This window comes from Mastomys coucha, unplaced genomic scaffold (assembly GCF_008632895.1).
Source record: "Mastomys coucha isolate ucsf_1 unplaced genomic scaffold, UCSF_Mcou_1 pScaffold1, whole genome shotgun sequence".
In the NCBI taxonomy this organism is placed as follows: Eukaryota; Metazoa; Chordata; class Mammalia; order Rodentia; family Muridae; genus Mastomys; species Mastomys coucha.
The window spans coordinates 34,907,563-34,979,651 of record NW_022196891.1 but is presented as its reverse complement, the minus strand read 5'-3'; the positions used below and the strand labels follow the sequence as shown (position 1 = coordinate 34,979,651).

The window sequence follows — 72,089 nt, the reverse complement described above, 5'->3', positions numbered from 1 at the left end:
ATCAATGATATGGGAAACAGAACTGTTTTCTTTGGACATTTCTGGCCTCCAGCAAATACATTATCAGAACTGCTCTGGGGTCCTTGTCCTAAATAATCAGTTTCTATCTCCTGTTCAGATTTGTAATTCTCTAGCAAGTCTCTACCTCCTAGAGGTTCTACAACTTTCCCAAATGATCCCACAACTGGAGACCAAGTGATCAAACACGTGGGGCAGTTTGCATTCTAATACCAACACATTTACCTTATCCTCTTCAATGTTATGTTTTAATTTGTTAAATTTAGTTTTACACTGATACATAAAGACACAGAATTGTGTATATTAGTAGAGTGCTATACAACTTTTTAAAAGATTGGCTTATTATTTTACATCCTATGTATGTATGTGTTTCTGTAGAGGATATGTATACACGAAAGCAAATGACCACAGAGGCCAGAAACGTAAAATCCCCAGAGCTGGCGCTACAGGTGAATTTGAGCAGCTAGATGTGGGTTCTGGGAACTGAGCACCTGTCCTCTACAAGAGCAGTTCATGTTCTTAACCACTGAGCTATCAGAACCAGCTTTCATGGACACTTTAATACATGCATAAGGCATGTACTGATCAAATCAGGCTAAGTATAGGTATCTTCTCAAACATGGTTTTTTTGTGTGTGAAAGTCTTCCCATAGCTTTCTGAAATGAACAACACATATTGATAGCTGTAGCCATTATTGATAGCAATGTGGTACAATAGCACCCCAGAACTTCTGCTTCCCACATAAATCTAACTTAGTAGCCAGCGACCAAGCTTCCCATTTTCTCTCTCCTCCAGTCTCTACAGTGTTTCCTAATGACAACTCTCCTCCCAGATTGCATAAGATCAATTTGTTTAGATTCCATCAGAGAAGGCAAGAGATGTTTATCTTTTTGTGCATGGAGTATTTCACTTAATAATAATTACCAAAAAAAAAAAAAAAACCCAAAAACTAACATCTTGTAAAAATAACAGGATTTTTTTTTTGTTTTTCAATATTATTTTAGTATACATGCATCAAATTTTATTTATGTGCTCATAAGTTGTGATGAATATTTACTTATCAGGCCTTCTTTTCTTTTTTTTTCAATAGATTCCATAGCTGACTGATTGGGATTATATGGTTAAATGAAGTTCTCATTTTAATTTTTATGTAATTTTTGAGAAATATTCTTAGTTTTCCATAATAGCTAGCCTTTCTCCCTCATGTAACTTATTTTTTCCATATTTTTAACCAATACTTTTCTTTCATCTTTTGTCTTTTGGGTGGTAGTTTGTTTTAGTTTGTTCTAGGGTGAACTGACATCATTTTAACTGTGAGCTACTACTTTTTTTTCTAGATCATTAATCATGTTGAACATCTTCATCATTTACCTGATGATGGTATTAATCTTCTTTTGGGAATTTATATCAATTAACTAATTGTTCATTTTAAATTGGGTTATAATCTTCTAGTAAGTTTTTCAAGTTCTTCACGTATTCTAGATACTAACTTCTTTTCAGATGCAAAGTTAACACTATTTTCTCCAGTATGGTAAATGGTCTTTTCACATTTTTTTTCCTTTGCAAAGAAGAATGTTTTTAGTTTATTGCAATTCCATGAAATATATAGACAAATGTGCTTACATGATCCCTTGACTTTAGAAGGGAAGAAAATAAATGCACACACTTTTGTGCAAACTCCTGGTGCTGTCAAACTGCACATGTCCCTCGTGATACCCCCGTCTCCTGACAGCCAGAGGGTCAGACTCATTGCTTCAGATTAACTCATAGTTGGCTATTGGTACCCTCTCTTCACATATTTATTACCGGATGTCACTCTCAGTTCTGCTGCATTGAGACCGTGTGAGGGAAATGCTCTGACTTGTAGAATAGTGGTCCAGATGCTCCACAGTTGTGTCTGCTGTCTCTGGTGGGGAGCATGTGAACACATGACAGTGGAATATGCAGTCCATCCTTCTCTTTGATTTGCAACATCAATTACTATTCTTCTGAAAATGCTATTCTTTACTCTTAGGTTTGTTTATAGTTATTTATTATTTTATGTGTATCAGTGTTTTGCTGAATGTATACCTGTTCACAATGCATGTGCAGTACCCTCAGAGGATCTCCTATAACTGGAGTTATAGATGGTTGTAGCCACCATGTAGGTTCTGGGAGTCAGCCTAGGCCTATGGAAGAGAAGTCAATGCTCTTAATTTCTGGCATCTCCCCAGCTCCCTTTGGTCATTAATTTAATTTACAAAAATCAGGCCCAGATTATTTCTGTGCTAACAAGGAGTCTACAAATTATGTCACTCAGATTCCTAGTTAACAGAGGCATAAGGGGGCCAGCCTAAGCAAATTAAACAAACAAACAAACAAACAAAGGAGGCACTAAATTAAATGCCAATTTCCAATGATCAACACATATTTAGTCTACAAATACCACAGAATTTTAAAAACACATGACATACTCCATTTTATCTGTTGACTCTGGGTGACATTTCTGAAGAATTTCTAGCTTGTAGGTAACCAGCTTTCACTTTTCGGAATACAAAGACATATTTCTTTAGATAGAGTCTAAAGCTTTCTAAAAACTGGAATGCACATGTATGTTGACACTGAAGCAGACCAAGATAAAATTTAAATTTTTATTTGTTTTTAATGTTTATTTTCTTTTTTAGTTCCTTTTACTTTATTTTAAAGAATTACCATTATCAAAATTTATTCATTTTTGAAATGGATGAGCATGTGTGAGTGCCTGTGTGAGTTTATATGTACCATGCACATGCAGGTGCCCGTAGAGGCTAGAAGATGGTACTAGATCCCTAAGAGGAGCAAAGGAACTACAGAAGGTCAATTTTAGATGATGGAGATTCAGGCCTACAGTATCAGCAGTGTGCCAGCCATACTACACAGTGTCAGGTAAGTTGAGGAAGGGCACAAACTACCGGTAGTCAAGGTAGACAGCATGTGTTGCTCGAGTTCTGGTTAAAGGATCTCTTCGTTGACCACAAACTATCAGCTAATATTCCTAGCAGGTAATATTAGCAGGGTCTGCTATACACATACCTCTAAGGGATCACTAGCAATGGAATCCTTCTATGATGTAGCTCAGGTTAGCTCTAAAGTTGCTGTGTAGCTGAGGCTGTACTTGATCATTTGATCCTCTTGCCTCATCCTCCAAAGTGCTAAGATTATAGACCTGCATCACCACAACTAGAAATATGTATGAATTTTTCAACAAGGGCTATAACTGCACTTACCAACTAATGTACAGAGAAGGGGGAAGGCATTTCCAACCACTGTGAGTATGAAGAAAGTCCAACATTTAGGAAGACTAGATGCTAGTGTGGGGCTCTGCTTAATTGTCTCAAGATTCTCAATAATATACAAGGAGTGCTGTATGTTTTATGATGTGGGGTCCTGTAGACGGTGTGGCTGGCTCTGAGTGTATTTTTTAGGTTTGTGGAGGCTTCTCACCATGAAGCAGTGAGTTGTACTTGCACTTTCCTTCAAGTCAAGACATTCACTTCATTCCCTTTAACATATCCAGTGGGTGGTAAGGTCTGTGTGCCTATAGCCCTTCGTGTATTCAAAACAGCTCCCCTCTATCTCCTCGCCTCATGTCTTTCTCCGTGTATCTTCATTCCAAGATGTGTGGTTATGCTAGGTGCCTACCTGAAGTATCTGCATCTCTCTCTGACCTATGCTCTCTAACCCATCCTCTATAAGAGCCTGCCTGTTACCATAGTCTATTTATCAGATAATGCTTTATTGCCATATAGTCACACTTATTTCTTTATCCATTGTTTATGACTGTTTTGTGATATAACAGCAGAGATGAGGAGCTGCAACAGATAGCCTATGATCCCAAAACAGAAACACTGACTCATTGGTCATTTGTAGGAAACATTTTGTGGTTCCCATCTTATCAATGTGCTCCAACCATCGACCATGAACAGTCAATCTACTTGTTTTCCTATTTAACTCCTTGGTAGTATTCTACTGCATGCAAGGTAAGCTCTAGGCATATAAAATTTTTGGTAGAGCCTTCCCTACTTCTTTATTCTCTCAATGAATGGCCTGAATGTCTGTCCACATGAACAAGTACTTGGAAACTGATTTCCATGGGAGTGGGTGGGAAGTGAGAGGGAGAAACACAAATGGAAGATTAAAACATTTTAATCAGGAAAATTTCCAAACATGGCCTCATTGCTTGGGATGCTATTGCAAAATACCATAGGCTAGACACCTAAAACAATGTATAGTGAGTGATATCTCAAATGTTAGGAGGCACAAAGCCCAAGACCACTGTGCTGGCAGGTTCAGTATTTGATGAAATCACTCTCCTGGCTTGCCTTTACATGGGGGCGCTCCCTTATCTTTCCCTCTTTAAACAAACATACTTAAGTTCATTACGCATGTCCTACCTCCATATAAACCCCACCCTATTCAGACCAGAGACTTGCAACTCTTAAATGTCACCACATAGAATGGTATCCTTTCAACACATGAAGTGGGGAGGTGCACAAAACTCTTTACATAACACTGGCCTCTTTGGAGAGGATGGAAAAAAGCTATGTGAAATTTTGTTTACCTATGGGTTCTTGGTGCTTTTCCTAATTTCTGCTTGAAAACTGTTTCTCTGGACATACTGAATTTCTTGTGTTTCTCTGATCTTTGGAGCTGTGTATCTCATTCTTATGGGCATCCTCTTCACTGTGTCTCCTGGACTAACTTTTTTCTTTCTTCCTTTTTTTTTTTGTTGTTGTTTGTTTGTTTTTTGAGACAAGATTTCTTTGTGTAGCCCTGGCTATCCTGGAATTCACTCTGTAGACCAGACTGGCCTCGAACTCAGAAATCCGCCTGCCTCAGCCTCCCAAGTGCTGGGATTAAAGGTGTGCGCTACCACCGCCTGGCTGACTCTTTCCAGCCTCTCCAGATCTCACTGAACTCCCGTTAGCTTAGCCCTAGCTTCATAGGTTAAGGTTTTTCATTTCTGTGATCCATTAAAGCTCCTTTTAACTTCCAGTGCCTAAGGACAGCACTTTGATTTTTCTCTCCAATTTTGTCAATTTTATTTAGTAAATCAAGGAAAATGATTATCATACAGTGAATTATTTAGATTGTGTTTGTTACCATTGTGATACTAAAAGGGGAAAAACTAACAACTGGTATGTTTTAACAAACAGTTTCCTGATGCATAAATGATTTTACTTCTATGCGGAAATTTCTTTTGCATTAGAAATTAATTAGGAGTCAAAATGAAGTTTATGTTTAAAATAATCTTTCTTGTCCATTTTATAGGCAAATTTAAACATCATCTGACTATTTATTTATTTACTTATTTACTTATCTTATTTAAATATTCATGACATAAAAGAGCTACACTTAATAAACCCAGATTATATAGCTGGATATAATGACTATTTATAAATAACAATGAGTTACTATAGGCAAATGCCATGCAGGCTAAGCCTGCAGCTGTGTGCCCTCCGTTACTCTGTGGCCTTTCAGAGCCCTATGAACCTAAAGATAAAACAGTGGAAGCAGAGATTGCCCTCTGTCAAGATTATAATTTACTATCATTCCAATATACTACTAAAGTGCTTCACATTAAGAATTTAGACATTATAAATTGTTATCCAAACAGAAAAAAATGTTCATTGGTGAAAAAAATATACTAAAAATAAAATATGCATCTAGCAATGATAATCTATCATTGCTGTCATGATATCATCCTGTGACAAGACATTGCTCTCTGCATACTGTATGTACATACACACTAGAATGACTGCTGGTACTATGCTGTCAATAAGTAGAGTAGCTTAGGAGGATTAGGCTTTGTGTCATAGGCAGTGGGTCCAGAGGTCAACTACAGACTCTGTTTCTAGAACCTCCATATTAGTTGGGTTTTTTGTTTGTTTGTTTTTGTTTTTTGTTTTTTTGGTTTTTGTTTGTTTGTTTGTTTGTTTGTTTTGAGACAAGGTTTCTCTGTATATCCCTGGCTGTCTTGGAACTCACTCTGTAGACCAGGCTGGCCTCCTTAGTTCCAGAGGCAAGAGATCTACTTGTATCTGCTTCCTGAGTGTTGGCATTAAAGGTATGCACTAGCACTGCCTCCCTAGAACTTTATACTTAAAGTAAATATCTGCTTGACATTTGCAGTGACACGGAAAACAAAAATAGCACTCTGCAAGTTAGGAGACACAAGGGCTCTGTTGATGGCCTTTGTAAGTTTACTGTTGATCATCTCCAATGAGTTTGGGTTCCTAAGATAAAATCCAAGGAAAGGCTAGAGAGATACTTCAATGGATAAAGTGCAAGCCTGAGGACAGAAGTTCAGATCCCCAGCAACCATGAAATGCTGGTGGGTAAGTTAGATCAATTGTAATCTCAGTGCTAGGCAAAGTAGAAAACGGGGGATCCATGAGACAAGGTGACTAACTATCCCACCCTAACCTGCAGGCTTGAGAGTCAGTGAAAAGCTGAGATTACCTGACTCAGAAAATATAGCAAGTCATTGGCGTCCCACAAGGCCGTCCTCTACTACATATGCTGATGGAGCCATATGTACTCTTTGTGTTGGTGGTTTAGATCCTGGAAGGTCTGGGGGTACTGATTGGTTCATATTGTTGTTCCTCCAATGGGGCTGTAAACCCCTTCAGCTCCTTGGGTTCTTTCTCTACCTCCTCCATTGGGGACCCTTGCTTAGTCCAGTGGATAGATTTGAGCATCCACTTCTGCATTAGTCTGGCACTGGCAGAGTCTCTCAGGAGACAACTATATCAGGCTCCTGTCAGTAAGCACTTGTTGGCATCCACAATAGTGTCTGGGTTGGTTAACTGTATATGGGATGGATTCCTAGGTGGCACAGTCACTGGATGACCTTTCCTTCAGTCTCTGCCCCAAACTTTGTCTCTGTAACTCCTTCCATGGGTATTTTGTTCCCCCTTCTAAGAAGGATCTAAGTATCCACACTGTGGTCTTCTTCTTGAGTTTCTTGTGGTTTGTGAATTGTATCTTGGGAATTCCGAACTTCTGGGCTAATATCTACTTATCAGTGAGTGCATACCATGTGTGTTCTTTTGTGACTGGGTTACCTCATTCAGGATGATATTTTCTAGTTCCATCCATTTGCCTAAGAACTTCATGAATTCATCATTTTTAATAAGCTGGGTAGTGCTCCATTGTGTAAATGTACTTCATTTTCTGTATCCATTCCTGTTGAAGGACATCTGGGTTCTTTCCAGCTTCTTGTGAAGGCTCGATGCCCTAGGTTAGGGGAATGCCAGGACAGGGAAGCGGAAACAGGTGGGTTAGTGAGCAGGGAGAGGGGGGATGGCATGGCGGGGGATTTTGGAGGGGATAATATTTGCAATGTAAATAAAGAAAACATCTAATTAAAAAAATAAAGTAAAACGTGACTGACAGAAAAAGATACCTACTGTCACCTGCTAGCCTCCACACACATGCATGGATAGACACATGAATATACATACATCCACATGCAAAAAGAGGGAACGTGATATTTGAACTTTGAATTTTCATAATTATTTTTTCTCATCTACTGATGAAAGAAGAAAGTTATTTCTTTGATTAAAACAATAAAACAATAACTTTTCAGGCTCGTTATTCTAAGCAGGAAAAGACTCAGCAGTTCAGCATGTAAGCAAATCAGGGATGTGATGAGAATATTTAATTTATATCTTGTTGGGTTTGGATTGGATTTCGCAATAGACACTAAGGCTCCACAAGGCAAAACACTTTGTTCAAGGTCACATTGTACTCAGCCTTTGGTCCATAGCACCTGCTACTGTATGTAGTCCTTTTGCATTTTAAAAGGCATTTGGTCACCAACGCTGGTAAAGAACGTGGATTTGAACAGTCTGCATACTGTGTTTTCGCTCAGTATCACCTGATAGTCCCTGACACCTGTCACACAGCACATGCCCTAGTATTTCCCAACATGGAGAAATCCTCTGTTCCCTGGCTAAAGTTATTAATATTATGATTCCTTTTTTCTGTTCATCTCTAAAGGTCTTGAAGTGTTAATTGAACAGCCTGCCTGTCTGAGCCACTCCCTCTAAGCCCTGCATGTCCAGCTTCCTCACCTAATGGGAAAGGTGTTCTTTCGAAAGAAAACCCACATTTGCCACAGTCTAATGCTGCTACACTGGCTCTTCGTTTCCATCACTACCACATTTGACATTGTTTTCTTGAAAATGCTTCTTCTTTTACATCCCGTGACCCAGTCATTTCCTGGAGTCCTCCTACCTCTGTATTACTTCTCAGTTTTCATATCTGGTTCCTCTTCCATCTCTTTCTTATTGAGCACATGTATGTGTTCTGCCTTCATTTCCCCTGCTTGTAAATTCTACATTTCTGTCAACCTGCCATCTTCTATAGCATCAATTATTAAAAAAGATTTTGGTTGTCTAACTCATATATCTCTTTGACTGAATAATCCAATCGAATTTGACCCTATGATAGATGTATTTAACAATACATCACCTAACTTTTATGGATCTGATATCTATTAAATCTCAACAATTTCATGAGATGGTTAAGGAAAAGATAACAGTGGTTCATACCTCCTATTATGTTTTAAGCAAGTGCCCCTCTGCTCCCAAAACTTCATATGTACAGTCTGGGTCTCCAGGATGCAATGTTAAGAAGCTTAGTGAACCCTTAAACAATGAGGCCTTATGAAAACACATAAGTCATTGAGTGCAGGTCATCTCTAGAATCTGGAGGTGGGGGCTCTGATTGACCTCTCCCTGTCTCCCTGTCTTTCTCCCTCTAAGCATCATGGCCCAGGATGTAGTAAACACTCACTTCAAAATATGCTTCTGATAATTCCATCCACCACTGGACTCAGGGAGCTGCCTGATCATGGATTGGAACTTTCAACTTGGGAGCAGCACCAACTTTTTTCTCTCTCTCAGTTAATTGCCTCATATATTTTTATATAGTAACATGAAGCTGATCAATAAACCCCCAAAGCTTAAAAGCTCACAGACGACTATAAATATAGCATGACCGTCAATCTCTACGTTGCTCTGGGAATCATGGCTATTTGAATTTTTGCTAGGAACCCCTGAACTTTCACTATTAAAGTGAATACTGTAAATAACATTTTTCTATCAAGCTACAATAGAAACCCAGCTGTGAGTAGATTTTTTTTTATGGAGGTACAAATGCCATGTAAGGTATTGTACATATTAAAGTGTATCATTTAATAGACCTTGGCATATGTATATATATGCCAGGTATATGCTTGGCACAGGTATATATATATGCCTGTGGAACCATCATCATGTCCAATATAGCATATTTGTCCCCCATTGCCAAAGTTTCTCCCATCTATTAATCTCCTATGAATGATGTCAACTCATTTCACCCAGTGGCAGCCACTGATCTCATTCCCATTACTGAAGACAGTAATCTTCCTGAGCTTTATACTAATGGTATACTAAGTATGCTCCTAATTCTTACTCACTCACTCATTCATTCATAATTTATGCGTTGTGCCTGCATGTATTTATGTGTGTGTGGTGCTCACAGAGGCTAAAAGAGACTTTGGGATGCCCTGGGACTGAAGTTACAGACCATTGGCAGCTCCCAAGTGAAGGCTAAGACTCAAATCCAGCTCTTCTGCAAAAGCAGCGAGCGCCTTTAACAGTGGAAACATTTCCCCAAGCCGAGCGCCTTTAACAGTGGATACATTTCCCCAAGCCGAGCGCCTTTAACAGTGGAAACATTTCCCCAAGCCCTATTTGTAAGTTCTCATTAGTCTTATTCAGAGATCCACTCAAGTTGTTTATTTTTATTTTTGCTAAGTAATATTTCATGATGTGGTGGACCAAAATGTGTTTATTTCTTTGGATAGATGATAGATGTCTGGGTTGTTTTCATTTGGTGTTACTATAAATGGTCTTGATATAAAGGATTGTTTCAAGTTTTCTTGAATGGCCAAGAGCTGATTTATTAGCACATTTATATTTTGAAAAAATTCCAGGCTACTTTGCATTTTAGCGATACTTTCTTACACCTCCATCGTTAGTCTTTGGGAATCCCAGTGGCTCCACAGCCTCAGAGCAGCAGGGATGGTCGATCAGCATTTTTAATTTCAAGTACTCTAATAGGAGTATACTATTATCTTTTTTTCTAGTGTACATTTCAAAGTGTTAAATTAAGCTGAACCTGTGATAGTGTGTTTCTTTGCAATCTGAAAGTTTGCCCAACAATCCCTTCACAAGTAATATGCATTTTAACAACTGAAATTCTTATTCTTGGACTTTAAGCATTTTGTCTTACCAAAGCACAACCACAGCTATATCTCATTTGGAAATGCTTCCTTCTGTGTAACTTTATTATCTTAACAACTTTTGAATGAAGAAAATGTTAAAAAGCAATAAAATAAAATTGGAGTTTAATTTGTGCAGTCCTTTGAAAACTCTGGTTATATTAATATATTTATAAAAAGCTATGATTTTCTGCCTGGCTCTGTTGAAGTTAAACCACAGGCCTTCCTCTCAGCCCCATGGCCTCAGATTCACAGAGATCTGCCTGCCTCTGCCTCTGCCTCTGCCTCTGCCTCTGCCTCTGCCTCTGCCTCTGCCTCTGCCTCTGCCTCTGCCTCTGCCTCTGCCTCTGCCTCTGCCTCTGCCTCTGCCTCTGCCTCTGCCTCTGCCTCTGCCTCTGCCTCTGCCTCTGCCTCTGCCTGACTGCTGTGATTAAAGGCATGTGCCACCAATTCCTGGATTTTTAAAAAATCATTAACACATAGTTGTACAAGTGAATAAGAGTCATTGTAACTTTTCCATACACATGTGAAACATACTCAGTTACTTTCTCTATTCTCTCTATTCCCTCTCCTCCCTCCCAACTCTGATTATTCTTCCCAATGCTCTTCCCAGAATCCAGTGCTTTTTCTACCTTTAGGCTGTCTTCGAAATGCATCCCATGTACCTTTAGAAGGAATGTTAATTGTGGTTGGACATTGGGTGTACATAGTCTTGTAGTGTTTTTGTATTGTTCATGACCTATCTATATTTCCTTGTTTAACTCTTGCCTAGGTGTTCTGAACATTAATGAGAATCAGTTAGTGAAACCTCCAACCATTTTTATACCATTATATTTCTTCCTTTAACTGTCAATTTCTGCATAATATGTTCTGATATATAATATGCTGGTATTTAGGTTTTTTGGAACATTTATTATGTTTAACACTGTGTTACTATATTGGTTTATAATAATATTTAACTTCTTTGTATTGCTTGTAAGATTTTTAAATATACAATCAGTCTAATATTAGTAAACCTATCCCAAGTTCTATTTAGATGATTACTTTCCTGAAATATCTCTTTCCACTCTTTCACTTTCAACCTATTTATAGCTCAGAATCTAAAGTGAGATTCTTCTATTCAGTGTACAGAAGATCATATTTTCCAGTTCATTCTGCTGATCTATGCCTTGGATTTCATAGTTTGATTAATCTCTAGTTTCATTAATTACTGGCAAAAGAGGTCTTCTGTTATTTGGATTTTTGTTTTCAGTATGTTTTACAACTGTTTTGTCTCTTATTTGTTGTATTACTAAATTCTGATTCTTGTTTTTTTTAAATGGAATCTTTAAATCTAATTTTCATTTCCCCAGTGTCTCTGGCTACTACCACTGTGTTTACCATGAGGATTACAGTTAACAGTCTAAGGTCTCAATACTGTAATTTTTTCTTATATCACCTTGAGTTTGATAATATTCTACCCTTCTTCCCTTTTAACCTCTATCCTTTCAAGCTCTCGATGTGACAAAGTTATGATAATAAATATGTACCCTACATTTTTAGTTCATACTCACTTTAGCTATGTATTAAACTGTGAAACTACAAACCAAAGTTATAATACTAGGTTTTAGGCTAATTATCATTTTCCTTTAAATGTGTTGCTCTTGTAAATCAACTGGAAAACAAAAGATGAATTTATATACAACTTTGTTTTACAATCCATCTTGCATTTGCCTTTACAAGGATCTTGGTTTTCCTTTAAGCCTTTAGGTTGCCATCTGGTGCTCTTTCATTTCAAGCTGAAGGATTTATTTGCACATTTCCTGCAGGTTGAATTTTAGATCTTCTTTGTCTGGAAATGTCATACTTTCTTGCTCACCTTTGAATGACAGTTCTGCTGGGTATAAAACACTTGACTGACAACTATTTTCAGTTACCACTGGTTTCTAATTTCTGAAGTTTCTGTAAGAGAACTTCTGCAATTTTGAGTATTTCAGGTGTGCAACAATCGCTTTGTCTTGTTGACTTCATATTATCCCTTTAATTTTAGAGATTGACTACAGTGCATTTCATATTGTGTCAACTTTAAGTTACTCTACTTGAGTTCATTATGTTTTATGGATGTTTACTATATTGACTAAATTTGTTAATATGAACCACTATTTCTACAAATAACCCTTTGTCCATGTTATTTCTTTCCATGCTAGCCCTGGCATGGTGTTTATATAGAACTACCTGCTGGTGTTTCATGGGTTCTTAAAGATTAATTCACTTTTTAAAAAACTTTTTTTTTGTCTTTTAGATTTGATTGTCTTTGTTTTGATCTTTCCCAGTTCTTTAGTACTTTTTGTTTTGTTTTGTTTTGTTTTGTGAACAGTACTTTTTAGAATATGATCAGAGGCTGATTTTCATTAAATTCTTCTAATGACTTTTAGTTTCAGTCAGTGTGGTATTATTTTATTCATAGACTTTCTTTTTTGGTTGCTTCCTTAGTTCTATTTTTTGTTCAAAGTATCATTTTGTTCATGGACACTTTCTTGACTTTTATTTTTTTTTATTGCTTTGCTGAAAGAAATCCTAGTTTCATTGATTTTCTGTATTGTTCTCTTTTCTCTTTGTGTAGTGATTTCTGATTTGACATTAACTTACTTACTTTTGTTGAGTTTGATCAGCTTCTCTTTTAAGTTGTTTTAACTTGAAGTTATTAGCTTGATACTATTTTCTTTGATGTAGGTATTTAATGGATTACCTTCAACAGTCACTAGACAAGGAATTCACAAGACTTGTATATGTTTTTTTCTCAGTCAGTTGTTTTATACTGTATCTTTTTTTTTTTCTTGACCAATGAGATTTTGTGCTTAGTTTTTTATTCAAACACCTAGGAATTTTCTAAATACATTTCTATAATTGATTCATAATGACTTATTTTCAAATGATTCAAAATGATTTATTATATTGTAATTACAAAACACATTTTATAGGTGTTCATGGCTTAGATCATAATGTATCTTGATGTATGTTATGTGTGATTGAGAATACATGTTTTAGTGTACTAATTGGAGGAATGTAGTTTAACAGTCAAATAGATCAAATTTAATGATAATGGTGTATATATATTCTCTGTACTTAGTTGTAGTGGAGAGTTGGTGCTACACAGCTTTGTCTTTGGATCAAACATGAGCATCTGCACAGGAGCCATCTTTGGAAAGACACACACACATGCTTATTTTTGAAATGCCTTGGTGACCTCAAAGGCTGGGCACTCTTAAACCTTCCCCTGCTGCCTCTGGCCCAATTGGGGAAGTGGCAAGTGGCCACTTATCTAAAATCTCACATGGCTTTTTGGCCTTATCTCCTATTGTTTCTGAGTCCTATCCTATTCCCTGAGTTATGGCAACTCTTCTCCATTCCTCTCTGTGTCCTAGCCTGCACAACACTAAGGGTGCCACCCCAAGTCCCTTTTCCAACAATTAGCCACTGGCATCTTTATTGATTAATCAAAAACCAATTGGGGACAAGGACCTTTAGCATTTGAGTAAGCACATTCCTGGTTGAATCAAAGCATCAGAGCCAGTCTCCAACACTTAGTAATTCCTAGATGCCTTTCAGTCTACTATTGAGAAGGTGATGCTGGACACAATGAGAAGACCAAACCTAAGGAAAATAGGTATAGAAGAGGTTCCCAACATAAAGGGCCAGTAAATATCTCCAACAAAATTATAGAAGAAAATTTCCTTTACCTAAAGAAAGAGATGCCCATGAACATACAAGAAGCCTACAGAACTCCAAATAGATTGGACCAGAAAAGAAATTCCTCCTATCACATAATAATCAAAACACCAAATGCACAAAACAAAGAAAGGATACTAAAAACAGTAAGGGAAAAAAGTCAAGTAACATATAAAGGCAGGCCTATCAGAATTATACCAGACTTCTCACCAGAGACTGTGAAAGCTAGAAGATCTTGGGCAGATCTCATACAGACCCTAAGAGAACACTAAAACTCTCAACTACCACAGAAGGAGAAAACAAGTTATTCCAGGACAAAACCAAATTTACCCAATATCTTTCCACAAATCCAGCCCTACAAAGGATAATAGATGGGAAACACCAACACTAAGAGGGAAAGTACATGTTAGAAAAAGCAAGAAAGTAATTTTTCAACAAACCCAAAAGAGAAGGTAATGCTGAAGTAATTTTTAAAGACATGCCCACATTTACATTTCTCATTGCCATTCTATCAGTTTTTGCTACATATATTTGAAATCCTAATCACATGCATACATTATGTTATAAACAATTAACCCCTTTTCTTCAAAGCACAATTTCCTTTACTGAAAAAAAATTCTGATTATCTTAATATAGCCATAGCAGCTTTCTTTTAATCAGTACTAACATTGTATTACTTATTTCAGTCTATTATTCTTAAGCTGTTTTTCTTTATTTAAAACTTTTAATTGTGAATATGAAGTATGTGTGTGTTTATGATGTGTGTGTGGGGGGGGAACATGCATGTGTTATTGGAGACACATGTAAATCAAAGCTCAACTACTGGGATTCCATTATTTCCTTACACTGTGGGATCCAGGGATCCAACTAGAATCATGTCTTGTGTCTGCAGATCTTTCATCTCTGAACCCATTGGCATCCTTCTAAAGTTTAATTATTATAGGCTATAAGTACTTAGATTTTGTTTTATATTCGATATGACAGCATTTCTTTTACATTATATGGTGGTATTATTTACATTTAATGTGACTATTAATTTTGTGAGATTTAAATGTTATTTTCCTTATTATTTTTCATCATCTTATTTACAAATAATTTCAAATAACAGAAAATATACATGTACTTACCTATCAGTTCCCATCATTAACTAGCATCTTTCCTTCATGCTGGCTCATGCTTTCACCTTCTCTCATTATAATTCTGCTGAAACACTCTTTGACATGGTTCTGGTATGCAGATCTGTATGGCTGCTATTCGGGCAACAAATTCTTTCATCTTTAGCTTTTGTATTTCTAAGGCACATTATTCTTATTTTTGAACAATATATTGACCCGGTACATAAATTTGGGCTGACATTTTTCTTTGTTTTTCAAAATGCTGCTCTTTTACTTGCATTGTTCATGAAGAAAATTTTGCAGTAATTATTACATTTTATTCATCTATATATTGTTACTGTTTTTCCCCTTTTGGATGGTTTTAATATTTTCTCTATTGAGCAGTTTGACTATTACATGACATGGCTTAGGGTAGTTTTCTTCATGATTTTCTGTTCAGGGATTTCGTTGAACTTCTCATATACATGTTTTCTTTCACCAGTCACATTTAAACCTGTATACTCACCTTTTCTTCACATATTTTCCTACCTGCCTCATTCTGAGGATTAAATGAATTTTTCATTAACTAAACTTTCTTCACACTCCAACAATGACATACAAATTTTTAAAATCATTTTTTCTTTGTGTTTAATTTTTAAAATTTTAATTTCTGTAGGTATAAGTTCCCTAAAGAGTAACCATTAGTCTAAAAATATTTTAAAATTCACATTAAATTTAGCTTACATTTGGTCTAGTTTTCTTAGTAACCATAACTCTACGCTTTTACTACTTTTAATGAATAGACAGACTCTCACTATGTAGCCTGGGGTATAAGCACTACCCCGGATACGTGAACTTCAATAAATAAGGGTAATTTCATACAGTCCACAGATAAAACTCTATGGAAAAGCAAAGATACTGAAATGTGTCAAGGGAATAATTCCAAATATGTAAACATAAAGATGCAAAATAAATAATGGGCTTAAAATACATCATATTTTTTGCATAATACTTTGTAGTTTAGGGGGCATACCTGTTAGAAAGAAGATAGTATAAAAATAAGATGATAATAAGATCTTTTCAAACAAAAAGCAAATGTGTTTTACTTATGTGCCTGTTACTATGAGTGGGTGTAAAGTGTGGCATATGAATCTTGTCATACTGGAGGAATGATAATGGAGGATGCATAGCCTTTTCCTTATTTTTAAAAGATTCTCTACAACGTGAAGAATATATGATAACCTCTGTAAAACTATCTTCTGTTGTGCAGACTTTCAAAGAAAGGAAAGCTGGCTTGTCGACATTTTGTAACTAGCAAATGCAACCGAGGGAAATGATATTGCCTGGACCCCAGAGTGCCAATCACAGACAGAAATAGCAAAAATCTCACAGCCAGGGTCAAGGTTAATTAAGACATTGCACTTTGAACAAGTGACCTTGGAGTAAGTGTAGTGACAAGGGATTATCTCCAATTAGTGAATTAATTCTGAAGACAATTACCTACGCATGGATTATTTTGGTTTACCATGAGTAAAATTTACAGATCAGATGATGGCACAAACAACAAACAGGGGGACAGATGAAAGAAAGAAAAAGAAAAAAAGCCTCTTGCAGGGGCATGGATGAGAAAATACAGTTAATTGCTGTAGACTACAATTTCTGTTAATACCTTAGTAAGAATAAATTGAAAGCAATACAGAAAATGTGATTGTAAAAATTGTGTACTGTCTCTATAAGACAGTTGGTGTATTTTTTTTATCTGCACAAATTGTTTAGCAAATCAGATATATTATTTTATATAAAGGCAACCTTTTTTTTCTGTGTCAAGCAATATTATTAGTTTTACAGAAATTATTAGTAAAATAGTAACCTTCAAGTAGGGCCTTAAAATGGTAAAATTGTGGGTCCAACTGATACCCTTTAAAAAATTTGATATTTAAATAGGAATATCATGTTAATTTATACACTTGTCCACATATACCGTTTCACTGATAAAAGGACTGCAGATGGCTAGCTCTATTCTGTCAGATCCCATGGTAATCACAATGTCAGGACGATCAGAAAGGGCTTTGGGATGATTACCAGAAAAGGAGAGCGTTCACTCAGAGGATTCCTACGGGAAGAATTTCAGAACTTCTCATAATACTGACTCAACTTTATATCACCCTCTCCATCAACAAATGTACATACATACACAGTGCTGATGGGAGTGCTCTGGTCTGAGGATATGATGCTAAACAAACAGCTATGGTCTCTTTCTTCAAGGAGTTTTAGCCTTTTGGGATGTTGTCCATAGACAGGAGCTTGGGAGTTGCACTATGGTCGTTACATGTTTTAAGCAAGGTGGAAAAAACAAAAATTTGAAATTTGTTCATTATTACTTTTTATTTTTCTTTTTACTTTGTGTGTGTGGTGTGTGTGTGTGTGTGTGTGTGTTGCTAAGGGTAGTGTTCTGCCATTAATTTGAACACTTAGCCCCCTGACTTATTCTTATAATATTTACTAAAGACTTCCTTTACTTAGTTTTGATTATATTATGAAATATTCTAGAGAATTAATAATGGGAGTGAGGAAATCAACTACTGCAATGTTCAAAACAAAAATGAAGACTATGAACTGAAAATGAGGTTAAGGAAAAATAGGCTTTGAGGTGAAATTAATTGGTCATGGAAATGGAAATGTGGCAAGAATGAAAGGTGAAAAGGCTCAAGACTGGGAACCTCTTTGTACTGAAATAAAAAATAATAATAATCAATCTGGAGGTTCCTCAGAAATTTGTAAATAGACCTACCTGAAGAACTAGCTATACCTCTCTTGGGCATATATCCAAAAGATGCCCCAACACAACAAAAGGGTACATGCTCCACTAAGTTCATAGCAACCTTATCTGTTATCATCAGAAGCTGGAAACAACCCAGATGTTCCACAACAGAGGAATGGATACAGAAAACATGGTTCATTTTCACAATGGAGTACTATTCAGCTAGTAAGAATGAGTATATCATGAGTTTTGTAGGCAAATGGATGGAACTAGAAAATGTCATGCTGACTGAGGTAACCTCAACCCTAAAGGATATACATGGTATGTACTCACTAATAGGTGGATATTGGAAAAAAAATACAGAATACCTAGGATACAGTCCACAGAACTCAAAAAAGTTAACAAGCAGAAGGGGCCAAGTGAGGATGCTTCAATCCTACTTGAGAGGCAGATGAAAACAATCACAGGAGGCAGAGCTAGAGAGGGACCTGGGTGGGAGAAGGACCTGGGAGGGGAGAGGGAGACAGGAGAGAAGCCTTGAGGGCCAGAAAGAATGAATGGAAATATGCAACCTCTAGGGCATGGGAGGTGGGGGTTTCTTCTAGAAAGTACCAGAGACCTGTGAGGTGAGAGACTTTCAGGACTCAATGATAGGGACTTTAGATGAAATGTCCAACAATGGGGAGAGGGAACTTGTAGAGTCCACCTCCAGTAGAAGAAGAGGGCATCCAGTGGAGGGATGGGGTTGCCATCCCACAGTCAAAAACTCTGACCCAGAATTGTTCATGCCTAAAAGAACTGCAGGAACAAAAATGGAAAAGAGCCTCAGAGAAAAGATGCCAAATGATCAGCCCAAGATGCATCTCAAGGGAAGGCTTCAAGGCCTGACACTATTGCTGAACTATGATGTACTTATGGACAGGAGCCTAACATGGCTGTCCTCTGAAAGGCCCAACAGCAGCTGACTGAAACAGATGCAGACACTTACACTCAACCATTTGACTGAAGTAGGGGACCTCTGAGGTTGAATTAGGGAAAGACTGGAAGAAGCTGAGGAGGAGGGCAACACCATAGGAAGACCAGCAGTCTCAACTAATCCAGACCCCTAAGATCTCTCAGACACTGAGCCACCAACCAGACAGTGTACACAAGCTGGTCCAAGGCCCTAGACACATACACAGTTGAGGACTGCCTGATCTGGCCTCAGTAGGAGAAGATTTGCCTAATTGAGGTCCCAGGGAGTGGGAAGGACTGGCACGGGGGGATCCTCTTGGAGACAGGGGGAAGAGGAATAGGATGAGGAGCTGTGGGAGGGTGGGCCAGGAGGGTGGTAACAACTGGACTGTAAAAAAAAAATAAAAGTAATAGTAATAAAATAATAATAATCTTAGAACATTTAACACTGCAATCAAAACAAGATACAAGACTAGACACTTACTTGTATGAGTCAACACTCATTTAGCAACATTTATCCACCAAGGAGGAGGAAGAGGAGGAGAATGAAAAGGAAAAGGAGAAGAAAGACATAAACACGCAGAGATGTTCTTGTTATAGTGGGCAAAATAATATTTTACATTTTTCCTTGAAGAACAATGACACTGAAACTGAGAAACTTCACAGGATTTTAAGAGAGTAACAAAAAGAAGATACCCAAACTGCAGAGGTATCTTGAGGATTTATATGACTTTTCTTTTATGTTAAAGGATAATTATCATTTTGAAACTGGGTAATGGGTGAATTCCAAAAATATAGTGAATAACCTTCCCTGGAATTGTGTAACTTTGAGTGGGAAGCAATTGTCAGTCACAGGTAGTGTTCTGCTGTCGATTGAGAATTTCCTAACTCCTTGTCTTTGACTACCCACAGCAAATAATGAGGAAGTCAGCAGCTTCCTTTTTTGGTCACCCCCTGTGTCTCAAGCTTCTCTAGTGGACTTGTTCTTACCAGTGATGGGTGCATAAACCCAGGCTTCTGCTGTGTGAGCTTCTAGAGAAGTCCTTTCTACATGACAAGGGAGATGAGCTACCTCTCCCCTCCGATCCCTCTTTTCTTTGTACTCTTAGACTCTCTCTTTCTTCCCTCTCTCTCTTTCCTTTCTCTCCCTCTTTGTCTCTCTGTCTCTCTCTCTCTTTGTATTCTTTATCTTGTTCCATTCTGAGAATGTTTTTACTTCCTGCCTGTGTCCTCTGACATTTGACCCTTGAGCCACCATTGAACTTTAATAATATTGCTTGTGTGTCTCCATTCAAATGTGACAATCCTGATATTATATGTGTTTGGGGTAATACTTTATTTTCCACTATTATAGCAGAATACTTGATGTTAGATAATTTTATAGAGAACAGAGATTTACTTTTTTCACGGATCACGAGACTTGATCATGAGTCCAATTCAACTACATATAGTGAGAGCTTTCTTGATATGCTCTAACATTGTGAATAAATATGTGGAAGATGAAAGTGATTGGCTTGAATATTCTTGAAGGCTGCTGTGGTCTGATTCTCAAACAACCCCAAAAGCCTCTACCTAAAAACACTCTTTCACTGAAAGTTCAAATTATAAATCACTCATTTAGAAGGCACATTCTCGTCATGGAAGACAATAAAATGTGGACAAAATGGATGCACTATTTCTAAGTGTCAACATAAAAAAGTACTATAGAATCACAAAATATCCCCAAAGTATTTGATGACACAAATCCACAAGTTACTTCTTCCAATGTTATTATTTTAAAAATACAGAAATAGCTTTATTTTTTAACGTATAGTTGTTAGGATTTTCTTCGATGCATTCATGTTGTTCATAGAGTTCAGATCACCTGACTGTCAATTTAAAAAGGAAAATATAAAGCTAGGCAGTGGTGGCACATGCACTTGGGAGGCAGAGGTGGGCAGATTTCTAAGTTTGAGACCAGCTTGGTCTACAGAGTGAGTTCCAGGACAGTCAGCACTACACAGAGAAACCCTGTCTTGAAAAAAAACAAAACAAAAAAAGGGGGGGGGGGCAAAATGTATGACAAAATAAAATGAATATAGTTGAGCAACCCAATTTAAGTGAAAATTTGATGTTATGATCTAATAAACTAGATTTTTATTTGTTTATTTGTTAAGATGGGCTCTTCTTGCACTGTTGACTAGGCTGGACTCAAAACACATAGTAATCTTACAGCCTCAGGCTTCCCAAATATATGGATTACAGGCATGAAACATCTTGTCTATCTAACAGAGTTAGATTTTTGTAGTTATTTGGGATGCAGAGAATTTTCTTAATAAACAAGGCACTATGTCATAGAACAAGGGCCCAGGCAAGTTCCTTTTTTCTAAGTTATTTTCAAACTTTGCTACTCTAGGTAAAGTTGTCTTCAAGGTTTGTAACCTGTGGTAATCACCAACTACATCCCCGAGGTTCCTGTGAGGCTGACCATGTGACCCACATGAGGCACTCACAGCAGAGACCTGGGACAGCCTAAGCAGGAGCTAACTAGCACAAATACTAAATTCCCATCTGAAGTGAGAAATTAAAAACTCCAATGTATACAAAGTAGCTAGTAGATCTATATCACTGTAATCTAATCATCATGCTACTATAAAAACAGATGCCGGGAACTGACTCTGGGAAAGTAGTTGTTTATCCTCTTCCAAACAGAGCTGCTGATAATAGAGGGTTTGCAGCCAAAAACAAAAAAATGCCCACCATAATATTTCATAAAATAGTTTGGATAATAACAGAGACTATTCTTTTTGAAGTCAAGAACTGAGCATCAATATCAAGAGTACATAAAGAAGCTTCACGGTTTGCAGAAGAATTTGAATAAATGTCAGGTAGGACTAGAAGCAAAGATTCAGATACTCTCCAGATCATAGAGAAGATCTTCTATCTTCTGTGTTAGTTTTTTTGAGAATTATTTTTTTATCTATGTCTGTCTGATGTATATGTGCTTGTGTGGGGGTGCCTGCAGAGACCAGAATAAGGCAATGGATTCCCTGGAGCTGGAGTTACTGGCAATAGTGAGCCTCTATATACGAATGCTGGGATCTAAGCTGGGTCCTCTGGCAGAACAGCAAGTGCTTCTAAGTGCTGAACCATGTCTCCAGCCCTTTTTCTAGCCTGTGGTGTTACAGGATAGCTAAAGTCAACTGTGGATTCTCCCATCTTTTGGACACATTCCTAACCTACATTTTCAGCCTTAGACAATTAGACAAACAGCTTTTATAGCTGTAGGTATTAGCAGCTGTGCTTCTAACCTGGTCCAGTAATCCAACAGGAACTCTAAGACTCCCTGGAGGGTTTAAGGATACACACTTGCTCCACTAAGACCTGAATAGTTTTCACATCACAGTCTCAGATCCAATACAGCAGGAGGTCAAGGGATGCAGGATCCTGAGAGCAAGCTTTAAGAATCTGGCTTGGCAGCATTCTCTAGGTTGCACTTTTCTCTGCTATCAATTTGGAAGGCAGACCAGTAGGTGACTTTTGAGGAACTGCAACAGGTCAAGAGAGAAAGAGTGCCTGCCAATGTATATTGGCTAATTGGCACAGGCAAGAGACTAACTTTTACTCCCTAAATCTCCTAGATGGTGATGTTTACCCTGTACTTCACAAGCTACCTAATCTTGACTCAACCCTTGTTACAGGGTGGCCTAACCCTCTTTTCGTCATTTAAGGAAGTTACACAACCCAAACTGGCTCTGTCAGATCTCTACTTGAAGTCTAGGTAACAATAACAAAATAGGTTTTGAAACCTCAAGTACAGAGGCCATGATATAACCTCCTTTCTTGCCTGCTGGAGATGGGCAAAGTGCAAAGGAACAAGTACAGAGGGAAGTTGGAGAAGACCTCTGAGATTTGCTGGAGATGGGAGCAGAAAGGAGGGCAGGTAGTCTGCTGCAAACTTGGGGTGAGACTGGGGTCGTTGGATCTGGGGGGAGAGGAAGGAGAGGTGAAAGTCTACAATTAACCTACCCATATCCCTGTTAATTTTCCCCTCCCTCCCTCCTGGAAGTTTGGAAATAAGGACAGCTCTAAGGCTATTCTCGGTCCTGTGTGGTAGGAGCTATGGGAGACTTCACTGGCTAGGAGACTGCATTGGCAAAGCCCCAGCATCTGGGGACAGGAGCACAAGACACCAAGAAGTAATCAGCACATCATAATCCCCAGATAATGCTCACAGGGGCGTCTCTACAAGTCTCTCATGGACTCTCTTTAATTTGCCTCATTGAGAAATTATTTTCCTGAAGAAGTCGAAGTCCACACAATGCCACTTAATCATTAACTAGTCTGTACAGAGTAGGGTCTGCCCACTTAGAAAGAATGCAGAGCCTTAAGTGAGTGACTTGTAAAACAAATTAAGCCAATATGTTGAATTCTGTATGTAAGTTATCAGTTATGTTCATCAACTTTTTAATACCCATTACTTTTCAACATCTCTTTTAGTATTACTAAGCAGTAATAATCTAAGGCCAAACTCAGAAATAGGGCACATGTTTTATGGTGAATTTGTGGTGGTTTGAATAGGTATGACCCCCATAGATCCATGTTTTGAAAGCTTGGTCCATAGTAGGGGCACTATTAAGAGGTATGGCCTTGTTGGAATATGTGTGTCACTGTAGAGATGGGTTTTGATGTCTCTTGTGTTTAAGCTATGTCCAGTGACAGTCTCCTTCTACTGCCTGAGGATCAAGATGCAGAACTCTTAGCTTCTTCTCCAGCTCCATGTCTGCCAACCTGCCGCCTTCTTTCCTGCCATGATAATAATCGAAGCTTTGTCTTCCCACTTTGAGTCACAGGTGGAGCGAAGTCTGTGTGGTAAAACAGGTTATGGTCTCTAACAAAGTGTTTTTTTTTTTATTCTTAGGAATATATAGTACCATTTAGGGTATTTACATAGTTAAAAACTGTTATTAAAAAATAAAGACAGAGGCAAGACATCTTGGTTCCAACCTTTAATCGCAGCACTCTAGAGGCAGAGGCAGGTGGAGCTCTCTGAGTTTGAGGCCAGCCTGGTATATAGAATGAGTTCCAGGACATCCAGGACTACACAGAGAAAAAAAAATCATCATCATCATCATCATCATCATCATCGTCATCATAATGCAAACACAGACTCTAATTTGAGATATACTTCCAACTTTTTTTTAAATTAACATTAAGTTTCTTTGTGTAAAAAAAAATTCTTTGTACATAATAATAAAAAAAGATAAGGCAGGGTGCTCAGCCTGTCAGAAGAAGTGTCAAAGACCATCAGCAGCCTCTGTCCTTCAGGGCTCAGACAGGGTGTCACCATGGCAAAGGCTTGGGATGCTCAGCTCGGAGAAGCAGCGAAGGCTCCTTCCGTGGCAGCCACTCACTGGTGGCTCTTAGAGGATGTAGAGGAGGAGGTCAGGAGGCCTCTGCCTACTTCCCAGTTCTAATTTAGAACATGTCATTGTGCCTTAAGAAAAGATGAGCCTACCCACCACAATGGTCTTCATGTCCTCATATGGCTCGGCAGACCGTCTCAGAATGTTGTCCATCCGTCCGATGGCACTGTACTGGGCTTCCATATTGAGGTATGACATTCTTCAAAAAGAAAACCAGTAAATACAAGTTTATAATTCCTCCAATATTTTAGATCTTTATTGGTTAATAGAAATGAAAATAAATGAAAGCCTATCCATGAAATAATTCAATGCTGAGTCTCACTCTACATGTTTATTTTTAAATCTTAGTAACATTTGTTATAGTTGATTCACCCTTATTTCATCTACGTGTTCAGCTTTTAGAATGTTACACATTTCTGACTTTTCTGATGTCGTTGGTTATTCATTCACAGGTTCTTGCTGATGTGATTTAGAATATTCAGTCTCTAAAGTTTAACAGGTACCAGAGCTAGTTTTTGGACTTCCTATAGAGCTCTACACAGCACCCTGTAACTCAAACTATCTCTATTCTTTTAGAAATCCACAACTTAATTTGTATTGTTATATAAATGAAGGAGAAATAGGATAAGAAGAGGAAATAAACATGAAAAGGAAGGAAAGGAAAGCAGTGATAAAAATTAGGAGGGATGGAGAAAGAAGAGAGAGGAATAGGAGGAGAAGAGAGAGGAGGAAGAGGAAAACATAAAACTGAAGTCTTTTTAAGTGGACATCATAATACTTAGTGGTACATGAGGAAACTATTCACATTAAATCTCAGGAAAGGGCCATTCAAAGGGGACAGGAAACAGTTTCTGGCCTTCCCACAGAGATGGGAACACTGCCAGTTCCCACCTGGCAAATGGACACACATCCAACTCCAAGCACACTGGTGAAATACTCAGAATGCTCCCTTAGGGAGCAGAGGGTAGTCAGCCCTGAGCTAGGCACTGATGTGGTCTAACCCGAGAAGTCTCTAAACATACTCAAGAATATAAAACTGTTTCTCAGTAACTACATTCTAGAGTAAAGCTCAAGAATTTGCAGGGATATAAAGGCACCCAGCATCCAACCAGATCGATTTAGTTTAGAATCAAGGAAAAGTCAATCTCATAGATGAAGAAGAGAAAAGAAATAATGGTCCACAGTGAGAAAGATAGAAGATGGCTCAACTGGAACTGATCCAAACTGATACTGATGGTGGAATTAGCAAGTAAGAATTATTATGAATACGTACCATCTATTAAAATGTAAGAGAGAAAAACAAATGTGCAGAGATGAATATTCAAATGACTAAAGTAAAACTATTAGAAGTTCATTCTGTAGATCCAAAGTAAGCAGCAGCAGCAGCAAGTGCCAGGGGCCACGGCCAGGGGCCACGGCCTAGCACCACTCACTTGACCTCAGTAAGAACTTAGTGGCATCTTCCAGCATACCACTGCGTAAAATCAAAGTACACATAGTAAACATGTTAGCAGAAAATGCACCATGTGCTTTAGTAATGTAAAGAACTTATTGACTTAATTTTGAAAAATTCTGCATGAGTTCATCTGTCAGAGGAAGCTCTGGTAATATTTTCTTCTTGAAACATCCTATGTAACTGGCTTCTTGTTCTCTATTCACAGCTGAATGGCCAACAACAGTTTCTCTTTTTTTCCAGGCCCAGCTTCTCCCTGAGCCGTCTGCAGAGAGGTCTGGATATCACCGGAGACAACTGAGAAAGCTGTATGGAACCAAAACAAAAGTTCACTTTTTTTAAATGTGTGCATTTGTCTGCATGTACATATATGTATGTGCATTGTATATGTGTGGATGCTGGGAGCTAAATCTGAGTCGGATGAAAAAACCCAATATGCTCTCAACCTCTGTGGTATCTCTCTAGCTCCTCCCTTATTTAAACTACTCACAGGGGATAAAGAAACTGTTTTCCTATCGGATGGATTCCTCGCCATGTCATACTGTTAATACCTTTGAAGAAAATTAAATATCAGTAGCAGAGGAGGAATATCGCCATCTGATTTTGTGGCTTTGCTCCATACTAGGAGGAATGTGTAATATTCTCCCTGTTTCTAGCACATAACCAAGTTTCAAATACTCAGTGTTCTATCCCACCAGGATTTCTAATTCAGGGACAGTTTTAGTCTTCCAGGGTTGCTGGCAATGAGTGGATGAATGTTGGTTTTTCACATTGGCTGAGGAAAGGCTAAACCCAGTCCCTGCTGGGGCCTGAGAACACATTGCAATGTCCATGACAGACTTCACGACAAAGAATTAATTCCCAAGCCAGGTGCTTTCGAAATAAAAAGAGTGACGTTAAATTGAATAAAATCCATCACACCAAGTCATCATAATGGGAATTTCTGTGTAAAAAGTAAAATTTACGAGTAATTAATTTTTTCAAGTGTATCAAAAAATTTCAGCTGTCAACATCCAGTTTGAAAGTTACGCCAAATGACGAAGTCCGATAAATAGAAAACAGTTTGGAGGAGCTGACAATATGGGGGGTGGTTTGTGGAGACTTTGGCAGTGCACAAACACCAAGCCCCCTGCGAGCCCCTTTTGAAGAGAGAGAAAGTGTGTATCAAGCCGTGTATGCAGCTCATTAGCTCCCTAACTGGACTCTGTTCTTTACAAGAGAAACTTCCTCTGGGGTTGGAATGGGGGTAGAAGACCCTCGAGGGATGGGAGCGGGTGGGCAGTTTGCAAGTCTGAGAAATACAAATCTTTGAGGGGACTAAATGAAAACCATGCTATGAAGCTATAAACCCACTACTGAATCTGTGGCCTCGGGTCAGAATCCCCGCAGGAGCGCCATTTCCTCGGAGCCTGTGCTTGTTAACATTTCTGTAAGGAGCAGCCCAGCTAAGTCAGCTCTGAGCAGGACTCTGTGAGGCCACATCAAAAATGACAACAGGCGGCCGGGTGTGATGATGGAGCAGTGGGAGGTTCACCCCGGGTGAGGATTCGGCCACTGGCACACCCCAGGAAAGTAGCAAGGACAAATGTAAATGTCCTGTCTCATTGAAAATCACTTTGGACTACACAAAGCCTATTCTTTCTTACTTGAAAAGCTACAGCTCTTTGCATTCATATGTGTAAGAGATTTTTTTCTGAAGGACCACAGAATAACCCACTGGCAATTGTGTTGTGTTTTTTCTGTACTGATTAGATGATGCAGCTTAGTTCCATCTCCCAACCCCCATCCCTGGTAGCATACCATCTTTCGTCCTTGGTTTCATAACTGCCTTTCATAGCTATGGAAAAAGAACAGAAACGACGTCCAGAGTGTTCTACAGATATCACTATGGCTCTAAAACAGTGTTGGTAACGGATACCGGTCAGTCCTTTTTACTTTTCTTCAGTAGTGGGATAGAGCCCGGGGAGCCGTTCACACTAGGCATGCCTAAATGGGCAACACTCGCAGCTCTTTACTTTTTAAAAGTTCTATTGTCCGTCATAGGAGTTCCGAGAGGGCATGGTAAATATTTGGAGACATGACAAGATCAAGGGTTATGGGTGATGCTTAGGACCCCACAACAAAATGGAAATAGTGCTGTAACAAAGAGAGGCCATTATAGTAATAACACAGGGGCATAATCAGTGCTCCATATTCATGGTTTTTAAACTATTGATATGGGAACTAAACACTGTGTCAACATAAAGGAAAAACAGAGCAATAAAACTGAGAATTCCAAGATTTCAGGTTCTCTGGGTTACTGAAGATGGTGGTGGAGATCTTAAATAAGAAGTTCATTGAGAATACTTTACAGTGTATACAAACTTGTGGATACTCCTTAAGCAAAGGCTTAGACTACCTAAAAAGGAAGTCGTCATGGTAGCTCACATCTGAGCAACTTGAAATCAGATACGGCAGTTTTTAGCTACATCATCAGTAATGCCACCTGAAGCCTCCTTAATTATTATTATGTTAAATTTAAAAGTTCCAAATGCTCTGGATATATGCAAAGTATTATACTCTCAGAATGTTTATGAAACTAAATTAGCCTCGTGAACATAATAATTTAAAGCTAGAAGTGAATGTCATAGTAGATGATTCTGTTTTCTATGTGTTTTCCTTTTTAATTATCTGCCTAGACTACCAAGCACTCATAAAGAAAAGCAAAAGGCTTGATTTAAAACTCACCTAAGAAAATGTATATTCTACACCATTCTAACTAAAGGGTCCTGCATTGTTTCCTTGGGCTAAACCAAAGGACTTTGTCCTATAACATATAAACCGTAGCTATGGGGTAAAGGCAATCATGTACACTGCTGTGGTTATTGCTCATGTTGTGAATAGCCCCAACATAGTGACTTTATGTGGTGCATTCAATTTTTGACATGTTCTGACCTTTAGTGCTTATTTTATGTTTTTATATTTGGAAATGTTAAAATTAACAAGGCTTCTCCCCACCCCCTAAATTTAACAAGCTCATATATGACAGCTTCCCATACACTCTATCCATAAGGCTTTGTGCCCATCAAGAATATATACACAGCAACTGTCAGATTTCTACAGGGAGAGGCACATTGCTCAGTGGGATGGTTGAAGTCCTCAAGACTGTTGAATAGATGCATGCCACGCCCTGTGAAATACATAGATGGCATGATGCTTGCTTTGAAAATTTGAGACCCTTATGTTGTACACAGCCAAACACTGTCACAAACAAACAAGCTGAAAGTGTATATAGATTGTACAATATTGGACCTATTTCTCCAATTACCAAATTAGAGAGACCATTGGATGACAGTCAACAAATTTCTAATTCCTCATATTATTAGATTTCAATTGATTAGGATATGTTGGTAATATTAATTTTCCTATTAAGATATTAAGAAAAAGTAATTGTTGCTTCCTGTTGTTTTTGTTGTAAGAGGTGGAATTAGGCTTGTGTGGATTTGTTGAAAGATTACTTTCTTGTTTCTTCTAGGGTGTAGTTTTGCTCATTGTGTCCTGGATTTCCTGGATGAAGACTGTTAAATTGATTGTTGTTTTATATTAAACAACTTTTATAATACTTATTTTTAATGTTATAATATTTTATAAATTTTAAGGAATATGACAAAAAAGATATTGTAGGTATTAAAGGGGGAGTCTCTGGGAGGAGTTGAGGTATAAAAGGGAAACAAGAATGTGATTTAATTCTATTTACTTAAAATATGTTTTTAAATGTTAACAAATTCAAATAAATTCAAATCATGTAACTTTTCTTATCATAATGCAATAAGTTTTAAAAAAAGAAAAAAAATTTGAGAGTGTTCACTGCTCTCGCAGAGGACATGGGTTCAGTTCCCAGCACCTAGATAAAGCAACCAACAGCAGCCTATAACTCCAGCTCAAGGGGATCTGATACCCTCTTCTGGCCTCCACATACACGCGTGCGAGTGCACACACGCGTGCACACAGACACACACACACACACACACACACACACAAGATAATAAAAATAAATCTTTAGAAGAACTAAGAAGATTCTTTTTGTAGTTGGATAGGGCTCACTGTGGTTTCTTTCCTTCAGTCACATCACTAAGCCTCTGTCTCTTCATCACCACTTGCTGAACAGGAATGGGTAGCTAACCTGAATAGGCTTTACTGGTCCCTGCCTCCCCGGATCTGGCCAGCATCTTCAGCCAGAAGGAATTACAGATACTGACCATGTCATGGGTAGGCTGAAGCTCTTCCTCACTGGAGTCTAAAACTAATGGAAAGAAACCTCCTTCCTGGTTATATTTTCCCCCAGCTTGTGTGACATACATTTTGTGAAACCGTGAGTGAGGGAAACATCAGAGAGAACCACAATGAAGGAAAGGAAAAGGATAAAGTCCTAGTCAACTGTAGTAACAACCTACCATAGACTGGGGCTCTTAAAAAGAGAAATGAGGACCTTGGAAAGCCAGCAGTGTAACTTACCCTCCATTTAAATCTGAGCATACCATGCCTTGCCAGTGTGAATCTGAACCCTAGTCTCTCTTCTGCCTTTACTAACATGATCACATAGGAAAGCCTTATGGCTTTGCCAGGCTCCCCTTTCTGGACCCATTGAGCACTCTCCCAGCTGGAGCATAGCCTTTTTACCTTGGAGGTCTGCACAGACTCCCAATTATTGTCTCTCTCTTTGTATTCCCCATACGGACCTATCAATTGCTATGCTTAACATACGCTGTGATTTTAATTTTAAATCTTGCAAAATAAAGGATATGTTAGACACAGGTTGTCATTTCCTCTGCCACATAGCACAACCTATTTATACAAACAAATGTTGCATAAACAGGGATTTGGACATTTTCGTGAAATGCCTTTAAGAAATTACAGAAAGAGAATATTCACACTGTACACTTACAATTTATATCCTTAGTTCCTAGACGCTGCTATTATCAAAGTTCTGTTTTTAAAATTGTTTACACTATTTGTTATGGTCCCAGTAATTTATTTTAGCTACCATGTTGATTGTACAAAATAAGTTACCTGGAAGAAAAATTGTTGTATTAGTAAGTTTTTTACAGCGAGATTTTAGCTTGGAAGTCAAGAGTTCATTTGAACACCTTATTTTCTGATTGCTTAAAAATAATTTTGAAACAGAAAAGTTTGATTTGGGTTTTGTTTGTTTGTTTCTTTGTTTGTTTTTGTTGTTTGTTTGTTTTCAAAACCACCGTGGCTGGCTTGGGTAAAATGTCTAACAATTCTGTCTTTAGAACACACTAAATTTCGGGCTGTTTTTGCATGTTGGCTAGCTCCCTGCTGTTTCTCGCTTTCTTTCACAGCAGGAGCCTAAAGCTTTCATGGTTCCCTTAGTCTCTTTATCAAAAGGAATATAGGAAGATGTTACTTTTGCAAATTTTATAATGACAAGACCACATAAACCCCTTCCTAGGATCTTGAAAGAGGCCCCTCTGAGCCAGGAGGCCTGAAGTGCTGGAATTGCTTCCAGGTTCATGGCTTCAGTTTCAAATCCATGAACAATGTGGTCTAGTATCTGCCCTCAGTCATGCCAGGAGAAAAGAGATCCTACTCTGCTTGTAGTTAACGGGATAAACACACAGAGAGAAGGTGAATACAAATGGAGGCTTTAACCCCATTCTCCCTTCTCTTTTTCTTTCTCTCATGCACAGACCAATGCACCTCTGGCCACGTGCTTCAGCTGGTGTGGTAGGACAGACATCAGAGGGGTGGAGATAGGTAAGAAGGCTCTCCTGAGAGGCTCTGACTAATACAGAAGTGGATGCTCACAGCCATCCATTGGACTGAGCACAGGGTCCCCAATGAAGGAGCTAGAGAAAGGACCCAAGTAGCTGAAGGACGAACAACAATATGAACTACCTAGTACCCTCAGAGCTCCCAGGGAATAAACTACCAACCAAAGAGTACACATGGGGGGACTTATGGCTCCAGCAGCATTTGTATAGCAGAGGATGGCCATCAATGTGAGGAGGGGCCCTTGGTCCTGTGAAGGTTCTATGCCCCAGTGTAGGGGAGTGCCAGGGCCAGGAAGCAGGAGAGGGTAGGTTGGTGAGCAGGGGGAGGGGGGAGGGAACAGAGTTCCCCCCAGTGGAAACCAGGAAAAGAGATATCATTTGAAATGTAAATAAAGAAAATATCTAATTAAAAGAAAAGAAGGATCTTTATTGGGAAATATGCTTAGATGTCTCAGATTGTTGTTCTGAATCCAGTCCTGACAAGTGCTGAGGAAATACATTTAAAAAAAAAAATCACCCCCCTCCCCCAGCCTGGAACTCCTCACAGTAAAGTTAACACAAAAGAATGCACTTTGGTTATAAACAAGCACTGAACCAAGTTGTGATACGTAATCACATTTTGGTAAGTATTTGAAAACAGAAAAAAAAAAAACCTTACTCTTTTCATAGACTAATATATACAACTATTTCATGTGTTTTCAAGAAAAAGAGTAAATAGTTTTCAAGTAAGAGAATAGTCACACATAGTTCAATTTACCTCCACAATGATAATTGAAATCACTGTTACTTAAATGACTGTCTTTATGCATAAAGGGACAGATGTCTCATATCATTATGGCAGATGTAGCTTTGCGACCTGACACAAAGTCAGACTCCTACTCTCTCGCAAGAACTAGGAAATAGGAATTCTATGTGTAGATTTCAAGGAGATGTCTCCCAGGTCCTGGAGTGGGTGGATGGGTGGTTGAGCACCCTCACAGAAGAAGGAGGAGAGGGGTTTCTGGAGGGGAAACCAGGAATTGTGATAGCATTTGAAATGTAAATAAATAAAATATCCAATAAAAAAGAAGTAAACAAGTCAAAAAAAAAAAAAGAAAGAAAAGAAAATTTTGTTCAGAATGTCATCAAGCTGGCCTGTCAAGTTTTTAAAATGTGTGTGTGTGTGTAGGTTCACATTAAGAGGAGAAAGCAATTACAGTCAACAGTTTCCTAATGCAAACATTACAAAATTATGGAAGAGGAAGATATCTTATCAAAGGAAGAATTAAACTTTTTATTTATAGTCTTTATTTGTTCTTATGAGATGAAAATCCTAGGGTAATGTGGATTTCATCATAACTGTATGAACTGTAATTGTGCTTTGTGTTGTGACTTATTGAAATTTGTCTTCTGTAGATGTTATGTTTCTTAGTTTTTCCTATAGTGAGGACACATAATGTTTTGATGCTTAACCCAGTTGAGTCTACTTCATTTTTCTATCCTTAATGATTTTTCTTGATTGATCCTATCCTCTATTCAAACCAAAAGAACTCTGTAACAGAACTCTATGAAAAACAGGACTCTGCAAACTGAGGGTCATTACCTGGTTGACACTGATTTATGCTTGATTTCTTTTTTTGATTATAAAATAATTGTTGGGGGTGTTTTGGGCACTGACTTCCCTGTCTTCCTGACATTAAAACCCATTTAGATCCCACTGTCACTATTACAATGATCAAGAAGTTACTAAATTTATTACCTTGTCAATAGACTGCTTTTTAATATCACCAATGTTTATTATATTGAAGACAATTTGTTCTCTGTGACTTCTATTATGGTAGAGAAAAAGTCTAGAAAGAATTACTGCATGCCTGCTGTTCTACAGATGAGGAAAGACTGGCTTTGGAAATCAGTTATCAAGGTCACAAGGACACAACTCTCCTAGTCCTTTCCTTTTTTGTCTTGACCTATATCTGTTCTCCACTTAGTAAAAACCAGGGATCATTCAATGTTAACTTCTTCCTTTGATTTCCTGTTATCATTAGAGACCATTAACTACATCATTGGTTCCATGATTCACTCTTCAATAGAAAGGGTTTTCAACCTTCCCTCCCCTTCTTCTGTCTCTCACCTCTCTCTCTTCCCCTCCAAACAAGAGAGTCTTGGATATGGTTGATTATTTAATATTAGGTTATAAACACAGAATACTGGTCTTCAATAGTTTAATGGACATGTAGAAGATGAGTGAGCCCTAATACCCTTAAAGATGAAGGACACAGTAAAGGTGAGTTAAGCTGGTGGCAGAAAATGTGTTTAAATCAGCACTCTAAACTTCAACCTCAAGAAAGTACAGATACAATTGTAAATGAAATCTTTGTATTGTAGAAGCTAAAAAACTAAACATATGTGAAGTGATTAAAAAGAACCAAAAAAAATGAGTCCTTAAACTAATTAATGAATCTCTTATAAGAGAGAGGAAAAATATAAAAATCACTCTCAGTTATTCAAAATTGATTATCAGTATAAGTAGTATAAACTTAAAAAGATAGAATAATGTTAATAACTTTATGTTAATGTTTAATGTTGATTAAACTTATTATTATTATTATTATTATTATTGTTATTATTATTTGTTATAGAATAGAAAACTGAAACTATCTCAAGATGAATTTGAAAACCCAGAAACTTTTTTTTTCAATCTGCACATGATTCTTTTATGTCAAGTTTTTCTCTCCTCTTCTCTTAAGCGTCCCTTAGATTGGGATGGTTTCTGTTGTCAGGGCTCAGGACACAATACATCAAAGTATGGTGCCGGGGCACACCAAACAGTTTCTGAGCTAAAGAAGACAAGAGAGCCTAGGAAACAAGATGCTTCTGACCTTCTCCGCCCTTCTCTCTCTCTTTCTCCCTTCACGCCAGCCATAAAAACTAGAAAAAAAAATCACTACCTGACCTACTTCTCTAGAAAGTAGGTCATAAGACCCTCACGGGACAGATGTTGTGCCCCGTACCAAGAGGAAAGGCCTGTTAGCGGAGAATCCAGGGAGCATCCAAAGAGACACCACTGGGTGCTCACCTCAACTTCTTCACCAATACATCCAGTCCCTTTGTTCAGTCAAGCTGCTTCACATTTAAACTGTGTTTTCCATCAGAGGTAGCCAACAACAAGAACAACAACAACAACAACAACAACAACAACGGAAAACCACAGTTTTCCCTGGAAAAAGGTTCTCATGAATTGTAAAACTTGAAACAAAGGACTTTATTTGTCCTTTGTTATAGAAACATGAAGCCATGTTGTTTGAAAATGGGAAAGAAAATATTGCATGCTTTCCCTCCTTTATTGTGAGAATTAACTGAGGTTTTACATAAACTTGTGCCAGGAACAGCTAAGAGGTAACACTTCTCATTGTAAGACACTGGTGTAGCCATGTTCCCCTAAGTGTGCTCATTTTCAAGAAGAAAAGGTACAAAATAATGTAAATACAATAAAGAAATTGGTAGAGACCTGCAAAAAGGATATACTGAATGTAATACATCATGTCTAAGTTGAATTTGAGATTTTACTTGAAGAATTAAAAAAAGTTTAATATTAAAAAATAAAAGATAGATAGATAGATAGATATAGATAGAGATCATGTGATAAAATTTCCAAAAATTCAGAACAAGTAAACTTCTATTATTTAAAAAAGAGTGAATTTTAAATATAAAGGGAGTTTTATAATCTCATGAGGAGTTGATATTCAAAACAATATGGCAGGTAAAGCTTTCAAAATATAGTATTGAATTTTTTCTCATGAAGTATTGGAGGCTGAGGCTAGTTCACTAAAACAATGCACAGAAATAAAAGAAGAAAGGCAAGATTAAGACATAAAGCAATAAACAAAGAAAATTATGGCTATTGTTTTAAAATCCAATTTTATTACTATATATAATATTACAAATTAATAAAAGTCAAGAATTCAGCATAATTCAATTTATTATAAAATAAACATGTCCAATATGGACAAATATATGGAATAAAGTATATGTCCAATAAAAATATAAAAGCTGTTTAAGTCAAAGCATAAGGTATGCCTAAGAAAGAAGAATGCACACTGAGGTGTGAGTTATATTAGTGATCTGAAAGATAAAATAGGAGTTGTCTTCAAGATTATCTCTCAAATGCCACCTCGGTCAAGATTTCAGAAGATACATTAAGAAGATGTCAAGCTATTTCTGAAATGTATACCAAAATGAAAGGACCAAGGTTAGGCACTGTATTCCTAAGAACAGTCAGATTGGAGAGCTTATTTTTAATGCATTTCTCTTTTTCACAAATATATAGTAATTAAGACTATGGAGTATTATTGGCTCATGGCCAGATCACCTGAACACAGTACTGACTAGAGTTTAAAGGAAGACCCTCCCACCAAACCTGCCACATTCTTTATAATAAAGGAGCTGACACTGACTTTCTTATTCCTGTGATAAAACATTTGCTATTATATGCTATCAAAGGAAGAACCTGGCACTGATGTTTCAGAGTATTGTAGAGAGAACTGTCTGATAGAGCAAACCAGCTCGTGTCTTGGTGGATGTGAAGAAGAGGATGCCTGCCCTTGTGAGCTCTTCCACTTTCTCCAGTTTTATTCCATCTGGGCCTCAATCTGTAAGATGGTGCCACTAGCATCCAGGACAAAATTTCCCCTTGGTTAGAACACACCCAGAGGCATGCTTTATGAATCTCCTAGGTTTTACTCAGTTGACAGGGAAGATCACCATCATTTTAACACCAGCACTTACTAGAGTAAAGATTTATTTTATATGTATGAGTATTTTGCCTGAAGGTATGTGAGTGTACTAGGTTCATGTATTTTGCCCATTTGGCCAGAAAAGGGCCCTGGATTTCCCAGAACTGGAGGTTCAGAAAAGTTGTGAATCACCATGGAGTACAGGAAACCAAACCAAGGTCTTCTGCAAGAGCAGATGTCCTTAACATTTGAGCCATCTATCCAACTTTAAAGGTGTCTCTCTTTAACTCCATGAACTAAGATTGATTTTAGATGGACTGTAGCTGCAAATAGAACAGATAAACAATCTATAGCCAATAAGAAAGGAGAGCAGAGCTAATGAATGCCAGAGGGGCAATAAGTTTGTTATCAGGACAAAAAACCAACCAACCAAACAAACAAACAAAAAAACGCTACTGACCCAGAGAAAAGACTTTTTTAAAGAGGTCAATCCAATTGCAATAAAATGGAGAACTTATATTCACCAAAAAACTACCATAATTGTTTGAGAAATCAAGGCATTACCTAGAAGTAAATTATTAGCAACGTGTCAAACAAAGCTTGATAGTTAGGACATAAGAAGAAGGTTCAGAAGTCAACCAAGTGAGCAGTGACTCAAAAGAGGGAAAACCCAGAAAATCCTTCCAGGCATTTTAGAAAAGAAAACATGGGGATGGTGAATGAGCAAATGGAAAGTGCTCAGCCCCACGTTCATTGGGGGAAAGCAGATGGAAACCCCCATGTGAAACTCATCTTCTTCATTGGACAGAAGCAGGCAAGTGAGCCAGCCTATGAACAGTGAGGAGACTCTAGAGCTTTGCATATATCCTAGAACTTCTCTTTGCACACATTGGAGTGATCAAGCTGAATATATGCATACTTCAGGACCCAGAAATTCTACTGCCAGCCTTGTCCTCACAAGAAATTACTTGTAGGCTCACCAAAGCTACAAAGCGGGGAATCCATAGCTGTACTGTCTACTATGCCAATGAATAGAACTAAAAACAATGTGCCTCAAGAGAATGAATGGTCATGTTTCTGAGTGGAACTCTATAATACAAGCAGAAAGACTAAGATAGTACCCGATAATGTGGTATAGATGGAGCTCACAAACAGAATTTATTGCAGAAGCCAATAAAATGTGCATTGTTTATGTAACATTCAAAAGTGAAAAGCACATACAGTATAAGACATCTAAGAAGCCAGCAGTGGTGGCACATGCCTTTAATCCCAGCAGAAGCAGAGGCAGGCAGATTTCTGAGTTCGAGGCCAGTCTGGTCTACAGAGTGAGTTCCGGGACAGCCAGGGCTACACAGAGAAACCCTGTCTCGAAAAAAACAAACAATAACAGCAGCAGCAGCAACAACAACAACAACCTCAAAAAACAAAACAACAACAAAAACAAAAAAACAAGTAACCAACCAACCATCCAAACAAACAAACAAAAAACCCCACCTTAGATATCTAAGATAGCAGAGAGCAGTTCAGCTTCCCTGTTTAGTACAAAGAGCTATGAAGGTTGGGTAAGCTAAGAAGTCTGAACCGCGGGAGCATGTACTTTAAAAGGGGAACCACTGACTTCCTGTGAGCATGGGTTCTTCTCACCCCAGTCTGCAGCAGAAAGGAGACCATTGACTTCATCTTAGAGGCTGCACACAGACACCTCGGAACCTGCTGCTCTAAGGCCCTTTCTTTGCATTGGGGATCACACACTCTGTCTAGTAACACAGAAGACCCCATGTTCCTACTGCTAAGGCCACTAAGTTCCTGGTCTCACATGTCCCTCAGTTGTCACCACACTGGTGGATCCGTGCCTGTCGTTGTGAGCTTAGAAGGTTCACAGCACAGTAGCAGTCTTGGGAGTTCCTGCCCCAGGATGAGGATGCTAGGGTCGTAGAGGAGGCGGCTCAGGAACTGCTGATTTTCTTTTATTTCTGGATTCGGGTGGATTGTGTTGTTTTTGTTTGGTTTGGTTTTGTAATAGTGAAATATAACTTTGTCAAAATTCACCAAAGCACTTATGATCTTTGCATTTTGTGTATGTGTACTACATGTCAACAGTATAAATGGGAAATTCATTGGTGTTTTATTAAAAGACAATTAATTACTTGTTGGACTGTGAAAGGCAGTCTGTGTTCTGGTTGAACGAGGCTTACTGCGGAGACCCAGTAGAAAATTCTACAAGGGACAGAACAGAGAGCTACGCCCCAGACATTAGGCACCTGACACCAGGAACCCTCACTCCATTATCCTGTGACTATCTATCACGTAGACCATGCCGCAAGCTCCTGGTAGTCTGGCAGGACTCGACCTCCACAGTCACCTGACTACAACCAGGCATGCCCCGCCCCACAGTTACCTGGCAACAGCAAGGTAGTCCAGCCCACTATAAAAGGGGCTGCTTGGCTCCTCTCTTTCTTAACCTCTTGCTCTATTGTCTTTACTCTCACCTCTTGATTCCTCTCTCCCCTTCCCTTCCCCCTCTCTCCACATGGCTATGGTCGGTCTCGGTCTCTACTTTTCCTCTCTCTCCCTCTCCCTCTCCCTCTCCCTGTCCCTGTCCCTGTCCCTGTCCCTGTCCCTGTCCCTCTCCCTCTCCCTCTCCCTCTCCCTCTCCCTCTCCCTCTCTTTCTCTCCCTTCCACTCCCACCACTGGGGTTATGTGGCTTCCCTCAGCCAGACACCCACCCAGAGTGGAGCGTGCACAACAGCAGTCTCCCTCGTCCAGCTGTCCAGGGTCTTTGAGCTCTGGCTCTACAGGGGTCTCTTCCACCCCTTTATTTCCCCACTGCCTGGCACCCTATAATTACTCGTCTTTAACTTATCTCAGTCATGCTAAGTATGTGTGCTTCTAGTTTTTAAAGAGAAAGTAAAAATATGAAAATAGCATTAATCAATCAACCAATCAATTTCTATTTTTTCCTAAACCTACTGATCTTATTTTCATAGGAGATAGCTCTGTCTAAGCTGGCCTTGAACTCATAACCTTTTAGCTTGATTTACTATGGAGCTGTTCTAAGCATATACCACCAAGTCCAGATCATTTTTCTTGTTTTTAAATGCTGCCTTCTAATCCAGATTACAACAGCCTGTTTTAGTTACTTCGCTAACTAAAATTTGTGACTAATATTACAGAGGCAACATGCTGCAAGAGGAGTTCTTCTGGCTTCTGGCTCTTGTGGTGTGGGAAGGGTGGCTGCGAGAACCTGCCATCTGGCTTTCTCCTCAACAGAAAGAACTCGGAGCTCAAGATGGAAGCAGACGCTTTAACACCTCTTACAGCAAGTTCTACATGCCAGGGAACTCAAATATGAACAACAAATGTATGGTTTGAATACATGTGAACAATGAATGTACGCTTTGGATACATGGTCTCTAGCTAAGGGTGCTGTTCTGAAAGGCTGGGAAGTTGTTTGAAGTAAGAACCTGTTTGGCACATGTAGGGACTAAAACATATCATCAGTGCTCTGAGCAGCATGCTTCCCTGAAGTATAGCCCCAAGTTCTGTAGACAGACACATCTATTTTCATTTAAGTTGTTTGCATCAGGTATTCTGTTACAGCAATGAGAGAAGTAAGTAACACAGCTATGCTCCCCAAAGTTCTCCCAGCTCTTAGATCAACACGACCAGCTGGTGACCAAGTGTTCAGACGCATGAGCCTGAGGGGACATTACTTATGCAAACCATAATACAACCACATCAATGTAAGCATGAACAAAATCACAGCCATAACTTATACTGGTTGCTTTGAAATCCACGTTCACAGCTCTACACTGGGAGAGTTTCACACTTTTCTTCAAGGAAATAATTATGTGGAAGATTTATGACTCTCTAGGATAAAAAACCTTAGTTTAGAGAACCAAAGGCATTGACACATTGTTTTATTATTGTTGATGTTTTATGTCTCTCTTGATATTTATCTTAACCATCTTTAATGTTAATAGTGCATATTTTTGCTGAATAATTGTTATAAGAATATCACAATAAATTAACATAGAATAGCTATTAATATGAATTTGCAACTTAAGCATTTGCACATCAATTAATATTTTACATCCTTTATTATCCTTGACACTTATTTCAATGCCATGTGTTATAACAGGTACTATTAATATTTTAGAAATCATGACCATTTTGTAGTCAGATCATGAATGATTTGGACTGGCCCTAAGTAATTCCCAGGTAGTTAGTGTTTGAACAAAATTGTTACAATACATGTGAAATGTCTTATTAATATCCAGAAAGAGTAGGTTTAGTTTCTCAATCCACCATCTGTGAACTGCAGGCTCCCAAACCCTTCTTGTAGCTCCCTGTGAAGCAAGAGTGATATCACATGTGTAGAATTGAATTTCCCTTCACGTTTTACTGCTCATCATCCTTGGCCTCCCTTATTTCCTACTCTGATGTGTTATACTATCAAGGGTGCTGAAATCTACAGATGAATGCACTGGGGCCACTGATGGGCACACTTGAGGATGTACAGGTCTATGTCAAGGACCACCGTATTACATCATAAACTTCCTACACCACAGGGGCTACACTGCAAGGGCTGCCAGCAGCCATGCTCTGACACAACCCTCAGCACCATTCCAGTAGTCATTTCTGTGCTTGCGTGGAGGTTGAACTGGAGCTATATCCAAGACATTGCTCGTGATACAATGGGTGCGGGACAGGGAGTTGCAGAGACAGGGAGGGATGGAAAATTCACAAGCTGTGGGGAATAAAAGTGCCTTTACTGGGAAACTGAATTCAAGCTTGAATGTGTTCGTTTCAACCTTCAGCCATAACCGGAACTGATCAGTAGCCAGCGTCTTTGCGGATTGGCCTTGAGAAATTGTCACTCATGTTTACTATGTGAACCTCAAGTTTATGAGTTGCTCAAATGGGGCAGGATTCAAGTTAATACATAAATTACTTTCTACATTTAAGCCTAAATGTGGGTAATTTAAGTTGCATGGGCTTGGGACAATTAAAAAGGAGAGAGGAGGAAACTAGGCCATATCACCTGTCTCTACCACATGGACTTTTGGGCCATTTTGTCCCTACTATGTTGACCTGGGTCCTCTGAAACTATAAACAAGATAAACTCTTCCTCCATTTAAGCAGTTTTTACCAAATATTTGGCCCTAGCCATGACAAAGCTTATCACTTTATCCCCAAAGTTTTCAACCTCTATTCTTCTGTAGTCATATGACTCCAAGTTGAGCATCTGAAAATTTAAGATTTGGAATGTTCAAAAATCTAAACTTTTGTGAGTGTTGATGTGATTCTACAAATCGAACAGTCCATATCTGACTTCAGTCATGAGTCATTGCCAAACAGTGTCCCTAGAATAGTGCACCCAAACACTCAGTTTCTGTGTAAAAGACAGGAAAAAAATGGATCTCATCTTTATATGTGAGTCTTATCTTCTGGGTCAGAACTCCATTATATATAGACAAATAACTCAAGCCCAGGAAATCTAAAACTCTTCAGGACCAAGCATTTCAGATAAAACATACCCAACATGTGCCACATATCTAAAATAAATCCCACAAATTCTTTAGTGTTATTTTACATGTAGATGACTTATTCAGAAGGTCAACTGGCAAAAACTAGGAGAAACCCTGTCTCAAAAAGACAAACAACAATAACAACAGCAACAACAACAACAAAAACTAGGGGAAAATACTTTTACCTACAATTGGGCAGCTTAATTCTTTTGATACAAATTCATATAGTCCTTAAATTACTTTTATGTACCTGCAGGCCTTTCTACCCAGCCAGTCACTTTGTTCCCAGAAATAACAACTCTGAGATTTAATATTTCATGAGTAAATGCCTATGCCAGAAGTCTTGACTTATTCCTGCTAGCTCGTGACTTAATTACCTACACATTCTATTCTAAGTCATCATACGTGGTTGGTTATCTCTCCTCAGGTTCAGGAATCTGTTTCCATCAGTCTTCATGGCAAATCCTGCACTTATTTCCCAGAATCCTATCTTCCTTTCCCTAATGTCCTACCTTCCAATCCTGCCTCAGCTCATTGGCCATAGGCTTTTTATTGACAAGTGATGCTACTGAACAGTACATAAAAATGCTCTCTACACTTTTGATTCATTCATCTTCTAATCTTCACTTTTGTTGTTGTTGTTGTTCCTACACTCTTGAAAGCATGCCACTATTTGCAAACTTCAAACTAAAAAATAAATAAATAAATATTTCTCTCCAGATTCCAGGAGTAAATGAAAATAAGAAATGCAAAGGAAATGGCATGACTGCTCGTAGGGATGGTGGAGGAAAATGTTTATTGCAGATAAATAGGAGAGCATAGCCAGAGGTAGACACATCAGAGAATCCAGAGCAGACAGGACACTGAGCTATGTGAGGGCTCAGAGAAGGGCAAAGGGAGAGAAGCAATGACCAAGAAGGGCGGCCTGGGATAAGAGACTGACCATGAAAGTGGCTCAGCCAAATGGCTCTACAGACGTTTATCCCAGAGTCTGAGACAACATCAAGGAGCTATAGGTCCAAGTGAGTTCTTTCATGAAAGAAGGGCAGATTCCCATTCAGCTTTTTACAGCTGCCACCAGGAACTATTAACCTGAGCGGTACTATCTTGTCGCCAAGCAAATGTAGTCTTATTTGTTTTTTGTTTTTTAAGATTTGTTTATCTTTATTTCATGAGTATTTTGTCTTCATTTATGTAGATGCATCAGGAGCATGCTTGCTACCTGCTCAGGTCAGAAGAAGGCATCAGTTTTACGAGTGGTTCTGAATCTCCATGTGACTGCTGGAAACTGAACCCCAGGTTTTCTCCAAGAGCAGTAAAATGCTCCTTGTAACTGTTGACCTATGGCTGGAAAGCCATTGGGCTGGGTTTTTGTGCATGGGCTCTGGGCAGCTTACTTGTATGAATCAGCAGCAACACAAGGGCACAACTAACAGGACAGACTGTGTTAGCCTGGTTGTCACGATGAACATGTAGTGTCTGTCCCCCAGTGGTTACACACACTCCTTTGCTTTTCAGATCACCTGGCATCACAGAAACAATTAACCTCCTGTAATGAGGTTAAAGCTCTTTCTTTTCTCACATATCTTCAGGTACAGTGCAGACTTTCAATCCATTCTAGGTGCTACCAAATTCCACCTTCTACACTCAAATGAATATGGTACTGTATGGAGTTGGGTCTATAACGCTATCACCCTGAGCACATGCAATCTCTCTTATATGGAGGTGGAATGATGAGTCAGGGATAGGATGTACGCTTGTGTGGCATACAGGGAGTCAGGGTGCTGGAGGAAGCCTTCCCTGTTCAGGAAGAGCTGCTTGGCCCTAAAGTGCTTGGAATATGCATGCAAACTTTGAGATGTCATGCGGAAGGAATCACACTTCTGCAACTAACTTCCACCACACAACGCCCAGGGGAACTTTAACCCAGACATTGGATGAAACCCATACATCTGTGAACTTGATATCCAACCTCACTGGATGCTGTGCAACTCAGTCTGCTCCTCCCTGCTCCTGCTTCCTACCTCCTCCAGGTTCCTGGGAGGAAGTCCCAGACAAGGGATGGGATTACAGAGAGCAGTTCAGCTTCCCTGTTTAGTACAAAGAGCTATAAAGGCGGGTAAGAAGGCTGAACTGGGGTGGGCACTGTTAAAAGGGGAACCACTGACTTCCTGTGAGCATGGGTTCTTCTCACCCCAGCCTGCAACAGGGAGGAAGCCATTGGCTTCATTTTAGAGGCTGCACATAAACACCTCGAATCCTGGGGCTCCAAAGTCCTTTTCATTGGGGGTCAGAAAGGCTCTCTCTAGTAACATAGAAGACCCCATGTTCCTACTGCTAAGGCCACCAGGCTTCTGGTCTCACATGTCCCTCAGCTGCTGCCACGGTTGTGGATCCGTGCCTCTCATGAGCTTACAAGGTTCATAGCACATGCTTTGCAGCTGCACCACCCAGCTAGAGACTGAAGCTAGGGGAGCATGGCAGGCTGAGATCATTTCCGCCCACATCAGAAGGGAGAGAGAAGTTTGCGGGGAGCTACCATGAGCCCTCCACCAACTGCTTTACATCTTCTAGGCCAAGATTTCTCATTCTTCATCATGCATCATTGATGGGAGACCACATGGGCAGAGCTCTGTGGTGGGAGCTGGCCTTAAAAATGCATGGGTTTGGGGCGTAAGAATTCTTTCCTTACCTTTGCTTTCCAGAAGCTCTGTTCAACATATCTCGGCTCTGGTTCCCACTCACTCTTGGGATTTGGTGGCACTGCACACATTCTGGGCACGTGGGCAAAAAGGCAGAGGAAAAGAGAGCTGGTAGAGGAGGGGAAAGTAAGGGGAAGGGAAAGGGAGGTTGCTGGAGAGGGAGAGAGTAGGAATGTGAGTGAATACATCAACCAAGATTCTTACAACATCACAACATGAAAGCAAAGGAGAGAAAATACTATTTCTTGATGAAAAGTGTTGTTGTTGTTGTCCTTTTAATAGAGAATAGAAACTTGTTGGTAGCAGAGACAGAAAATGGGAAGCAATTATAAGACACAAAAAATGTGAAAATCTGGGATTAAGGGGAAATCGGGAGTTCTTCTCCTTCATCCACAACTACCCTTTCTCACTGAAAGTTCCGAGAAGAGCCTGGGAGGTTTCCCCCTCCTCTGGCATTAACCTGCCGATGTGCATGAGACAGCTGCAGGGTCTTTGTCTTTACTTCTGCTTCCTGGGTGACCTTTTCCTTGACCTGCCCCACCCCCTACACTTAGACCACAATTGCTGCCCCATCTCCTTTCCTGTTCTTTGTCTTCTCACTCACCCCACTCCAGCAAGCATCCCTGAGCACTTCGTCCTTCAAGCCACAACACCAGGACACTCCAATCACACACCCTTTAACTGTTTGCTTACAAATCTGTTTTCACTTCTAGAGCATGAGATGCTGGTCAGTGGGGGCTTTCTCCTGCCTTAGTTTTTGTGCTGAGATCCTATGACCAATGCCAAAAACGTCCCTCAAAGAGTAAATACAGGAATCCTCCAGAGGGGGAAAGTCTTCCTCCACATCGTCCTATCACAAATTCTGTGCTGCTCGAAGTCCTAGAAAACAGACAGCTCACCTCTTAAAAACAAATTATTTCAGGACATGACTAGATACAACTACATGTGTGTATACACAAAGTACTATAATTTTTCATATCTCTTGGCTTGAATTTAACATGTTTTGGTTTCACACTAAGGATTTATATGGTAGCCAGAGAAGCCCCAAAATTCAATCTTTCTCAGCTTTGCAATTTTAAGTCCAGAAAAAAGGGGTGGGCGGGAAAAGCCTCTTTCTTAGAAATACTAACCAAGTCATTCCTTTACAGTGATCGGCATAAATTTCGATTGTAGAACCAATGCCTCTGGCCAAGAGAGAGACCTTTTGAATGGTTTGGATCTCAGTGACACACTGCAGCTCTGTAATGACCTATTGTAAAACCAGAGAAACTAAAGAGGAGGAGGAAGAGGAAGAAAAGAAAAAGGAAGAGGAGGAATTAAGATGCCCTGGTGGCTTTGACTCACTGAGTTCTGGATTACAGATGATATGCTCTGAGAATATAACATGTTTTAAGCCACTTCCACATGAAAAACACTTTGCTAGACTCCTGACATAAAATTTCATATAATCCAAGCTCTAATGCTGTAAGGTAATACATATTCCTTCATTTGAAGAAATTGTGTTACAAAAACAAAGTCTCTTTTTAATGTACCATCTATCCAAAGAAGAACAAGGTGAGCACGTCTTCACTCTTTTGGAGAATATATTCAAGGGACATCAGATGAAAAGTGAGCAAATAAATGGGCTAAAAAATGTCATATGCTGAAAAATAGTAAGAAAGAAACAGAAGTTAAGACAAAGCAGAGAATGGGGGTTAAGGATCTACTTCCATATGGAGGGTCAAGGAAAGACTTCATGAAACAAGGCCTGGTTGCACAAAGTAGGCAGTACAGAGATGTATCTGAATTCAGTACATAGAATCAGGTCAGGGTGAACTCAAGATGGACACACAGAAGTTACAGTCAAAACCCACATAGCACCATAGGCAACACCAGGGTGAGGCTGAAGCTTGCAGGATCCTTTGGGTTCTTATAAAGAGTTCAGTTTTATTCCACTTTCAAGGCCAAACCTAAACAGACTTAATGGCAGGAAACAGCAGAGTTACCTACATCTGAGAAACTTTCAATTGACCTCTGTTGGGAATCATGGAGACCAGGACAAGGGTGAACACATGGAGAGTTCAGCAGAGAAGCAATGTTGGCTAGACCCATTGACAGTGGAAATGGGAAGAAGCAGGTGAATTTGATAGATGTTTTAGAGGTGGGATTGGGAGACCTGGCTTCTAGGTTAGCCTGAGCTCTTTAAAATATGGATTGGAAATGATAAAGCAGATACTCTAAGATGACTTAGTGCCTGGACTGAATGACAGTGTCATTGGAGGGTACCTACTCCAAGGCGGAGACACATCTTTGCATATGACAGTGTTTGTTGTTACTGTTAGCAGACAATGTGGCAAAGTGATGTGTGCCCTTCAGGGATAAGGCTTTTTATCCCTGGGGTGTCTTATCTATGTACCTTCTCTTTCTGTCATTAAATGTAAAGGGCAGAAGCCCCAGGGAATAAAATAGTTTAGGACAGAGGCAACAGAGTGTGCCTAGAGTGTGTAAGTATTTGCTGTCAATCTTATGATACCACCTTAGATTGTTCTGTAAGAGAGAAACAAGCATCTACCTGTTTGTGTTTGAGTTTATGTAAGTGTTAATGTTCTATAAAGTAATGTTGACAGTGCTTAGGATAAAAAAGGCTTCCATTGAAACAGGACTGTATCTATCAATGATAATTTAAGTTTTACATGCTCACTTCTTCCTGGACACATTGTAGAAATTTTTTTTTCTTTGTAAACAGGAGAAGAAGAAGAAGAAAGGTGCCAAATTAAACACGTGTAGCAGCCCTGGTTTTGGCATCTCGAGGTAGGGTTCTGAATTACCATATTTCTTTGTTCCCTGTAGTTTAAATTATATCAAATTTCATTCCTAAGCAATTTATCCTCTGTACTGTGGTTGCACAAAGTGGCAAGAGCTTTAGGTTCTGCAGAAGTATCATAATTTATTCCTTTATTTATTACAATAGCAAATGACTATAATCCATTTCAGAATATGGGCTAGGAGATCTATCTTGATGGAATGTAGGGTTTTGTGAAAAATGTAGAATCATTTAGATAATTACTAAACAACATAACAAGTAGTGTGAAAAAGACAAAAATTTCACTGATAAGATCTTTGATTTCTTTAAAGAACTTGGGCAATAGAAGGACCGGAAGATGGTAGCTAGAAATGAGGAGGAAATGAGGGATTTAAAGCAGGCAGCCATCATCTGTAAACTCTCTTATCTTGAGAAAACCAGGGTAAACACTAGGTTGAACCAATGTCTCTGAGACTGGGAGTGGGAGTCTCAAAGGGAGGGGAAACAGCCATGGCGAATCCATGAGAGGGGAAATACTGGGGGAGGATCAGGTACAGAGGGTGATTTTAATAAAAAGTCGTGGCGATTACATTGCAACAGAGAATAATTAAAGATAACTAAATAAAGCATGGGCAACCATGCTAGGAGGCTATTTTGTATTATTTAAAAGATGTGAGAAACAGGCTGCAGAGATTGCTCAGAGAAGCTAGAAACATGCGGTTTTCCTGAGGACCCTGGTTCAATTCCCATTATTCACATGGCAGCATAACTGTCTATAAGTCCAGATCCAGGGGATCTTACACCTCCACACAAACATATATGTAGGCAAAACACCTTTGTACATTAATAAAAGCATAAATTTGAGAAACACAGTCAAAACTGATATATACAGACAGAATCAGATAAACTCAAGAGATGTTTAGGAGGTGACATTGGAAAGGTTTTACAACCAGGAGCATCAGTATTATTGCTCTTTGGAACTTTACAATTTGCTATTAGCATTTGGAAGGAGCTTTTACTCTGAGCAAACCTAGAACAACTGCATTGCTTTCCTGTATTCTCTCTGCTGTGCCTCTGAATCTCATTCATTTAAGAGCATTACTTGCCTTATATAAAATATATGAACATTGCTAAGTAAGGGCACATCTTGTAGTCAGCAGTGTTTTCACACTAATCTAAAAAGAGCACCAACTCTCCTGTTTACATCCCATAGCACACAGTCATTTCCATAAGGGCTCTGTTCTTCCACCCCATAGCTTTACACTTCAACCTCATGTCTGTCTTCACTCAGTCACCTCGCCTCTCCCTTTGTCACCTCCCTGTCCCTTTGCAGAAAGGAGAGGGTAGGATAAGGTCTTGGGGGAAATCTCTCTCCTCCATTGGCATCTCCTTTTCTCCTTTGGGATTAGAAGTCAAATGCATGTTTTGCTGCGTTAAGTCTATGTATGACCTGCTCTGTTTAGTCTTGCTTGCTCATTGAATGCCTGTTCAACTAATTAATACATTTAGTACTTAACCAAGGTAACGTGTTATCACTAGTTTAGAATTATAGGGAATCAATCAGTTTTAGAACTAGTGTTTAACTCTGTTGAGCATCAGACCCAATCTTTCTTTGATCCCATATTAAAGATGTGCAGAGTAGAAAGCAGGTCTAAGATTTAGAGTTATACTGCCCAGAGCTGGAAAGACCACCAAGGTAGCAACATCTTCCTTATTATAAGGCTTGGCATTGGACAGACTTTTTTTTTAATGAATGTATTTTATGTGTATGGGTGTTTTGTATACATGTATTTCTGTGCATCACATGTGCCTGGTGAATCAGAAGCCAGATAAAGGTGTCAGATCCCTAGAGCTGGAGTTAACCATGGTTGTGAGCTATCACATGCATGCTTGGAATTTAACCCTGCCCCTCTAGAAGGCTGTTCAGTTCTCTTGTCTTCTGCACCATCTCTCTGTCCCCCAATAGATTGATTTTTCTTTGTATTTTCATTAAACACAAAGACAGAAGAGCAAATTTATCCAGTAAAGCAGACTTCTTTGTCCAATAGAATGTTGGGTTTGTTTTTAACATTTCTTTTTAAAATATTTATTCTTTATTTTTATTTGTTACCAGTGGTTTACAGGGCCCACAGAGGCATGAAGAGTATGTTGTGTCACCTGAAATTGGAGTTATAGACAGATGTGAGCTGTCACTGGGGTTCTGGCAATTGGACCCTTGGGTCTTTTGAAGGAACATCTAGTGGTCAATGACTCATCTCTTCAGCCCCAGTTCAGAAGTCTTTAAATGCCAAAATGCAAGAATTCAAGAATGTTGGGCTGGAGAGATGGCTCAGTGGATAAGAGCACTGACTGCTCTTCCAGAGGTCCTGAGTTCAAATACCAGCAACCACATGGTGGCTCACAACCATCTGTAATGAGATCTGATGCCCTCTTCTGGTGTGTCTGAAGACAGCTACAGTGTACTTACATATAATAAATAAATAAATCTTAAAAGAAAAGAATTCAAGAATGTGCATTTTTTTTCAAATAATAAAGATGTAAAAAGTATTTTCTGTTATGTTCTCCTGGAAAAAGGCTTTGCTCATTGGTGATAATGTTTATTAAATCTGTAATTGTGAACATTAATTCAATCATGGATCAACATTGCTTTTGTCAGTATACTTTATCGATAGATCAAGCACAAGCTTCCCCACCATCCTGATAGCTTCTCTTTTGATCAACACCTACTAACACATGATTAGACATCACAGTCTGCTACCAACAAGTCAGGTTTATAGTGAGAGGATAGGAAAGAGGCAGGCATGTAGAGAGACAGGAAAAGGCTAGCGTATCCACAGTGTGGGAAAGGTGGGCGACAGAATGAAAAGGCTAGCGTATCCATAGTATGGGAAAGGTGAGAGACAGAATGAAAAGGCTAGCGTATCCATAGTATGGGAAAGGTGGGCGACAGAATGAAAAGGCTAGCGTATCCATAGTATGGGAAAGGTGAGAGACAGAATGAAAAGGCTAGCGTATCCACAGTGTGGGAAAGGTGAGAGACAGAATGAAATGGGTTGAATAATGTACCCAGAGGCTGAATTTTATTCAATTAAAATGGGGAAAATATTGATGTGTTTTAAACAAGGTTTAATATAACCTGATTGATATTAATAGAAGTTGAATTTCTCCTTAGAATGACGCTTAGAAGAAGGTAAGATAGAAGCTTGGAGATCAGTTAAAAAGTTCTTTCAACAATGCTAGGGCTCCATCTTGCCTGTTCCAGTTGAAAGGTGAGCAGAGTTAACAGGTGTCTGAGACAGAGGGAAAGGATTTCTTAATGAATTGAATACAGTTGTAAAAGAAAAGGATAAATAAAATGCAAACTCTTTTGGAAAGAGTTACTGTGAGTATATGGTACATTTATAGATAAGATTGAAAATCGAGCCAGGGGGTGGTGCCGCATGCCTTTAATCCCAGCCCTTGGGAGGCAGAGGCAAGTGGATTTCTAAGTTCCGGGCCAGCCTGGTCTACAAAGTGAGCTCCAGGACAGCCAGGGCTATAAAGAGAAACCCCGTCTCAAAAAACCGAAAAAAAAAAAAAAGATTGAAAATTGAGGCAAGTTTAAAGATGGATGAAGACTTCCATTGTCTGCTGGATTGGTTCCAAGGCAGCCAATGGATTGTCAAGAATGTGGCAACAAATTTAAGTTTAGAGACTTAACAGTAGCTAATGTTTCTATGTGTAAAGCACGTGAGAACCTGCACGAAACAGCTCAGAGACAGATATAATGCTGTACCTGAATTAGTGTAACAAGATGCCATATGCAAAAGTGTCTATACAAACCAGAGCAACTTTGTCAGTCCAAGCAGAAAATCTGGTTTCTAAATCAGAGCGTTGGCGTCTGGTCCTTCCTGTGTCCTGAAGACTAAGGAGTGACTGTGTCCCCTCTAATAAGGTAGGGTCTGAAACATGCCGGCTTTTGATGATCATTCTCTCCTATTGCTAGGCAAATGATTGTCTTCCATCAGAAGCTCATTTTTTGAATAAAAAATGTTAATGTCCACTTCTGAAGTTAACCTCATGTAAGCTGTTTTTCCCAGATATAAACTTTCTTCCACTTGACAGCATACAAAAAGAAAATACGTACCATTTACAAGTCAAACAAAGAGAAAGTTTTAGTGTTTTTAATTGGTCTGCAAAAAATAGTTTAGTAGTACAAATTGTACTACTATAGGCCTACAATGTTTGTAATCTTTGAAAAAAAGTTAAAACTGCCTTCAAAATTACTTTTTATATTAAAATTTACAGGTACTGACCAATTTACAAGAATTTACATAAGCTAAAAACAATCTTAGTAAACAGCATATATTGTTGTATCTGAAATACTACTTTCATGTGGAAAAGAAATACTAAAAAAGATTTTTGTATAAACATTAAACTTTTATTTATAACTTTATTGTCTTATCTACAATACACTTGTAGTGGCTTACTGCCTAAAAGCTCCAGTTTAGATAATAATCCACAGAAACCTGATGCTACAAATAGGATACAATTTTATCTTTGATGTTTCAGTTTTCTGCTGTTTCCTATCATGAGGAAAATGAAACCAGGAAAACAGAAGTGAAACAAAGTACACAGCTCAGTGTGCTATCAGCAAGCACAGGAAACTTCACTTTTTCCCAAAACATCTAAGTTGGAGACTTTCAAGCAGTTCATAAAAAGTCACTAACTGCTGTTCTGTTAGGGTTCCCATTACAGCAGTGCAAGACGTATTGTTTCAACACAAAATCCAAAGCAACCTCCAGAGTCTATCAAAGCAATATGTGTAGTGCTCATCAACACACCAACTTAGACACACTCAGGACAGGCTTTCCCAGGCTGTGGAGTGAAGACTTAAGTAGTGCTCATCAACACACTAACTTAGACACACTCCGGAGGTCTTTCCCAGGCTGGCGAGTGAAGACTTAAGTAGTACTCATCAACACACTAACTTAGACACACTCCAGACAGGCTTTCCCAGGCTGTGGAGTGAAGACTTAAGGCCATCGTCCAGTATTTCAAGACTCCACAGTGGCTTCACTGAATCAAAGATGTCATTTGCTTCAAGTGACTGAATAACTAGCTTGAATCTTAACTTGACAAGAACTGAGCTAGACTATGGTCTACTGCCAGTTACACTAAGCACGGATTACTTAGATGCTTTTCAAAATTCCACATAACTCTTCAGTATAAGCATGTGGTACAAATGCCTTGACATTATTTCAAAACCTTACTCATTCAGGTAATTTCTCAAAAATATATTTTATGCTGAAAAGTCATGCCATGATAATTCTCATCATTGATGTAAACATTTAAAAGTACATTTTCAAATCAAGGAGTTTATTTAAAAATGTCATAATAAATGCATATGCAATATTTATATGAGTATGTATTTAAAAAAAACAAAACAAGAACATTAAAAATAAAACCATGATGGTGATAAACAAAATGAATTATGATGAATTGTTTTTTTATTTCTTGGAAGAATTTAAGAATTAGAGACCAGTTATTTTTTTCAGGGTCATAGCTCTCAAAGGTAGAGCACTGCTCAGATCTCTCTTGTTTTTCAATCTGTGCCATGACTTTAAAAATTGATCTTCGATCATATGAAACTTCTGCTTCTCATGTACCTGTCTGGCGGTATCAGTTCCATCAAAAGGTTCTTCAACACAGATGTACTTATTTCTCCATCTCATATCATCAGGCCTTGGGATGGCTTTGGCCTTACCAACTGAAATCATTTGAGTGTTCTAGTCAAATTCTGTAGCATAATACTTAAGAAAGCTCAGTAAGAGGTCCCCGAGACTTGATTCACTCTTTGTGAGGTGAGGAAGAACACACATGGGGCATGATGCACAAGAGGCAGCATTACAGAGCTACTAAAAGATTCTGGATAAATGGTTTTGGAGGGATGGAAAGATGTGCTCGGGAAGGATTTCTAAGTACTCCAAAAGCATTAATACAAGACTATAGCTGCTTAAAATACCACAGCATGGTAACTTGCCCATTTCTTTTTTATAATTAAATTATTTTCTTTATTTACATTCAAAATGTCACCCATTCCTCTCCTCCCTCCCTAAGTTAGACTCCCCCTCCCCTTTGCTTCTGAGGGGGTGCTCCCCTACTCCCCCACCCACCCTCACTCCCACCAACATCCCCCTTCCCTGGGGCATCAAGTTTCTACAGAATTAAACAATCCTCTCCCACTGAGGAAAGACTGCTACATAAGTGCAGGGTGCCACAAACCAGCACATGTATGCTCTTGGTTGATGGCTCAGTCTCTGGGAGCTCCCGGTAGTCCAGGATGGTTAATGCTGTCAGTTTTTCTATGGGGTTGCAATCCCCTTAAGCTCCTTTAGTTCGTTCCCTAACTCATCTGTAGGGGTTCCCGATCTAGGTCCAGTGTTTGGCTGTAGGTACCTGCATCTGTCTCAGTCAGCTGCTGATAGAGCCCCTCAGAGGACAGCCATGCTAGGCTCCTGTCATACATGTCCTTTTGGGTCTAGGTTACCTCACTCAGGATGATAGTCTCTAGTTCCATCCATTTGCCTGCAAAATTCATGATGTCTTCCGTTTTAATAGCTGAATGGTATTCCATTTTGTAAATAAATCACATTTTATACACCATTTTTTGGTTGAGGGACATCTGGGTTGTTTCTAGCTTCTGGCTATAACAGATAAGGCCCCTATGAACTTAGTGGAACAGGTGTCCTTATGTTATGGTGGAATATCTCTTGCATATGTGTGTGTGTGTGTGTGTGTGTGTGTGTGTGTGTGTGTGTGTGTGTGCTCACACAAGCACGTATGTGTGTATATATATGCTCAGGAGTGGTATAGCTGCGTCTTCAGGTAGAACTATTTCTAATTTTCTGAGGAAGCACCAGACTGAGTGGTTGTTCAAGTTTTCAATCATACCAGCAATGGAGAAGTGTTCCTCTTTCTCCACATCCTTGCCAGCATGTACCATCAGTTGAAGTTTTGATCTCATCAATTCTGATTGGTTTAAGGTGGAATCACAGGGCCATTTTGATTTGCATTTCCCTGATGACTAAAGGTGTTGAACATTCCATTAAGTGCTTCTTGGGTATTTGAGATTCCTCTGTTGATAATTCTCTTTTTAGCTCTGTACCCCATTTTTAATTGGGTTGCTTGATTTTTTGGAGCCTAACTTCTTGAATTCTTTGTATATTTTGGATATTAGCCCTCTGTGGGATATAGGGATAGGGAAGAACTTTTCCCAATCTGTAGGATGCCATTTTGTGTTCATTGCCTTACAGAAGCTTACAGTCTCGTGGGGTTCAATATGTCAATTCTTGATCTTAGAGCCTGAACCATTAGTGATCTGTTCAGGAAACTTTCCCTTGTGTTAATGCATTTGAGGGTATTTCCCACTTTTTCTTCTATTATATTCAGTGTACCTGGTTTTATACAGAGGTCCTTGATCCACTTGGACTTGAGCTTTGTACAGTATGGATAAATTTGCATTCTTATACATGCTGACTGCCAGCTGAACTGGCACCATTTGTTGAAGATGCTTTCTTTTTTCCACTGTATGGTTTTTGGCTTCTTTGTCAAAGATCAAGTGTCTACAGGTGTGTGGGTTTATTTCTGGGTCTTCAATTCTATTCCACTGATCAACCTGTCTGTCTCTATACCAATACCATGTGTTTTTTGTCACTATTGCTCTGTAATACAGCTTGAAGTAAAGGATGGTGATTCCCCCCCAAAATTTTTTTATGGTTGAGAATTGTTTTCATTATCTTGTGTTTTTTGTTTTTCCATATGAAGTTGAGAATTGCTCTTTCCATGTCTGTGAAGAATTGTGTTAGATTGCATTGAATCTGTAGATTGCTTTTGAGAAGAGGGCTAGTTTTACTCTGTTCATCCTACCAACCCATGAGCATGGGAGATCTTTCCAACTTCTAAGGTCTTCTTCAATTTCTTTGTTCAGGGCCTTGGGCTTCTTGTTACACAGATGTTTTACTTGCTTGGTTACAGTTATACCAAAATGTTTCATGTTATTTGTGACTATAGTGAAGGATGTTGTTGGCATAATTTCTTTCTAAACCCATTTGTCATTTGAAAAACGGATGGCTACTGATTTGAGTTAATTTTATATCCAGACACTTTGCTGAACTTGTTTATCAGCTGCAGAAGTTCTCTGTTAAAATTTTTGGGGTAGCTTATGTATAGTATATCATCCACAAATAGCGATACCTTGACTTCTTCCTTTCCATTTTGTATCCCCTTGATCTCCATTTGTTGTCTAATTGCTCTAGCTAGAACTTCAAGTACAATATTGAATAGGTAGGGAGAAAGTTTTACCTTTTTTTAGGGGGGATGCTTTAAGTTTTCTCCATTTAATTTGATGTTAGCTATTGGCTTGCCATATATTGCTTTAATTGTACTTAGGTATATGCCCTGCATCCATGATTTCTCTAATACCTTTCACCTGAAGGAATGTTGGATTTATCAAATGCTTTTTCAGCATCCAATGAGATACTTATGTGATTTTTTTCTTTCAGTTTGTTAAAATGGTGGATTACAGTGATGAATTTTTGTATATTGAACTATCCCTGAATCCCTGGGATCAAGACTTTTTGATCTTGATGGATGATATTTTTGATGTGTTTCTGAATTCAGTTTATAAGTATTTCATTGCCATCTACTATAAGTATTCTCTGCCATCTACTCCTTTTTCATGTGTTTGCTTCTTTTTGTTCTAAGAGCTTTCAGGTATGTTACTAAGTTTCTAGTGTAGGATCTCTCTCATTTCTTTATGAAGGCACTTAGTGCTACTACTTTTCCTTTTAGCACTGCTTTTCTTATGTCCCATAGGGTTGGGTATGCTGTGCCTTCATTTTTATTGATTGGCAGCCTTGTGGTGGATGAGTGAGTATGTAACTGAAGTCTGGTGAACGTGGACGAGAGGCGCTCCTCAGAGTTGTCAGGCATCATCTGGTGCAAAGCATGCTTTGCTCTCCTCATCCTTCCTTGTTGGTGGTTGAGACGGGACTTTCTGCTTTTCTGCATTGGAATTATTATAAGATGAGGCAGTCAGGAATCCAGACTGGTGACTCAACATCCTGTGGAAAGACACAAGCATACCCTCTTCCGGAGGAGAGAGAAACATCTGGTCCCTTCCATGTAGACGAAAGGACATCTTTCCACAAAACTAATGGATGGTGCTGTTCCATAGGATCCCAGTGGTACTGTACTGCAGATCTACCTTGAGAATCCTTATTCAAATAACTGAGTACAAAGAGAGCATGATTCAGTAAATGAGTGGAGGAGACATATTTTAATTCTCCTCCCTGTAACTTAGCCAATTGTGGTTTTTTTTTGCTTTTTGGAGACAGGGTTTCTCTGTATAACCCTGACTGTCCTGGAACCCACTCTGTAGACCAGGCTGGCCTCGAACTCAGAAATCCACCTGCCTCTGCCTCCCAAGTGCTGGGATTAAAGGCATGTGCCACCACTACCCAGCTCCAATTGTGTTTTAAAAAAATGATTAGATCTTTCAATAATTACCTGTCCTTGAGGATTGTATAGAATGCCTGTAGTATGTTTAATGTTAAATTTAGCACAAAAGTTTGCAAAGGCTTTAGAGTGATAAGCAGGACCATTATCGGTTTTCAAATGTGGTGGCATGCCAAGAAATGCAAAGCAAGCTGGTAAGTGCTGCTGTACATCTTTGATTGCCTCTCCTATCCTGGCTGTAGCAAAAATAACTTCAGAGAAGGTGTCAACGATAACATGAACAAAGGATAATTTTCCAAAAGATGAAACATGAGTTATATTCATCTGCCACAGGATTCTAGGCTTTTGTCCTCTAGGGTTACCTCTCTGCAGAGAAGTAGGAAGTGTTGTAGGACAAGCAGAAGAATTTTTTACCATCTGACGAGCTGCCTCCTGAGTCAAAAAAAATTGATATCTCAATGCCTGAGCATTTTGACGGTGAATAGCATGGGGGGCAATTGCTCTACTAACATCATCTAGAAGAGTAACATGAGTCAGTAAATCTGCATATGAGTTTCCTGTGACCAAAGGTCCAGAAAGACTAGTATGAGCCGAAATATGTCCTACAATTTTTGCAATAAGGTATTAATTGTTGTTTTGTCTGTGTTGATCACAGCTGTCTCAATAATGAGGAAGAGTCTATATACATATTGAGTGTCAGTATAAAGGTTAAGAGGAATCAAGGAATGTCGAGAAAAAAACCTGAATAACTGCATATAGCTCTGTCTTTTGAGCTGAGGTAAAGAAGGTATTAAGGATCATAGTATCAGTTTTAGACACTGTAACAGCCTTTTCATTTAAGGTCCGTTGATAAAATATGTTTTCCATTGATCTAAAGGCTCCTTAGAGAAGAGGGAAGGAAATGTAACTTGCTGAAGATTCAAAGAGTGTAACGGGATTTTTTGGAAGATGATATAACACTTGCCTCATAAAGGAGGCAAAGGCAAATGCAAAGGGATCACAGAAATTTAACAAGCATTCAAACTGAGCACTTGTATAAGGTATTCTAATTACTACAAAATCTTTACCCAATATCTCCCTAATCCTTCTTCTCCCCTTCTTCATCAGCTGAGCTACTAAATCATAATAAGGAATCAAAACTTTCGGGGAGGAAGCAGGGCGATGGACCCACTCCAGAGGTTCTTCTTGCCAGATAACCCCAGTGAGTGATGGGAAAGTATTCAGTATAACAAACTCACATGGCTTATATAAATCTTACAATAAGTTGTGCCTGGATAGCCTCTTCAACCAACTGCAAAGCCTTTTGTCCCTCTGATGTTAACACTCGGGGAGACTTGGGACTACTATTTCCTTTTAAAATATCAAAAAGTGGCTTTAATTGGCCAGTGCTAAGTTTTAAATGAGGTCTAATCCAATTAGTTTCTCCCAGCAATTCTTGGAAATCATTTAAGGTTTTCAACTTATCTGTCTTAAATCTTAAGGCTGCATGTGAGATAGAATCAGAATGAATAATTGTCCCTGAACAAATATGTGGGGGTCCTTTTGAATTTTTCAGGAACCACTTTTCACCCAAACTTATGTAAACTTTGTACAAGGTTATCCAAAGCTTGATTCAATAAAGTTAAGGAAGAATGAACAATTAAAATATCATCCATATAATGAAAAATCAACAATTCAGGAAACTGCTGACATATAGAAAGCAAAGCCATATCCACAAATTTTTGACACAAAGTGGGACTAGTTTTCATTCCCTGCGGAAGTACCTTCCATTGAAAATGCTGGTATGGCCTTTGTAAATTTATTGAGGGTAAGCTAAAGGCAAAACTGCTTCCTGTCATCTGGATGCAGAGGAATAGTAAAGAAACAATCTTGCAAATCTACAACAAAAGCAGAGTATCCCTGGGGAGTCACAGTATGAGAGGGCAGTCCTGGCTGCAGAGCCCCCATTAGCCTCCATGGTTGCATTCGCTTTCCTTAAATCTTGTAACAGTCTCCATTTGCCAGATTTTTTCTTAATTGCAAAGCTAGATGTATTCCAAGGACTGGTGGATGGTTCAATATGACCCTTATCCAGTTGTTCTTGTACAAGCTGAGTACAAACTGCCTGGATCTTTTCTTCAAAAAGGAGGCCACTGATCTATCCTGATGCTTTGATCAGTGGTCCAGACTATCTTATCAGCAATTAATTCAGTGACCCCAGAGAAAAAAAGGATATCCTACTTCAGGCCTGTTATTTTTTTCTGCTTTGACAGCTATGGGGTCAGTTGAACCTTGTAAATGTTTACCGAGTCCCTTTTCTGATATATAGGAGACACCTGCTCCAGTGTCCAAGAGCCTTGACAAATTTCAGTCCAAGGTGTTATGTGAGTCTCATTAAGAGGAAGGTGCCTCCAGGCCTTCAAAGCACAATCCATCACTTCTTTTAAAATTTCTTTGGGGCAGTTTGATCTGTTTGTCCAGAGTCACCCACTTCCCTAAGCCCATGTAAGCAGGGTACCCTTTATCTTCAAATTCTTCCCCAGAAATACTTTTTCCCCCTAAAAGAAGTCTAACCTCATCCTCACAATTAGCTTTAAACATAAGAAATTGTCTCCCTGTGAAACAGGACTTAGTGAGAATAAACCAGTCTGCAGGAGCCAAGTGCCTGCCAGATTTTCCACAAGGGAAAGGGCATAAGGTGAAGTAGGGCCATACTTAGAAGTACTTTCTTTTAATTCCTTATTAAGTTTAAAGGAGAGGGGCTCCCATTCTGGATCTCCATCGTCCATGCTTCCTATTGGGAAAGGCATCACATTTTCCCCTTGTTCTCTAGCCCTTTGCACTGCTTGCAGAATATGGGACTGAGGGGGTCTCCTCTTCTTGTCCCTCCCACCTAGTCTTAGAAGGAGGTTATAGATTCAGGATTATGATATTTAGTTGCCTCCTCCTCTAATTTAGATTTATCTCCAGGATCTAAAGGCTCTCCCTCATCATCATCAGCAGAGGTGGAGGAGGTCTCTACTAAATCTACAATATTCTGGGAAGGAGGTGTTTTTCATTTCTTGCCAGTTTGTTTCTCACCAGTTTGTTTCTTAGTTTATTTGGACAATAGAGGAATACCTTCTTCTATAACACTTTCTGTACTACAAACAGAACCTGCTGATGAACTGGGCAGGTCTGTTATTTCAGCATAGGATAGTTCTTGTTTTTATCACAAACCAGAACATAACTGCATTCTCTGGAACCTGTCCTTCATCCTCTTCATCCTTATGTTCCAGGATCCAGATTTTCATATCCTTTCCTACCCTTTTCCATGCTGCCTCATCCAAGGTCCCTTTGTCAGGAAACCAGGGGCTCACAGAACGAACAAAGCAGAGAAAATCAGAGAGCTGCTGTTTTCAAAGTGAATTCCCTTTTTAAGCAGTAACTTATGAAGAATCTTTTTATACATAGATTCTCACTGGATTCAGCTTGACCCATGATAAAACTATAAGACTATTACACTATGACTTCCTACCTATCCTTTTCAGCACTCATCTCTGGCAGAGGGGAGCGTGGCTCCCCAGGTAGGGTCCTTTCTAGATCAACATCAATAGGAGAGGGTCTTTCAGTTCTGACTCCCAGGACCTGGGTGCCACGACCTGTGGTGCTAGGGTCCAGCCTCCACACAGGATCAGAGTTCTAAACTGGAAGCAGAAACATCTGGAAGGCCCATAATAAATATACACAGACTACTTTTTGTGTACAAGCTGACAGGCAATTTTACAAGGCTTAAAGTTTCTCTCTCTTCTCTCTCATTCCCTGCTCTCTTTCTTACTTGAGGCTGCACACACTCTGCATTCTTCTACACACTCTGCTTTTCTCCTGTGCACTTTTCTTTTCTTGAAGTCTCACACTCACACATACTTCTGTGTGTTCCCCTTTCACTCTCACACACACTCTTCACACACATCTCTCTCACACATACACACCACATGCACTCTCCTTTCACTCACACACACTCTCCATACACGCCTCACATTCTCTCTTCACTCACTCTTCACATGCTCTTCCCGTCCTCTCTTTCTCACACTCCTCAGTCGCTCTCCACATTCATCTCTCACATACTCTTTTCTTCCTCGCTACATGCCTAATACTCGTTCTCTGCATTCGCTTTCTACATGCTCTCTCGCCTTTTTCTTGCCCCAGTCTTTTATTGATACTCCAAAGCAAGTTAAAAAAGACATTGTATAGTCATTGCCAAATCAAATTAAAAAGAATAACCACATCCCACAAAGAGTCAAAAATTACACCTGTTCCCCAAAGTTTCAAGCTTCCCTATTCCCAGGCCTATAGCCAAAATTATAATAATTACAAACTTATCATTATTTAAACTTTAACTTATTATACTTCCAAGCTCAGAGCTATGAGGCCAGCTACTTGCATTTTCTTGTAAAGCTCTAGTGATAAATGACATGGGCAAAGCTTCTAGGCAGTGGCCAGAAAGAATCAAGTTAACCCTTAACTCAATAGTTCCACTAGCTTTCTGCTTCTGCACATTGCACACAACGACTCTCCTAAGAGTCCCAGTGTTTTGATTTAGTTTCACTAATATAAGATTTAACATATTCTATACTTGCTTATCCAGGAACCACTCTCAAATGTTATGCAACTTATTTCATAACTTCAATAGATTTTTTCCTTTCTTGGGATCTCAATGTTGGCTCTATTTCATTTTTAATAATTTCTTCAAACTTTCTTTACAAGTCAAACATTAATCTGGAACTACCATTGTGCAATTCTTACATCGTTTTTCAAAATGAGAACACACAGCATTCACCTGGGCCATTAGTACTGTGCTGTGCTGTGTGCCCCATGACTCAATTTTTTAATTGTGTAAGAATCATTACATCAAGGAACATCTAGTTTCACAGAATTCATCAGAGCAGAAGGAGAAAAAAAAAAGTCAGGTATAATAGAATGATTATGCACACCAAGGCCAACTGATAAGCAGTCATGCACAAATGAAATCTATACAGCTGTTGTCCAGGGCTAAGGTTAGGAGAAATGGGAACAACTGTTTTTTACTAAGAGCTGCTGAGGGCTACTGAGGTGTCTCCATCCTGGCCTACTGCAGGCAGTCCCTTATTTCAGATGGCAGGTCCCCTGGAGGGATGTGTCTCCTGCTTCTCAGGGTCCCAAACACCATCCTTTTCTACAAGGAGATGCCGTTGGCTTCTGAGATGTCTCCATCCAGACCTACTGCAGGCAGTACTTGTCACTGTATGCTGTCCCCAGCAAAGGCAGCTCTTGTAAAAGAAAGTGTTCCACTAGGGGCTTGTTTAGAGATTCAGAAGTTTAGTCCATTATTACCATCCTAAGGAACATGGAGGCATTCAAGTGTGGAAAAGCAGTTGAGAAAGCTACACCTTGGTCTGTACTCCCAGAATCTAGGCTTAGCATATTTTTTGAAACCTCAAAGCCCACCCCCAGTGACTCACTTCCTCCAACAAGACTACTCCTCTTAATTCTTTTCACACAGTACCACTCCCTGATGACTAAGCACTCAAGTACATGAACCAATGGGAACCAAACCATTCTTATTCAAACAACCACAGCTGGACATCTGTAGTCAACCCCTCTAAGCCTCAGGGATCATTGTTGAAGAGGAAGAGGAGGCAGAAAGAATGTAAGAGAGAGAAGGGGTGGAGTGTATTGCTCTGAAATTGACACATTTCATGCAGCAGGGATGTTCCCTAAGCAGGAAGGCAAACAACTCAAAATAGTTTCAGGAGGTCTCTGAAACTAACCCGATTCACTAGGACCTGCCCTCCAAGTATACAAGCCAATCAGCAAAGAAGACTCAGACAGGAGTACTTCCTGGTAAATGTTTAGATGGGAATCATTTAGTAAGAGGACTCTTTAGCCTGTTGAGCTCTCTGCTGGGCTGTGCAGTATGCTCTTGGTTCCCAGCTTTTGTGAGCTGTCACCCATGCTGATTTGGGCTTTGGCGACATAGCTGCCATTGAGTCATTTCTGCTCCTTTCAAATGCATTGGTTCACAAAGTTGGACTTTGGTGGTATCCGTACTATGATCTACTGTGGGGTCCATCCATGGGTTGCGTAGATGTGTGTGTTTTGTGTCTCCCCAGGATGAGGGAAATCATCATTAAGTCAATTTCCCATACATTTATAATAAAAACCCCAAAGTTACAAACAGAATAAATATGTTACACAGATCATATCCACTAGGCCCCTTCCCTGCCAGAGTAAGCTCTCAAAGCTGAATCCTTCTCTGACACAGCAGAGTCAAGCAGCAAAAATGTTTCTCAGAAAACTTTCTCTAACAACTAATGGGAACAGATACAAAGAACCCCCAGACAAACATTAGGTGGAGCAAGGGGAACCCCAAGGAATGGGGTCAAGGCAGGGCTGTAGGAGTCAGAGGAGCTGAAAACACCAAGAAAACATTGCCCACAGAATCAACTAAACTGGCAGGGTTCATAGAGCTCACAGAAACTAAAGTGGCAATCACTGAGCCTTCATGGGTCTACTCTAGGTCCTCTGCATACATGCTGTGGTTGTTTAGCTTGGGGTTTTTCTGGAGCCCCTAACAAAGGGAGTAGGAGACTTATTTGATTCTTTTGCCTGTTCTTGGGGCCGTTTTCCTCCCACATAGTTGTCTCTTTAAGCCTTGCTCTGAGGTTTTGTGCCTAGCCTTGCTGAGTCTTGTTAGGCTGACTTTGGTCAATATCTTTGAGTGGCCTGCTCTTTTCTGAAGGGAAACAAAAAAGCAGTAAATCTTAAGCAGATGAGAAATGGGGGTAAGAGAGGCTGGGAGGCCTTGATGGACAGAGAGAAGACTGTAATCAGGATGTTTGTATGAGAGAATACATTAAAAATGAATACATAAATAAGACTCTCAGCTGCCTGGCAAAAGCAGGAAGCAGAAGAGGTTTAGATCAACAAAGGCAGCTGGAAAGGACACAGTGAGGTGCCTGAAGGCTGTGTAGTATGCTTACGGCTTTGAGATTTGTGAGCTGCCACCCTACTAGGCTGGGCTTTGCTGATGAAGATCTCTTTGAGTCATTTCTCCTCCTATAAGTAACTCCAGTGAAACTCACACATTTGGACTTTGGTGGTATCTGTACTTTGATCTGTTATAGAACCCATATCTGGATTGATTAGCTATGTCTGTGGGGTCTCCCTAGGGGGAAAAATGTCACATGACCCATGAGAGTAGCCTCCCTGTGCTTTTTAGGAGACAGTCTCACAGTGGATGTTTTGGTCCTCTGGATCTTATAATCTTTCTGCTCCCTCTTCTGAGTACTGTATTTCCTGGGCCTGGGTTCCCACCATCAGTTGATTTCTACACTAGGACCCGTTGATATTATATAATGGTTTCGGTTTCTTACAAAAAAGCTTTTCTGATGGGACAGGGTAAGTGATACATTTAACTATAGGCATAAGGATATGGTTTTAGAATTCAGGAGCTAGGACTTACGTCGCTCTAGGAAAGTGGTAATAATAGCTGTGACCTTTCTTACCCCAGGTGGCTGGCAAGGTTCCTAGTATGATGCATAATTCCCCTCCTGTTGAATGGGCTTTAAATCCAGTTAGACTGTTGCTGATACCATCAGATACGAGTGCCACTATTGCACCTTTAGGGATGGCATGTCATGTTGCTCATTATTGTGGTTCATAAGTTCCACAGCTGGCTAGTCAGGTCTATTTATTGCTTCCCACCCCAGGCAGATGGTACAATGAAAGCTAGCCCACAGGAAGGAAGCTTTCAGATTGGATCTAGATTTTCAGATTAGATCTGAGCCCTGTGTCCAAAGTGAGTAGTACCTTCAGCAATCTGGGTTTACTTTCAGCCTCTGGGAGGCAACCAAGGGTCCCAGCAATAAACAGCCTGTGTTAGTTTCAGAGCTGCATGGATTCTAACCCTGACCAACTCAAATGGAGGGTTCTCCTATCTTGTATTGGAAGTTTTATCAGATAGTCCATGGATCTTGTGGAGAGAACCGTCAGCCCAAGTGGCATAGCTTACATATACTATTTCTAAGTTTGGTAAGTACAAAGTAATACTATTCCTTGAGGCTTTAGAATTTTATTACCTAGAGTTTAAGCTGTAAGGTTATTTCCATACACACAAAGGGGAATGGGCAAGTCTGACCATGTAGCTCCTTGAAATCAAAATAAGAGGAAACAGGAAAGTTCTAAGTATCAAAAACACATCTGCAGGGTGCTGTGGAGGTGGCTCAGTGGGAAAAGGGCTTGCTTGTGCAAGCATGACGACCTGGGTTTGGATCCCCAGAACCCATGTAAAAGTGATTATGCATGTGTGTAAATTCCAATCCTGGGGGCTCAGAGCAGGAGTCCACTGACCACACAGTCCACCCTAAATGCTGAGCACAGCTTCAATGAGATACCTCAACTCAAAACTTATGTGTTAGTGAGAGAAGACACCAGCATTAACTTTTTGTCTTCACATGTAAATAGCACGTGTACACCATACACACATACACATGGAAACACAAAACCCTATGGCATTTCCTAATTAGGGATTATAGTCACTGTGGGGGCTCTGCATGCCTACTTGTCTCCCACACATTATCTACATATTTCAAACACTAAGGTATGTGTGTGTTCTTTTGTTTTAAAATGCAAGTAGATAGCAAAATACTACTAGGTCCATTTAATTGTACTATTGAATTCGTAGCAACTGTAGGCATTTTTATTCGCAAACTCACTAAAAATATCATCATCATTCATGTAGTCCTCATCTGATGCTTCTTTTGGCAGTAGACAGAGACCATTCTAAGAAGTCACAACCAGTCAAATACAGAGAATGACTGACCTTGAGGTTTCCAATCAATGCCATCTGTAACACAAGGCTTAGGAAACTTACTCCAGGTCCAGAAACCTTCACAGAAGAGGGAGTCGAAACAGCATAAAAAGCCAGAGGACCAGGAAGTCTGCTACAAGATAGTGTCTTTTAGATATGCAGGAAGGGTACCCTCACAAAATCTCAATAAATTGCTTACTACCTTAGCAAGACCTGAACAGTGACAAAATCAGTTGATACTCTAAAGTTCATGGGGGAAATCTCAGAGGCCCCCACCCAAGACGAAGCACAAAAGGTAGTTAAGGACTGTTGAATATGAGAATGAGACTTTCCCATGGTGAGCTCCCTAATTAGTTATGTGATAGCAGTAGTCAGCCCTAAGCACACATAGACAAACATAGGCACAGACACACACACATCTACATATCTACACACACATACACACACTCACACAAACCACTAAACAAACTTAGTAGTTTGTACCTTCAGAGGTGTGTGTGTGTGTGTGTGTGTGTGTGTGTGTGTGTGTGTGTGTGTAGGGATGTGTGTATTTGTAGGTGTATGTGTAGCAATGATAGTTAAAGAACAGACGGCCAGGCCATGAATTTGAGATGGAGTTGTATATATGGACATAGGAGGGGTTTTGGGGAAAAGAGGGAGTCAGGTGAAATAAGGCAAATACACTATACGTGTGAAATTGACCAGGGATGCGTGTGTGGTGGGAGAGTACTATGATCAAAAGAAACAAGTTAACTTTGTAAAAGACAAGGCTTCTTTTTATTGCTCTTCTTTCATTGATAAATAACACAGAGCAACCCCAACTGTAGTAGCGCTCCTGTCTGGAAGCAGAATTCACTGAGGCACAAAGGAGATTCTCACTCCACTGCTCATGGAGATACCTGCATGAAACTAAATGAAACCACTAGCAGCAGCCCTGAAAAAACAAATCAGGAGGCTCTTTAAGGCTGGTGGAGGTAGTTTTGCATAGGAAAGCCACATAACCGAGAAAACAGGCATATCATTTGAGTCTGAGCTCCTTATGGTAAATAATAGGAGTTGGCAGACATAAGCAGAAAGACAGTTGGTTTGGGTCACTTGGTCATCTTCAACGTCCTTCAGAGCCTCGTACCATCTTAGTCATTGTGTTATCTTGCCAGCCCCTATGTTGTTATACTCATGCGGAATCTGTTTTGTCATATCTTGGGTAAGAAAATTATTGATGACCTGGGAGGGATGTATCGTTTTTGAGTAAAGCTTTGTCAAAAGGATATTAAAAAGGAGCAATATTTATGTAATTTAAGACGGTTTTCCTTTAGAAGAAAATTGAGACGAACTGCTAACAGCGTAATTACTTGAATTAAGGAAGTAAGAAGCCATTGCACTGACTTTGAATGCCTTTTCTTTTTTTTTTAACTTCCTGCAAAGAGGACCCTTTACAGTATTTTTGGAGAAGTTAGTAAAACCGAATCTGACATCACCATTTAGCTGTGCATGTAGCTAGCAAGTGGTTTGTTCTTAGGGCAACAGAGAAGGAAACTTGCTCCCATCTGATAAGGCAGAGCGCAAAGTATGCGTGCATTTCTTTTAGTTTTGACTTAGCTTTACAGAGACAAACTTTGAGAGAGATAACCATTATTTTGCCTTTCAGGGAGAGCCTATTTCTTAGGCGCACAGCTGATCTCCAGATATGACCATGTATTTGTGGCTCAAACTTCTAGCCTTTGGCTTTGCCCTGCTGGACACAGATGTCTTTGTCACAGGTAAGCACATCTATATTAATTTTTACTTCCTTGTATTTTGTTTCTTTTGTGGCAAAGGCTGGTTTGAAATGGATATTTTTAAAAGTTGGGTGTGATGGATATTGCAAGTAAGAAGATTCGTTACTCCATGATCAAAGCTGGTTGTAGCTCAGAGAAACAAGGCCTACTGCAGGGCAGCATACACCACTGCTGTTCATAGATGTTTTGGGGGAAGATCATAGCTCGATAGGAAAGTTGTCTCTCTCTTTATTTGCAAACTCTTCAGGGATGTAACTAAAGCAATTGATCCAACCTGCATCTGCTACAGTTAGAGGAATTGTTAACTAAGTCAGGTTTTAATGCTTTTGATCAAAATGTGAAAGGTTTAAAATCATGAGACAGCTTTGGCTCTGTGTAAGCAAGTCTCTTCAGACGACAGGTTGTTTCCTCAAATGTTAATGATTATTAAAATAGGGTTTTGAATGCTCTGCTACAGAAAGGCTAAGAAGTGTATTAGGTACTTTAAAAATTCTCCATGTTGGCTTACCACAGAATGTGTTTTGAATTAATCAGTTTAGTTCTGCGATAATGGTTCTTATGAATTCTGCTGTAGAAATTCTGGTAAAGACACCGCCCTTCCTGGGTGATGGGTACAGAGCACAGCCTTGAAAAGGTGGAAGTGTTACAATTCGTAAAATCCACACAAATGCTGTGCCTTTCAGGATAGGGTGACCAGGCAGGCACTGCTTGGTGAAGTTCAAGGTCTTCTTACACTTCTGGTCTGGTCAATAAATATTTCTTGAGTAGTTTCAGTTTGAGATGTGTGTTCAGTTGATTATCAAGTAACAGATAGATGGCATTTCACCTTATAGTGTTTAATCTAAGATACCTTTAAATAGGGAAAAGAATTAATCCTATTAGAACTCAGTTTTATTTTTTTTCCTGATGTTTATTCCTCTCATTTCCCAAAAAACACAGAATAGTAACTTGGCTAATGTATGCTTTGTGTTGTCTGTGGGCCTGGAAAAGAAAAGCAGCCTCAGAAACCTGTTTGTTGATGTAATCACAATAAGTTTGTTTTGCTTTTTAATTGGAAAGATGGATTTTTTTTTTTTAAAAAAAAAGAATCCATTTAGGTAAGTTGTGAATTTGCTTGGGTAAGGTTTCTGGCATAAAGATGATTTTAAACAATCTACAGAGCCACCGAATCTTGTCATAATGCACCAACTACTTCCCATGTGGTTAGTCCTCTACGATATTTGTTATAATGTAAGGAGAATTATGGAGAAGAATTAAAGGTTGTACAGTTTATCATACATTGGGATATTTCCACTCTAAGTCCCCCCTCTGGGCAAATTCCTGATTTTTTAAAATAGGTATGAGAGAACATTAAGGTACCGTCAGGTCGTAGAGCAAGTCATCCCGAATTATAAATCAGGCTATTGATATTTCTTTTTGCACAAGAGGCATCTTTGAATTCATCATCAAAATATGCATAAAGGGTTCTAGAAGCCTTAAAATCAACTTTCCTAATTACTTTATCTAAATATGGATAAATTATTAATCAATATATAGATAACAGATAGGTGCTAAATTGCTGACAGATAGAATGGTTTTATAAAGACCAAGTTTAATTAATATAATTGCTCCCATAATACTGATGGTAAATATTTTTCTATAGGATGCTGGCAGTTTCCCTTAATGTGTGTACTCATTGTTGGAAACACACACACTTAATCATTTGTATTTGAAAATGGTGGTTAGCATTTCAAGACACATTTTTATTTAGTGTTGAGAACTTATTAAAGCTTTAAATTATGTACTTTATTAAGCAACAAATAACTCAGATCCTACATTTTATTTTCATGTGATAAATTAATGCGGTATCTACAGGAAATACACTTTCAGGGAGCAACATTTTATTATATGCTTTAGAAAAATAAAGACGTACAGTAAAACATTAATGAAGCATCCATGGAAAATACAAACCATTCCAGCATTTTATTTAGCTTATGAAATCCACATGAGACCAAGGTCAGATGTAAGGTCTTCCAGGGCAACTGTGATGCTGTATTCCCAACTATAAAATGTCTCTGATCTTGCTGCTCTGTGCCTCTTTGCAGGGACACTTGGGCTCTGAATGCTTGTTTAAATTTGTGAGTAATTTTAGGGCACCATGATAGAACAGAGAATGCGAGTAGAGCTCAGGTTTCCTAGCTCTAGTAAAGTTTAACATTAGGCCTGTCTACCAGCCCCATCACCTAATGGCTGAAAACGTCTTTAGTTGGGTCCTGAACAGAGTGCAGTAAGCTAGGTTCTGAGTTGTAACAGTGAGAATTCATTTCCTGAGCACAGTTTTTAATTTTTCCATCACCATGAAAATAATCTCAAGTGACAAATATGTACTTGGCCTTGCACATCATAACATTTTGATACAAATTATTTGTCGAATTTGACAAGCACTCCTATTATGTTCTAAAAATAGCAGGAGAGCCTAGGCTATGCGGATGAGGACTTACTACCTTATTTTTTTTTTAACAGCTAGTAGGTTTTCTGTGACCCTTGTCATTGTTAGAACTTGCAAAGTACTTTGTTAGAGGAAAGCAAAAGAGGGTTAGAAATGAGGAGTCCTTCTGTCTTGCTCGCCACTCTGAACACAGGATCACAGTGGTGGAGTGCAGGCAGCTGCCTTCTCCACTCAATTTGGTGTCTTTCCAACAGTGACAAGCAATGAGTGCAGCATGTGCTCGTTTCTGCACTGTTCATGTGCATATACACACCTGCATGCAGATTTGCAGACATGGCACATGTGTGTAGTGCTTTGTTTACATGTTGTGACCATTGGTTATGTCTGTGTCTACTGGGCCTCTGTACACACACTTACCTGTTCACTATTGACGGTTAGTGAACACATCCTTTGGCAGGTTCATTCTCTTTGGGTCTGGGTGGATTATCCCTCTTCATTTTCTTTGGGTCTGAATGGATTACCCCTTTCTGTTCTCTCCGGGCCTGGGTGGATTACCCCCTCTGTGTTCTTGAGCTTATTTCCCACCTCCATATGAATCCTTCAGAAATGGGACAGGTCTGTCCCTCTGTGCAGTCATCTACATGCTCCAGACAGCTAAGCAAACAAAACCAAAACCAAAACACTTGTTCACATATCTTGAGATCACCTCAATTCTAGGCCTCATTATCTTCTGTCTGCAGAGACATGACAGTTTGAATCTCATTCTTTCTTTAAATAACTGAAAGGATTAAAATGGCAGGGGGTGGGCACTCCTGAGGTTTCCTCATGGGCTATAATCTTTATTTTAAAAGGCCAGTATGTATTCTGTGTACACAATGGCATTCATGCTGCCATGCCTGCAAACAGCCTGGCTGGTCTTACTTCCCTCGGCCTCTTCTTACACTCCTCTTCCCGAACAGCCTTCCCTTCCCTTCCCTTCCCTTCCCTTCCCTTCCCTTCCCTTCCCCTCCCCACTCCTCCCTCCGCACCTCCCCTCCCCTCCTCCACTCTCCTCCCTTACCCTCTTTTTCTCTTCTTTTTCTCTCTTCTTTTCCTTTTCTCCATGACTGATTTAAAGAGAACAAGTGAGATGTGGCCCCAACATCCAGTTCACCTATGTCCCCCAGACCTCTAAGTTTTTCCACAAAAATCCTGTCTCCCTCTCTGACATTTTCTACCACCTTTCCCTGGAATCTGTCAAGGATTATTTCAATTATTGTGATGATGATGAAGAAGAAGAAAGTGCGAATAAATGAACGAGTGGATTTTTACTGCCTGTTCTCCACATGGAAGCAGAAAATTTCTTGTGCCTTTCTGAAATTCTGTATCTGAGTTTAGATCTGAGTTCTGGTTCTTTTATGGGTATCTAATGGAACTCCTTCATAGAACTAGAGATAACAATGATGGCTGTAGAGAAGGAACATGGGAAGGGGATGAGAGAAAGGAGAGAAGGAGGAGGAGTATGGGAAGCGGGAAACCTCCGAGGCCAGGAAGAGAAAATGAGCAAATAAAAACTATCTAAAGGCAGATTGGAAGAGTGGAGACAGAAATCTTGTTATGATTTATATAAACTTATTTTTAATTAATATGTTTAGAGTTCGATGCTTTTTTTGTAATTTACCTCTTTCATACCTCTCTCACTTGCTGAGGGGTGGGGTTGATATTCCTAACTTCTTAAAAATTCATGGCTTGAGAATATGTTCCTTAATTCTTCCTTGAAGGCATCTTGCTAATCTAAAGATTGGTGAAGGAGGTCAGACGCAGATGCTGGGAAGGGGAGTCAGGTAGAAAGAGGGAAGTGCACGCAGCAGCTCTAACAGGCAGATCAGGATCGGCTGCAAGCAAGGGGCAGGGGGGTGGATGCTCACTCACTGGTCTTAGGTTCCCTTCAAAGGTGGGTGAAAGATTTTTCATCACTTCACATAGTATTCTTTCTAGTCATCACACTATTAAAATATTTATACAGAAAGAAACTCTGATGGACTCCATTTCTGACCAGGCTTACGTTATATATATATTTTTGTCTGTACTAGATTCCCAACACCAGAGAGGTGGCATGGTTTCTGCTCACACATAAATGGAAGATTTTAGAGATGACACAAAATAAAAAATTAAACATTTCAGATCATCCACTTAGCAAAAGCATATGATATCTACTAATATATAATATTCAAATATACAAAAATAAAAATTATACTGGTTACTGAGTTTTTGTATACATAGCCTTAGCCATATTTAGATTTTAAAACATCTAATTATTATTGAAAGACTTGAATCCACTCCTTCTTATATGTTGATGAGTTACTTCAATTTCTATCTGTCAATAAATCTTTAGGAATGACAATTAG

The 72,089-nt window shown here is 39.3% G+C and overlaps 1 protein-coding gene, 2 long non-coding RNA genes and 1 pseudogene across 9 annotated transcripts in view; 3 read left to right on the top strand and 1 right to left on the bottom strand.

Annotated features, from left to right (window-relative positions):
• The first annotated feature begins 24,006 nt into the window (after window positions 1-24,006).
• On the top strand, window positions 24,007-26,278 carry LOC116070363. Its single transcript, XR_004110367.1, has 2 exons — window positions 24,007-24,420; window positions 25,928-26,278. It is a non-coding gene; the product is annotated as an uncharacterized LOC116070363 (long non-coding RNA).
• Window positions 26,279-26,902: 624 nt separating this feature from the next.
• On the top strand, window positions 26,903-39,564 carry LOC116070366. Its single transcript, XR_004110369.1, has 2 exons — window positions 26,903-27,604; window positions 39,348-39,564. It is a non-coding gene; the product is annotated as an uncharacterized LOC116070366 (long non-coding RNA).
• A 13,138-nt stretch (window positions 39,565-52,702) lies between these two features.
• LOC116069708 lies at window positions 52,703-57,104 on the bottom strand (annotated as a pseudogene).
• A 9,428-nt stretch (window positions 57,105-66,532) lies between these two features.
• The window catches only part of Ptprc (protein tyrosine phosphatase receptor type C), a 104,672-nt gene continuing 99,115 nt past the window's right edge, over window positions 66,533-72,089 (top strand). For 6 of the 7 annotated variants that reach the window (XM_031384089.1, XM_031384088.1, XM_031384087.1 and 3 more), the window contains exons 1-2: window positions 66,935-67,063; window positions 67,145-67,256. In XM_031384089.1, the coding sequence (XP_031239949.1) occupies window positions 67,184-67,256 (73 nt within the window). In that variant the 5' untranslated portion in view covers window positions 66,935-67,063; window positions 67,145-67,183. Of the gene's footprint in view, window positions 66,701-66,934; window positions 67,064-67,144; window positions 67,257-72,089 lie in introns of those variants that run through there. The other variant, XM_031384084.1, reaches the window with a different exon arrangement.